Raw genomic sequence first — 65,261 nt, 5'->3', positions numbered from 1 at the left:
GATCTGGGCTCACTGCAAGCTCCGCCTCCCGGGTTCACGCCATTCTCCTGCCTCAGCCTCCCGAGTAGCTGGGACTACAGACGCGCGCCACCCACGCCCGGCTAAGTTTTTTGTATTTTTAGTAGAGACGGGGTTTCACCGTGTTAGCCAGGATGGTCTTGATCTCCTGACCTTGTGATCTGCCCGCCTCGGCCTCCCAGAGTGCTGGGATTACAGGCGTGAGCCACTGCGCCTGGCCCGCTCTGAGAGTAAATGAAGGCAGAGCTATGCCCATCCAGCTCCGTTCACCATTCACCACCAGCAACCGCATGAGAGACCCCAAGTCAGACCACACAGGCAAACCCTTTCTGAATTCCTGACCCTCTGAAACCTTGAAAGATGATGAAATGATTCTTGTTGCTTTAAGCCACTAAATTTTGGGGCAATTACTCTTCAATAGCAGAATTTGTACAGTGTGTTTGGGAACACAGAAGAGGGATCAATCAAAAGAAACTGAACATTCAGCTGGGCACAGTGGCTCACACCTGTAATCCCAACAGGGAGGCCAGGCAGGTGGATCACGTGAGGTCAGGAGATCGAGACCAGCCTGGCCAACATGGCGAAACCATGTCTCTACTAAAAATACAAAAATTAGCTGGGTGTGGGGTGGCGTGCACCTGTAATCCCAGCTACTCAGGAAGCTGAGGCTGGAGAATCACTTGAACTCGAAAGACAGAGGTTGCAGTGAGCCGAGATCACGCCACTGCACACCAACCTAGGTGACACAGTGAGACTCCATCTCAAAAAAAAAAAAAAAGGTGTTGAACATTCAATGTAAAGAAAGAAATTACACTAATATATTGAGTAGGATACCCAATAAATTGAGTTGCTGTTGAAAATAATCCTTAGACGAAGGCTTTCACATACAGCAGCTCAAAGAAAGTCTCCATTCCATGTTATCTTAGGAAACCTCTCTGGAGCTCCACTCCTCCCACTTCCTACTCTTCCTCCCCAGCCCCTGGGTCAGGTCCTGGACTCCCATAGCTTTCAGGCTGCTAAACAACAGAACGAGCACTGGACTTGGAGCCAGAAGTCTTGGGCTCAAGCCCTGCCCTTACTGCTTACTAGCTGAATAATTCTGGGCAAATCAGTTGGACCAGTTACACCTCAGCCTTCTCATTTAGGAAATGGAGATGTCACAACTGCTAATTCATTGAATGCTCTGTATGAACTGACCACTAAACCCTTTAAATTGACCACTTCACTTAATCTGCATAACCACCCAACAAGATAAGGAATATTATTACTATTATTATTATTATTATTATTTGAGACAGGGTCTTGCTTTGTCACCCAGCCTGGAGTACAGTGGCACGATCACGGCTCACTGCAGCCTAGACCTCCTGGGCTCAAGTGATCCTCCCACCTCAGCCTCCAAGTAGCTGGGACTACAGACGTGTGCCACCACGCCCAGCTAATTTTTGTATTTTTTGTAGAGATGAGGTTTTGCCATGTTGCCCAGGCTGGTCTTGAACTCCTGGGCTCAAGTGATCCTCCCAACTTGGCCTCCCAAAGTGCTGGGATTACAGGCATGAGTCACTTGTGCTGGGCCAACAGGAAATATTATCTTCATTTTCCCAATGGGGAAACTGTCCCAGAGATGTTAAGTAACTTGCCCAGAGTTATGCATCGTCTGCACGGCAGAGCTGGGATTCAACACTAGGCTGCCTTGCTCCAGAGCTTGTGCTCTTAACACTGTGCTGTCCCCGTGGGGGTGGGTGAAACTCTCAGGACAGCTTGTGAGAGTGTAGAAAAGGGCTTCTGTAAATGAAAGGAGTGCCATGTGCAGAGGGGAGGAAACTTTATTTATTTATTTGAGATAGAGTCTCACTCTGTCACCCAGGCTGGAGTGCAATGGCACGATCTCGGCTCACCGCAACCCCCACCTCCCGGGTTCAAGCGATTCTCCTGCCTCAGGCTCCTGAATAGCTGGGGTTACAGGCGTGCGCCACCACACCCAGCTAATTTTGTATTTTTAGTAGAGATGGGGTTTCTCCATGTTGGTCAAGCTGGTTTCGAACTCCCGACCTCAGGTGATCCACCTGCCTCAGCCTCCCAAAGTGCTGGGATTATAGGTGTGAGCCACTGCACCCGGCCGAAAACTTTTTCTTTTTTTTGAGATAGGTTCTCACTCTGGTTGTTGCCCAGGCTGGAGTGCAGTTGCGCAACCACAGCTCACTGCAGCCTCGACCCCCCAGGCTCAAGTGATCCTCCCACCTCCCACCTCAGCCTCCCAAGTAGCTGGGACTACAGGCTTGAGCCACCATGCCCTGCTTTTTTTTTTTTTTTTTTTGTAGAGACTGTGTTTGGCACATGTTTATGGTTACTTGCAACTCCCTGATAGCATCTGGCCTGTTCTGCCTTATAGCAGACATAGTTGCTCCTATTTCTGGGTCTTCCTGTTAAAGCTCCTTAAGGGCAAGCCCCACGTCTTATTCCTCTCTGCACCCTCACAGCATCCCATCCAGTGCCAAGGACTGAGTTGGGATTCAGAAAAAAAAAAATATTTGAATGGAGTGGATTCCTCTATTAAGCCGAAACACTAAGACAATTATACCTGCTCATAAAAACATAATGAGAACAAGAACCTTTAAGAACACATTCTAGGCCAGGCGCAGTGGCTCATACCCGTAATCCCAGCACTTTGGGAGGCTGAGGCAGGTGGATCACCTGAGGTCAGGAGTTCGAGACCAGCCTGGCCAACATGGTGAAACCCCATCTCTACTAAAAATACAAAATATTAGCTGGGGCTGGTGGCGGATGCCTGTAATCCCAGCTACTCAGGAGGCTGAGGCTGGGGAATCACTTGAACCTGGAAGGCGGAGGTTGCAGTGAGCTGAGGTTGCGCCACTGCACTCCAGCCTAGGCAACAAGAGCGAAACTCTGTCTCAAAAAATAAAAAAAAGAACACCTCTAAAAATTCTCAGCATTCCTGAAACGTTTCTAATGCCAGCTTTCTATTCTGGGTTTTAAACCCAAACCAACATGTTCTTTCTTCAGAGTTTGCAGATGTGGTCACAAAAGAAGGGGGAAAAGAGGAGAAGAGAATCTTTATAACTCATTCAGACACTCCCTGACACGTTCCTCAGGGTGAGAAGGAGGTTGTCTCTTCACCAGTGTTAGAATCTGGCTGGGGAGGAGGTGCGGATGGAGTTATTTGAAAGCAGAACTTTCTTAGGAGAAGAGGCTCTGTGGAAACTTGTTTTCACCAAGTTCTCTCATGTGTGACGTGAATCAGAAGCTCTAGGAGATATCTGAGAGAGATTTTTGTGTTATGAGGCAGCTGCTTATGAAATTAGGTCCAGAAGCTTCCTTCGAGCCAAGCTTCTTCTTATAGAAGCTGGAGAACATAAATAGTTTCCATTGCGGCAAGAAGAAAAATTCTTCAGTATGTTTGTGGGTTTGTCCTTTCTTTTCCACAGTGGGTAGCAAACTTCTATAACAAGTTGGCATTGAACTAAAATAGGATTTCTCAAATTCATTTGACTAATACTAAATTCAGCTGAGAGCGCTTATTCTTCTACTCATGAGCAGTCATCTGAGACTTTTGCAAATCATCAAGCTAAGCTCTAAATGATAACCAGCAACATTTCCCATTCATCTGAGACATGGAAGTAATTATGTGTGCATAGGCAGTATAAGGGTTAAAAGCACAGCTTTGGAGTTGGACAGACTGGGTTTGAATCCCAGCTGGAGGGCCATGGGTAAATTGTTTAATCTCTTTAAACCTCAATTTCCTCTGTTACAAATCAGGCATAGTAATATTTCTGATTCCCAGGGCTGTTGTGAAGATTATACGAGTATATACACATATGACTTACTATATTAAGTACTCAGTAAATGTTAGCTATTGTAGGCTGGGCGCGGTGGCTCACGCCTGTAATCCCAGCACTTTGGGAGGCCAAGGTGGGCAGATCACCAGGTCAGGAGATTGAGACCATCCTGGCTAACATGGTGAAACCCCGTCTCTACTAAAAATACACACACACACACACATACACACACAAATTAGCTGGGCGTGGTGGCGGGCGCCTGTAATCCCAGCTACTCAGGAGGCTGAGGCAGGAGAATGGTGTGAACCTGGGAGGCGGAGCTTGCAGTGAGCCGAGATTGCGCCACTGCACTCCATGCTGGGTGACACAGTGAGACTCTATCTCAAAAAAAAAAAAAAAAAAAAAAAAAAAAAGCTATTGTAGTAGGCAGCCCCTAAAATATCTTGCAGTAATTTCTGCCTCCTTGTATTCAAATCCTTTGGGTAATCTCCCCTCCTTGAGTGTGGGGATTAGTGATTAGCGTCTAACAAATAGCATATAGCAAAAGTGATGGCATATTAGGGACCTCGAAAAGCCAAAACAATTGAAAAAGACCAAAGTTGGAAGTCTCACACTTCCTGCTTTCAAAACTTACTACAATCTGCAGTATCAAAAACAGTGGGAACTAGCATAAAGACAGACATACAGATCAATGGAACAGAGCTGCCAAGACCATTGAATGGAGAAGGATGATAACTTTTCAACAAATGGGGCTGGGAAAACTGCATGTCCACGTGCCAAAGAACGAAGTGAGGCCCTCACCTAACATCATATACAAAGATTAACTTAAAAATGGGATCCCTTGAGCCCAGGAGTTCGAGGTTACAGTGAGCTATGATTGTATCGCTGCACTCCAACCTAGGCGGCAGAGTGAGACTCTGTCTCTAAAAAAATAAAAATAAAAAATTAACTCTTAAAACTGATCAAATATCTAAATGTAAGTGATAAAACTATAACTAGCAAGAAAGTATAGGACAAATGCTTCATGACAGTGGATTTGACAATCATTTCTTGGCTATGACAACCAAAAACATAGGCAACAAAAGAACAAAACAGACAAGACTTCATCAAATTTTAAAACTTTTCTAAATCAAAGGATAGTATCAACAGTTTCTCAAAAGGCAACCTAGGGAATGGGAGGACATAGTTGCAAATCATATAACTGATGAAAGATTGTCTAGGGAGAAACTCTCCTAACACTGGGTTTTTCCTCTACTCTCACACCACAATGATCAACTACACAGAAGAAAACTTCTGTGACTAAGGGAGGAGACCACCCCTCATCTTGTCTTATGCCCAATTTCTGCCTCCAATGAAAGAAGAAGTACAAACTCAAAGGCAGAAATGAAATCCACAGGCAGACAGCCCGGCGCCTAGCCCTGGGCCTGGTTAAAGATGGACCCCTGACCTAAACCAGTTATGTTATATATAGATTACAGACATTGTGTGGAAAAGCACTGTGAAAATCCCTGTCCTGCTCTGTTCCGTTCTGATTACTGGTGCATGCAGCCCCCAGTCATGTACCCCCTGCTTGCTCAATCCATCATGACCCTCTCATGCAGACCCCCTTAGAGTTGTAAACCCTTAAGAGGGACAGGAATTGCTTACTTGGGGAGCTTGGTTGTTGGAGACGTGAGTCTGGCCGAAGCTCCCGGCCGAATAAAGTCCTTCCTTCTTTAACTCAGTGTCTGAGGGGTTTTGTCTGCGGCTTGTCCTGCTACATAACCAAACGTGTGTGCGTCTCTCCCCACCACCAACCAGCAGACACCAGCCAGGTGGCCTCCAATTCAGGTCTGACGCTATCTACCCAGAGACAGTGCCAGATCCCACAGGTTGAGGGTTCAGTCCCCAAGACTGCTCCCTCCTTCTCCACTCTCCCAGTCACAAGTCTGGGCCTCCAGAACTTCTGACTGACTGGCTTCAAGCTGGGGTTCCCCCAGCCTCCTCTTTGGATTCGATTAATTTGCTAGAGTGGCTCACAGAACTCAGAGAAACACTTACATTTACTAGTTTACTAAGAAAGCTATGTTAAAGGAAACAGATAACCAGCCAGATGAGGGGGTACATAGGGTGAGGTCTGGAAGGGGCCCAAGCGCAGGAGCTTCTGGCCCTGTGGAGTTGGGGTGCGCCACCCTCCCAGCACCTGGACCAGTTTTTCTTCCCCTTCCTGCTGGCTTCCACGTGTTCAGCTATCTGGAAGCTCTCTTGACCTAGTCAATCTTGGGTTTTTATGGAAGCTTCATGATATTAGCATTCTTTCCCACAGGGTATAGAGTGGGACCCTCTCATCGGAGAGTCTTAAGACTCCAAGTCCTGCCTTGGGGCAGATGAAAGGAGGCAGCGGAAGGTCAGAGACCTGTCCCTGAGGCCTAATGCATCCAACATTATAACAAAAGACTCTAGCCTTCATAAACAATTGTTGGTGATCGCAATGGGAAAGATATAATGGGAATGGACAAGGGAGCTTTTTAAAATGCATTTATTTATTTATTTTTTGAGATGGAGTCTTGCTCTGTCACCCAGGCTGGAGTGCATTGGTGCAATCTCGGCTCACTGCAACCTCTGCCTCCTGGGTTCAAGTGATTCTCCTGCCTCAGTCTCCCGAGGAGCTGGGATTACAGGCACCCATCACTGCACCCAGGTAATTTTTGTATTTTTAATAGAGACAGAGTTTTGCTATGTTGGCCAGGCTGGTCTCGAACTGCTGACCTCAGGTGATCCGCCTACTTTGGCCTCCCAAAGTGCTGGGATTATAGGCATGAGCCACTGCACCTGACCTGTTCTATCAGTCTTAAGATCTGTTTTAATGTTAATGCTGGTCAGCTGTGTCTGAATTCCAAAAGGGAGGAGGGAATAACGAGGCATGTCCAACTCCCCCTTCCCATCATGGCCTGAACTAATTTTTGAGGTTAACTTTGGAATGCTCTTGGTTGAGAGGAGGATCCATTCAGATGGTTGGGGGACTTACAATTTTATTTTTGATCTGCAAAATATACCAATTTTCATAATCCCATTGAAACTACCTTTGCAAAAATTATAACAGTAAGAAAATTATGGCAGTAAAAGAGATCTGATCTAATCCACACCCATCTTGCCTTTCCCTTAATTATTCCTGGGCTTTGGGGCTGAGCTAACTTTGAGACACATTTAGTTTATACTTTAAATGATAATAGGCCTTCCCCAAAACTCAACTGTCTTTGTTAAGCCAATGAAAGGTCATCAGGCTGTGGGAGGAGAGGAATCTGAATTATGCTAAGGTGAAGAAATTGTTTAATTGCCAGCCACTCCTGCAGGTAACACCACTATTGTAGATTGGCCTTTTGAGTATCTTTTCAGTTTTTGGAAGTCTGAAACCCATGGCTCCACCCGTACCTGGCTCTGCCTCTACCCACCGACATTGCTCCAGTGGTCCCACTCAGAAGTAGTTCAGCACTCAGGACAGCTTCCACCCCCTATGATTTCATCTCTGTCCCAACCAATCAGCAGCAAGCCTAGCCACCCCAGCCCTTCCTCGAAAGTGCCTTTGGAAAACTCCTAAACTACCAGCTTTGGATGAGATTTATTTGAGTCCTAATTCTGTCTGTCACATTGTGTGAGTGGCCTCATGTCTATTGTACTCTTTCGTTACTGCAATGCTGTGGTCTTTGTTTATGCAGCAGGCAGGAAGAATCCACTGGGTGGTTACATCATTAACCCTTACATTTTTATGTTCTAGTTTCAGAAAATTCTCTTCTCTACCCCCAGACCATATTGGGGGAACCCACCCTCAATATTTCAACATAGGTTCTTTCTATTTTCCATAAGTGTCGGCTGGCTGAGAAATAAAGAGAGACAGTACAAAGAGAGGAATTTTATAGCTAGGCTGCCGGAGGTGACATCACATATCAGTAGGACCGTGATGCCTGCCTAAGTCTCAGACCAGCAAGTTTTTATTAAGGGTTTCAAAAGGGGAGGGGGTGTAAGAACAGGGAGTAGGTACAAAGATCACATGCTTCAAAGGGCAAAAAGCAGAACCACTAATAAGGGTCTAACAAAGATCACGTGCTTCTGAGGGAACAGCTAGAATTACCATATGATCCAGAAATTTCACTTCTGGGTGTACACCCCAAAGAATTGACAGCAGGGACTAGAACAGCCTGTGAACACCTATGTTCATAGCAGCCTTATTCACAATAGCCAAAAAGGGGAAACAACTCAAATGTCTGTTGACAGATCAATGGATAAACAAAATGGGAATATACATACAATGGAGTATTATTCTGCCTGAAAAAGGAAGACAATTCTTTTCTTTTTCTTTTTTTTTTTTTTTTTTTTTTTGAGATGGAGTCTTGCTCAGTCACCCAGGCTGGAGTGCAGTGGCGCAATCTAGGCTCACTGCAAGCTCCACCTCCCAGGTTCACGCCATTCTCCTGCTTCAGCCTCCCGAGTAGCTGGGACTACAGGCGCTCGCCACCATGTCTGGCTAAATTTTTTTTGTATTTTTAATAGAGATGGGGTTTCACCGTGTTAGCCAGGATGGTCTTGATCTCCTGACCTCGTGATCCGCCCGCCGTAGCCTCCCAAAGTGCTGGGATTACAGGCGTGAGCCACTGCGCCTGGCCAAAAGGAAGACAATTCTAACATATGCTACAACATGAAGGAACTTTGAAAACATTATGGTCAGTAAATTAAATAAGCTACAAGACACAAGAGGACAAATATGACACAAGAGAATAAATATTGTATGATTCTACTTATATGTGTTACCCAAAGTAGTCAATTGCATAGAGATAGAAACAGAAAATAGAATGGTGGTTGCAGGGTCTGGAAAGAGAGGAGGAGTGTGGAGTTATTATTATTATCATCATTATTTTCAGAAGGAGTTTCAGTCTTGTTGCCCAGGCTGGAGTGCAGTGGTGCCATTTTGGCTCACTGCAACCTCTGCCTCCCGAGTTCAAGTGATTCTCCTGCCTCAGCCTCCTGAGTAGCTGGGATTACAGGCGCCCAACACCATGCCCAGCTAATTTTTGTATTTTTAGTAGAGACAGGGTTTCATTATGTTGGCCAGGCTGGTCTCAAACTCCTGACCTCAGGTGACCCACCTGCCTCGGCCTCCCAAAGTGCTGGGATTACAGGCGTGAGCCACTGTGCCTGGCCCAGAGTTATTGTTTTATGGGTAGAGAGTTTCAGTTTTGCAAGATGAAAGGAATTCTATAGACAGATGGTGGTGAAGATTGTACTTAATGCCGCTGAACTGTACTCCTAAAAAGGGTTAAAATAGTAACTTTTATGTCATGTGTATTTTACTACAAAAAAAAAAAAAAAAGAGAGAGAGACTGGGCACAGTGGCTCACGCCTGTAATCTCAACACTTTGGAAGGCTAAGGTGGAGGATCACTTAAGCCCAGGAATTCAAGACCACCAGCCTGGATGATATAGTGAGACCTTGTCTCTAAAAAAAAATTAAATTAAAAAAAAAGTGATGGGATACTTCTGAGATTAGGTTGCAGAAAGATGATGACTTCTACCTGCAAGCTCTCATCCTCCCTAACTTACCCTGAGGGAAAACAGTTGCCATAATGTAAGTTGCCCCGTGGAGAGGTCCACAAGGCAAGGAAATGATGCCACAAGGCAAGGAAATGATGCCTCAAGTCAACAGCCATGTGGTGAGTTTGGAAGTGGATTCTTCTCAAGCCAAGCCTTGAGATGACTGCAGTCTCTGATGACACCTTCATTGCAATCTTGTGAAAGACTCTGAACCAACTCTCAATCTTGAGAGAGCCTCGTCTTCTGGACGAGCTAAGCTGCACCCAGATTTCTGACCTACAGAAACCGTGAGTAAAACGTGTGTTGTTTCAAGCTGCTAAATTTTGGAATAATTTGTTATGCATCAATAAATAACAAATACAGCTGTTACACTTTTTATAAAAGTGCGTTATTATTGAATATACTTTTATATAATACTATAAAACTTTTTTTAATTTGGCAATCTATTTTGACTCTTACCTTTAACAAAACATAACTTTTCTTTTTCTTTCTTTTTTTTTTTTTCTTGAGATAGGGCCTTTCTCTGTCGCCCAGGCTAGAGTGCAGTGGTAAAACCATGGCTCACTACAGCCTCAACCTCCTAGGCTCAAGTGATTCTCCCACCTCGGCCTCCTGAGTAACTACAGGCATGTGCCACTACGCCTGGCTAATTTTTTGTTTTTTGTAGAGATGGGATCTTACTATATTGGCCAGGCTGGTCTGGAACTCCTAGACTCAAGCAATTCTCCTGCCTCAACCCCCACTAAGTGTTCTGATTACAAGGATGAGTGACCGTGCCTAGCCATGAAAATATACTTTTCTTCAACTTGATTTTTTTTATTTGTTTTTTTCTTTTTTTTCTTTTTTTTTTAGATGGAGTCTCTCTCTGTCACCCAGGCTGGAGTGCAGTGGTGCGATCTTGGCTCACTGTAGCCTCCACCTCCCGGGTTCAAGCAATTCTCCTGCCTCAGCCTCCCAAGTAGCTGGGACTACAGATGTGCACCACCACGCCTGGCTAATTTTTGTATTTTTAGTAGGGACAGGGTTTCACCATGTTGACCAGGCTTGTCTCAAACTCCTGACTTTGGGTGACCCGCCCACCTGGCTCTCCCAAAGTGCTGGGATTACAGGTGTGAACCACCGTGCCCGGCCCAACTTGATTTCTTTAATGCCACAGTATGGGGCACAGTTTAGGACATGTTACCCCAAAATATGGCCTCTTTGACATCTGAGAAAACAGCAGAAGCATGAAGGTCTCTCTGACTTTCCACTATTCTTCCCTAAAGTAAGCCATGAAAGAATTCTCTGACTTTCCTTTAAAGCTGGAGTTATTCCCTGTACCCAGAGGAAGGGAATGAAGACACAGACACAGAGAAGAATTAGGACAAACAGGTCTAAGTTCCCCTGGTGTATTATCAGAAAAGGTATTAGATTATACATTTTCTTCTTCCAGTCATACTTTGCATAACTGTCCATAAAACTAAAGTTTCCCCTGTTTCTTTCTTTGAGTCTTCATTTCTTTTTGTTTTCTTTTCTTTTCTTTCTTTTTTTTTTTTTTTTTTTTGAGACGGAGTCTCACTCTGTTGCCCAGGCCAGAGTGCAGTGGCAAGATCTCGGCTCACTGCAACCTCTGCCTCCTGGGTTCAAGCAATTCTCCTGTCTCAGCCTCCTGAGTAGCTGGGATTATAGGCGCCCGCCACCACACCCGGCTAATTTTTTTATTATTTATTTATTAATTATTATTATTATTTTTGAGATGGAGTCTCGCTCTGTTGCCCAGGCTGGAGTGCAGTGGTGCGATCTCAGCTCACTGCAAGCTCCGCCTCCTGGGTTCAAGCGATTCTCCTGCCTCAGCCTCCTGAGGAGGTGGGACTACAGGCACCTGCCACCACGCCTGGCTAATTTTTTGTATTTTTAGTGGAGACAGGATTTCACCGTGTTAGCCAGGATGGTCTTGATCTCCCAACCTCGTGATCTGCCCGCCTCGGCCTCCCAAAGTGCTGGGATTACAGGCGTAAACCACCACGCCCGGCCTATTTTTTATTTATTTATTTTTTTTGAGATGGAGTCTTGCTCTGTCACCCAGGCTGGAGTGCAATGGCGTGATCTTGGCTCACTGCAACCTCTGCCTCCTGGGTTCAAGCGATTCTCCTGCCTCAGCCTCCCGAGTAGCTGGGATTACAGGTGCTTGCCACCAAGCCTGGCTAATTTTTACACCTGGCTAATTTTTGTATTTTTAGTACAGATGGAGTTTCACCATGTTGGCCAGGCTAGTCTTGAACTCCTGACCTCAGGTGATCCACCCGCCTTGGCTTCCCAAAGGGTTGGGATTACAGGCATGAACCACCGTGCCCGGCGGAGTCTTAATTTCTTAGTCACCTATGTCACATAAAATTTGTATTAAATAGATTTATTATGCTTCTCTGTTGTTCTATGTTCTCTCTTTTCTTTCTTTTTTTTTTTTATTAGACAGAGTCTTACTCTGTCGCCCAGGCCTGACTACAGTGATGCAATCTTGGCTCACTGCAACCTCTGCCGCCCAGGTTCAAGAGATTCTCCTGTCTCAGCCTCCTGAGTAGCTGGGATTACAGGTGCCTTCCACCGCGCCCAGCTAATTTTTGTATTTTCAGTAGAGACGGGGTTTCACCATCTTGGCCAGGCTGATCTTGAACTCTTGACCTCATGATCCACCCATCTTGGCCTCCGAAAGTGCTGGGATTACAGGCGTGAGCCACCGTGCCTGGCCTATCTGTTCTTTCTTATGGGCTCTCAGCCGTGAATCCTGCGATGTGTAAGGGAAAGATCATCTTCTCTCCCTTACAGATGCCTAATTAATTACGTGAGGCCATGCCTTTTTTATACATGCATTTTTTTCAACAGACACAGAGAAGTTTGAATAGGCCGCATCCTGTCAGTCAAGGGAATAGTTTGGCAAACAGGCAGCCATAATGGGATTTCCTACCGGGTTTCCAGGAAGGAAAGCCCCTGTGTATAGAGCCTGTAACTCTTATGCGTCCAGATCCTTGAAAAGGAAGGAAGAAGGGAGGGCTTGAAGTGTCAACTTTGCCAGGGTCTTACCAGATAAGGGCTGCCAAAAGGAAAACCCTGAGCCACAGTATTTGGTGGCAATTGTGGTCCTTGTATGTGGTCAATGCCCGCTCCAGGATCCTTCTAGTGGAGATAGCTGTCACAGAACTATTAGATACCATAGTTGATCTACATTTCATTATATTAGATTTTAAGGACATACAAGCAAATATATTACCCCTGAGATTAGGCAAGAGAGGCCCTTGCTCTGGGCTCCACAACCCCTTGCTCTGGGGTTAGAGAACCCCATGTCACAAGCATACATAAAATTAATTTATTAAATAAGATAAAAGTGAAATATTAGTCAGGGCACGGTGGCTAACGCCTGTAATCCCAGCACTTTGGGAGGCCGAGGCAGGCGGATCACCTCAGGTTGGGAGTTCAAGACCACCCTGACCAACATGGAGAAAGCCTGCCTCTACTAAAAATACAAAATTAGCCGGGCATGGTGGTGCATGCCTGTAATCCCAGCTACTTGGGAGGCTAAGGCAGGAGAATCGCTTGAACCTGGGAGGCAGAGGTTGTGGTGAGACGAGATTGAGCCATTGCACTCTAGCATGGGCAAAAAGAGTGAAACTCCATCTCAAAAAAAAAAAAAGAAAAAAAAAGGAAATATTAGAATCAAATTACAAACAATAATTGTTAATGACACAGACAATTATCATTCTACCTTGAAATAAATGAACACAAGAATGAAAGTTCCTAGTCTAGCTGGGTGCGGTGGCTCACGCCTGTAAATCCCAGCACTTTGGGAGGCCAAGGCGGGCAGATCACCTGAGGTCAGGAGTTCAAGATCAGCCTGGTCAACATGGTGAAAACCCGTCTCCACTAAAAATAAAAAAAAATAAAATAAATAAAAAATTAGCTGGGCGTGGTGGCTCACGCCCGTAATTCCAGCTACTCAGGAGGCTGAGACAGAAGAATCGCTTGAACCCTGAAGGTGGAGGTTGCAGTGAGCCAAGATCATGTCACTGCACTCCAGCCTGGGTGACAGAGTGAGACTCTGTCTGGAAAAAAGAAAAAAATAAAGAAAGAAACTTGCAAGTCTAAATAAACTGAAATCTTCCAGCCACGGGTTCATGGGGGTCAAAGGACTGTGTGGCTACACGGGTTACTGTATATGACAAGAACATATGGGCATGTCTGCTACTCAGTGCTGGCACCACACAACCTGTAACGCTTGACAGCCATTCTTAGGACTAACACTGTTCACACCCCAGGGAAATGCTTCTGCACATCTTTTGCTCCATGACCTCGAAACAAAAGGCAACTGCATCCAAATGACATAAAAGGTTGGGGTTAATTTAGTTGTGAATGTAAATTTGTCAAGGTAGAAAGATAGAACATCTTTTATTATTTTAAATATTAGCTTTCTTATTTAAATATTTAGACAAATGACTATGTTGAAACAAAATCCATGGTATAAAGAAATACCTTTATTTTACTTTTTTTACTTCTTTTTTTTTTTTTTTTTTAGACAGGGTCTTGCTCTGTTGCTCAGGCTGAAGTGCAGTGGCACGATCAGAGCTCACGGCAGCCTCAACCTCCCAGGCTCAAGTGAATTTCCCATCTCAGCCTCCTGAGTAGCTAGGACTATAGGTGTGCACCACCATGCTTGGCTAAATTTTTTTTTTTTTTAGACGGAGTTTTGTTCTTGTGGCCCAGGCTGGAGTGCAATAGTGTGATCTCGGCTCATGGCAACCTCTACCTCCTGGGTTCAAGTGATTCTCCTGCCTCAGCCTCCTGAGTAGCTGAGATTACAGGCATGAGCCACCATGCCTGGCTAATTTTGTATTTTTAGTAGAGATTGGGTTTCTCCACGTCGGTCAGGTTGGTCTCAAACTCCCGACCTTAGGTGATCTACCCCCCCTCGGCCTCACAAAGTGCTGGGATTGCAGGTGTGAGCCACTGAGCCCGGCCGCCTGGCTAATTTTTTATTTTTTGTAAAGACAGGGTTTGACTATGTTGCCCAGGCTGGTCTTGAACTCCTGGACTCAAGCAATCCTCTTGCCTCAGGCTCCCAATGTTCTGGGATTACAAGTGTGAGCCACCACTCTCGGCCTACTTCTTCTTCTTCCTCATTTGTAAATACACATAACATAAAATTTACCAACTTAACCATTTATAAATGTACAGTTTAATGAAATTAAGTACATTCGTATTCTTGTGCAACCATCATCACCATCCATCTCCAGGACTCTTTTTATCCTGCAAAACTGAAATTCTGTACCCATTAAATAATAACTCCTCATTTCCTCTCCTCTCAGCCCCTGCAACCACTGAAGTTCTACTTTCTGTCTCTTTAAGTTTGACTACTCAAGAAACCTCATGTAAGTGGAATCATACAGTATTTGTCATTTGTAATTGGCTTATTTCACTTAGCATAATGTCTTTAAGGTTCATTTATGTTGTATCATGTGTCAAGATTTCCTAACTTTTTAAGACTGAATAATACTCCATTGTAAGTATATTATACATTTTGCTTATCCATTCATCCATGGATGGACACTTGGGTTGCTTCCATGTTTTAGCTATTGTGAATAATGCTTTGAACATGGGTATGCAATTATCTGAGACCCTGTTTTCCGATTCCATACCCAGAAGTGGAATCGCTAGCTCATATGGTAATTCTGTTTTTAAGTTTTTGAGGAACTGCCATACTATTTTCCACAGCAATCGTACCAATTTACATCCCCACCAACACTGCACAGAAATTGCAATTTTTCCACATCCTTGCCGATACTTGTTATTTTCTGTTTTTTGTTTTGGATAGTAGCATCCTAATGGGTGTTGGGTGGTACCTCATTGTGGTTTTGATTTACATTTCCCTCATGATTAGTGTTATTGAGCATCTTTTCATGTGCTTATTGGCATTTGTATATCTTCTTTGGATAAACGTCCATTCAAGCCCTTTGCACTTTTCTTTATTTTTTTTTAAAGAGACAGAGTCTTGCTTTTTCACCCTGGCTGGAGTGCAGCGCAATGATAATAGCTCACCGCAACCTTGAACTCCTGGGCTCAAGCAATCCTCCCATGTCAGCCTCCCAAGTAGTTGGGAATACAGGCATGCATACCACACCTAGCTAACTTTTAATTTTTTTGTAGAGATGGGGTTCTCACTGCGTTGCCAGGGCTGGTCTTGAACTCCTAGGTTTAAGTGATCCTTCTATCTCAGCCTCCCAAAGTGCTGGGATTACAGGCATAAGCCACTACACCCAGCTGTTTGCCCATTTTTGAATCAGTTTATTTCTTTTGTTGAGTTTTAGGAGCTATTTATAAATTCTGGATATTACTCCCTTATCAGATATATGTTTGCAAATGTTTTCTCTCATTCCATAATTTTCCTCTTCCCTCTGTTTGATAATGTCCTTTTTTTTTTTTGAGACAAAGTCTCACTCAGTTGCCCAAGCTGGAGTGCAGTGGCGCGATCTTGGCTCACTACAACCTCTGCCACCTGGATTCAAGCGATTCTCCTGCCTCAGCCTCCCGAGTATCTGGGACTACAGGTTTGTGCCACAATGCCCGGCTAATTTTTGTATTTTTAGTAGAGATGCGGTTTCATTATGTTGGCAAGGCTGGTCTCGGACTCCTGACCTCATGATCCGTCTGCCTTGTTCTCCCAAAGTGTGGGATTACAGGCGTGAGCCACTTTGCCCGGCTGATAGTGTTCTTTGATGCACAAAAGTTTTTGATTTTCATGTAGTCCCATTTGTCCATTTTTTCTTTTGTTACCTGTGCCTTTGGTGCTATAATCCAAGAAATTATTGCCAAATCCAATGTCATGAAGCTTTTGCCCTATGTTTTCTTTTAAGTTTTATAGTTTTATCTCTTACATTTAGGTCTTTGATCCATTTTGAGTTAATTTTCACATATGATGTTAGGTAAGGGTCTAACTTCATTCTTTGGTATTTTACATCCAGTTTTCCTAGCCCCATTTGTTGAAAAGATTGTCCTTTCTCCATTGAATGATTTTGGCATCTTTGACAAAAATTATTATACCATGTATGTGAGGGCTTATTTCTGGGCTCTTTATTCTGTGCTATTGGTCTATATGTCTGTCTTTATGCCAGTACCATACTATTTTAATTACTGTAGCTTTGTAGTGAGTTTTGAAATCAGGAAATGTGGGATGTCCAATTTTGGTCTTCTTTTTAAAGGTTGATTTGGCTATTCAAGGTCTCTTGAAATTCCTCATGAATTTTAGGGTGGATTTTTCTATTTCTGTAAAAAATGTTGGGATTTTGATAGGGATTGCATTGAATCTATAGAATGTTTTGAATAGTACTGACATCTTAACAATATTAAGTCTTCTCTAATCTATGATGTCTTTCCACTTACCTATGTCTTTGATTTCTTTCAGTAATGTTTTTTATTTCTCATGGTATAAGTCTCTCACCTTCGTTAACTCCTAAGTATTTTATTCTTTTTGATGCTATTATAAATGGAATTGTTTTCTTAATTTCTTTTTCAGATTATTAATCGTTAGTGTCTAGAAATGCAACAACTGACCTTTGTATGTTGACTTTGTACCCTGCTACTTTGCCAAAATTTTCAGATAGTTTGAACAGTTGTGTGTCTGTGTGTGATCTTTATGCATTTCCACATATAAGATTATACCATCTGCAAATGGAGAGAATTTTACTTCTTCTTTTCCAATTTCAATCCCTTTTTTTCTTTTTCTTGACTAATTGCTTTGGCTAGGACTTTCAGTTTTACGTTGAACAGAAGTGGTGAAAGCAGGCATTCTTGCCTTATTTCAGTCTTTCACCAGGGAGTATGATGTTGGCTGTATTTCATATATGGCTTTTATTATGTTGAGGTATTTTCTTCTGTTCCTAGTTTCCTGAGTGTTTTTATAATGAAAAAATGTTGAATTTTGTCAAATGCTTTCTCTGCATCAATTGAGCTAATCATGTGGAATTTTTTCCCCTTCAACCTATTAATGTGGTATATTACTTCGATTGATTTTCATATGTTAAACTATCTTTGCATTCCAGGAATAAATCCTACTTGGTCATGTGTATAAATAATCCTTTTAATATGCTGTTGAATTCAGCTTGATAGTATTGTATTTTGTTAAGGGCTATTGTATCTATGTTCATAAGGGATACTGGTTCACAGTTCTCTTTTCTTGTGGTATCTTTGTCTGTCTTCAGTATCAGTAATGCTGGCCTCATAGCATTTGTTAGGAAGTGTTTCCTTCTTCCATTTTTTTGAAAGGTTGAGAAGGGTTGGTGTTAATTCTTTAAACATTTGATAGAATTCATAAGTGAAGCCCTCAGGTCCAGGGCTTTTCTTTGCCAGGAGATTTTTTTTTTTTTTTTTTGGTCAGGAGATTTTCTATTACTGATTAAATCTCATTATTAGTTATAGGTCTATTCATATTTTCTATTTCTTCATGATTCAGTATTAGTAGGTTTTGTGTTTCTAGGAATTCATCCATTTCATCTAATGTATAGATGTGTGTATAATTATTCATAGTATTCTGTGTATAATTATTCAATGTATACTGTGTATAATTATTCATAGTATTCTCTTATAATCCTTTTCATTTGTGCCCACTTTCACTTCTGATTTTAGTAATTTGAGTCTTCTCTCTTTTGTTTTTTAGCCAATCTAGCTAAAGATTTGCCTATTTTGTTAATCTTTTTGAAGAACCAACTCTGGGTTTAAAATTTTTCTCTATTATTTTTCTTTTTCCTTTTTTAAATTTTATTTATTTATTATTATTATTATTTTTTTTTTTAGTAGAGGCAAGGTCTATGTTGCCTAGGCTGATCTTGAACTGCTGAGCTCAAGTCATCCTCTCACCTCGGCCTTATAAAGTGCTGGGATTATAGGTGTGAGCCAATGTGCCTGGCATCTATGATTTTTCAATTCTCTATTTCATTCATCTCTGCTTTAATCTTTATTATTTCTTTCCATCTGCTAGTTTTGGGTTTAGCTTTTCTTTTCCTAGTTCCTTAAGTTGTAAAATTAAGTTGTTGATCTGAGATATTTCTTGTTTTTTAATATAAGCGCTTACAGCTATAAATTTTCCTATGAGCACTATTTTCATTGCATCCTATAAGTTTTGATATGTTGTCATTTCGTTTTCATTTGTCTCTAAGTACTTAAAAATTTTTTAATGTATTTTAATAGAAAACTTACAGGAACAGCACAGAAGACAGACAACGTTAAACATATGTACTTGCATGTAGGACAACTCGGGTAGAAATATAGTGAATGGATGGAATCCACTATATGACAAAAATGCTACAAACACCATTTAGTTGCCATCAATAAGAAATGTACTTCTTTTAGGCCGGGCGCGGTGGCTCACGCCTGTAATCCCAGCACTTTGGGAGGCCGAGACAGGTGGATCACGCGGTCAGGAGATCGAGACCATCCTGGCTAACACAGTGAAACCCCGTCTCTACTAAAAATACAAAAAATTAGCCGGGCATGGTGGCGGGCGCCTGTAGTCCTGGCTACTGGGGAGGCTGAGGCAGGAGAGTGGCGTGAACCCGGGAGGTGGAGCTTGCAGTGAGCCAAGACTGCGCCACTGCACTCCAGCCTGGGTGACACAGCAAGACTCCGTCTCCAAAAAAAAAAAAAAAGTACTTGTTTTAAAAAAACCCAAACGCTGACATTGTCCAGAAAAATTTAACAGGTTTATTTGCAATTATTGTAAAGTTGAACCACTGAAACTTGTTCACTGAAACATTTTAACTTGCATTAATGCTTTATGTCTCTGCATTCATATTAAAAATTCACACACAAACGAAAATGGAAAAACTGCCAATACCTGATTTCTGTCCCCTATTTTTCCACTCGCAATCATATACTAGGTACCTTTTGACCCCATGGGAAAAAAATATCTAATGTTCAGAACTACCAATAACAGGAAGAAGAGAATTTTTTTTTTTTGAGAATGAAATGATTCCCATCATAGTGGATTCTTAAGCACGTTCTCCACGTATGCGGCGTGCTAGCTGCATGTCTTTTGGCATAATTGTTACACGTTTGGCATGGATAGCACACAGGTTGTTGTCTTCAAAAAGGCCAACCAGATAATCCTCACCTGCCTCCTGCAAAGTACCGACAGCTGAGCTCTGAAAGCGCAGATCTGTTTTAAAATGCTAAGCGATTTCTCGCACCAGACCCTAGAAGGGAAGTTTGCGAATCAGAAGTTCAGTGGACTTCTGATAATGTCTAATATCACAGAGTGTCACAGTACCAGGCCTGTAACGATGAGGTTTCTTCACCCCTCCAGTAGAGGGCGCACTTTTGCGAGCGGCTTTCGTAGCCAGTTGCTTCCTGGGTTCTTTACCACCGGTTGATTTGCAGGCAGTCTGCTTTGTACGAGTCATGGTACAGAGACCTCCTTACTTACCCCCCTTCTCCTTCGGCTGGAGCTCGGTGAGTGAGAAGTGGCGCTGGCTTTGGAAAGTGACAGCGGCGCGGCGGCGGCTGTGAACACAATTAAAAAAAATTTTTGTTTTTAATTTATTTAATTTTTTTAGACAGTCTCTGTCACCCAGGATGGAGTGCAGTGGTGCAATCTCGGCTCACTGCAACCTCCACCTCCTGGATTCAAGCAGTTCTCCTGCCTCAGCCTCCCGAGTAGCTGGGATTACAGGTGCACACCACCAGGCCTGGCTAATTTTTGTATTTTTAGTAGAGACCGGGTTTCACCATGTTGGCCAAGCTGGTCTTGAACTCCTGATCTCAAGTGATCCACCCACCTCGGCCTCCCAAAGTTCTGGGATTACAGGCATGAGCTACCACGCCTGCCCTGTTTTTTGTTTTTGTTTTAAAAAGCAGGGTCTCACTCTGTTGCCCAGGCTGGAGAGCAGTGGCACAATCTTAGCTCACTGAAACCTTTGCCTCCTGGTTTCAAGTGATTATTTTTCCTGCCTCAGCCTCCAGAGTGGCTGGAATTACAGGTGCGCACCACCACGCCCGGCTAATTTTTGTATTTTTAGTAGAGACGGGGTTTCACCATGTTGGCCAGGGTGGTCTCGAACTCCTGACCTCAAGTCATCCACCTGCCTTGGCCTCCTAGATTTCTGGGATTACAGGTGTGAGCCAGCATGTCTGGCCTTAACTATAGTTAAGGGTTGTAATCAGGGAGGAAGAAGGGCAGAAGACGGTAAGAAAGTTCCTACTTGACTAGAACTCTTGTGACATTTCCCTGGCCTGACAGACAGCTAAAGCTGCCTCTTTCTCTCATGGCACTTGTTCTTCAGCAAATTCTATTTATTTATTTATTTATTTATTTATTTATTTATTTTTTATTGATAATTCTTGGGTGTTTCTCACAGAGGGGGATTTGGCAGGGTCATAGGACAATAGTGGAGGGAAGGTCAGCAGATAAACAAGTGAACAAAGGTCTCTGGTTTTCCTAGGCAGAGGACCCTGCGGCCTTCCGCAGTATTTGTGTCCCTGGGTACTTGAGATTAGGGAGTGGTGATGACTCTTAACGAGCATGCTGCCTTCAAGCATCTGTTTAACAAAGCACATCTTGCACCGCCCTTAATCCATTTAACCCTGAGTGGACACAGCACATGTTTCAGAGAGCACAGGGTTGGGGGTAAGGTCACAGATCAACAGGATCCCAAGGCAGAAGAAGTTTTCTTAGTACAGAACAAAATGAAAAGTCTCCCATGTCTACTTCTTTCTACACAGACACGGCAACCATCCGATTTCTCAATCTTTTCCCCACCTTTCCCGCCTTTCTATTCCACAAAGCCGCCATTGTCATCCTGGCCCGTTCTCAATGAGCTGTTGGGCACACCTCCCAGATGGGGTGGTGGCCGGGCAGAGGGGCTCCTCACTTCCCAGTAGGGGCGGCCGGGCAGAGGCGCCCCTCACCTCCTGGACGGGGCGGCTGGCCGGGTGAGGGGCTGACCCCCCCACCTCCCTCCCGGACAGGGCGGCTGGCCGGGCAGGGGGCTGACCCCCCACCTCCCTCCCGGACGGGGCAGCTGGCCTGGCAGAGGGGCTCCTCACTTCCCAGTAGGGGTGGCCGGGCAGAGGCGCCCCTCACCTCCCGGATGGGGCGGCTGGCCGGGCGGGGGGCCGACCCCCCCACCTCCCTCCCGGACGGGGCGGCTGGCCGGGTGGGGGGCTGACCCCCCCACCTCCCTCCCGGATGGGGTGGCTGGCCAGGCGGGGGGCTGATGCCCCCACCTCCCTCCCGGATGGGGCGGCTGGCGGGGCGGGGGGCTGACCCCCCCACCTCCCTCCCGGATGGGGCGGCTGGCGGGGCGGGGGGCTGACCCCCCCACCTCCCTCCCGGATGGGGCGGCTGGCCTGGCGGGGGGCTGACCCCTCCCACCTCCCTCCCGGACGGGGTGGCTGCCGGGCGGAGAGGCTCCTCACTTCTCAGACGGGGCGGCTGCCGGGCGGAGAGGCTCCTCACTTCTCAGACGGGGCGTTTGCCGGGCAGAGGGTCTCCTCACTTCTCAGACGGGGCGGCCGGGCAGAGATGCTCCTCACCTCCCAGACGGGGTCGCGGCCGGGCAGAGGTGCTCCTCACATGGCAGACGGGGCGGCGGGGCAGAGGCGCTCCCCACATCTCAGACGATGGGCGGCCGGGCAGAGACGCTCCTCACTTCCTAGATGTGATGGCAGCCGGGAAGAGGTGCTCCTCACTTCCTAGATGGGATGGCGGCTGGGCGGAGACGCTCCTCACTTTCCAGACTGGGCAGCCAGGCAGAGGGGCTCCTCACATCCCAGACGATGGGCGGCCAGGCAGAGACGCTCCTCACTTCCCAGACGGGGTGGCGGCTGGGCAGAGGCTGCAATCTCGGCACTTTGGGAGGCCAAGGCAGGCGGCTGGGAGGTGGAGGTTGTAGCGAGCCGAGATCATGCCACTGCACTCCAGCCTGGGCACCATTGAGCACTGAGTGAACGAGACTCCATCTGCAATCCTGGCACCTCGGGAGGCCGAGGCTGGCGGATCACTTGCGGTTAGGGGCTGGAGACGGGCCTGGCCAACACAGCGAAACCCCGTCTCCACCAATACCAGTCAGGCGTGGTGGTGCGAGCCTGCAATCGCAGGCACTTGGCAGGCACTCGGCAGGAGAATCAGGCAGGGAGGTTGCAGTGAGCCGAGATGGCAGCAGTACAGTCCAGCTTCGGCTCAGCATGAGAGGGAGACCGTGGAAAGAGAGGGAGAGGGAGACCGTGGGGAGAGGGAGAGGGAGAGGGAGAGGGAGCTGTATTAAGAATTATTGTGGAGGCTGGGCACGGTGGCTCACACCTATCAGCAAATTCTCTTCATGAGCTCTCTCGGCTGCAATTCCTTCACAGTGGGCAATGCTTCTCCTTAGGCTGATTGCTCCCTCAGCTTCTGCCTCTTAGTACAATATCTTGCTGTAAGACTGCCATTGCAGGGGCCACACTTGTGGGCTTTGAAAATAACTCTAGCCAGGCAGGTGGCTCACACCTGAAATCCCAGCACTTTGGGAGGCTGAGGCGGGCAGATCACTTGAGCCCAGGAGGCAGAGGTTGCAGTGAGCCGAGATCGCACCATTGCACTCCAGCCTGGGTAATAGGAGTGAAACCCTGTCTCACAAACAAACAAACAAACAATCAATCAAAGAAACAAAACACATGAGGATCTATAAATACTCTAGTTTTTTTTTTTCTTATTTTTTTCTAATCGGCAATGAGAATATACGTGCAATTTTACTGGCCAATGATAGCATGGAACCAGAAGGGTGGCTACCTCCCATTTAGAGCATACTGTATTCCGAGCGCTTCCTAGCAATATGGACCCTGAAGACTAGATCGGTGTAGCAGAGTGGCTAAGGGCAGGTTTTGGCATCAGGCTGACCCAGGTTCAAGTTCGAGGTATGTGACTTTGGGCAAATGACTTAGCCTACCTCTTTGAATCTCAGTTTACTCATCCATTTAATGAGGCAGTACTACTAGTGACCTCAGTAGGTTGTGATGATAATTAAATAAGATAATGCGTATCAATTGTTTAGGACAGGCCGATTCAATGGCTCATGCCTGTAATCCCAGCACTTTGAGGGGCTGAGGCAGGTGGATCACTAGAGCCTAGGAGTTCAAGACCAGCCTGGGCAACATGACAAAACCCTGTCTCTACAGAAAATACAAAAATTAGCTGGGCACGGTGGCATACACCTGTTGTCCCAGCTACTCGGGAAGCTGAGGCAGGAGGATTGCTTGAGCCCAGGAGGTTAATGCTGCAGTGAGCCGTGATCTCACCACTGCACTCCAACCTGGGTGACAGAGTGAGATCCTATTTAAAAAAAAAAAAAATTTTTTTTTTAAATTGCTTAGGACAGTGTACCTTGCTCATAGTAGAGTGCTTGATACTTATTGTTATTATTTAATGTGCAACACATTTGTAATATGCAAAATATCATACCTTTGAATTGCATAAGTAACAGTTAAAACAAAACAAAATAAAGATATACCAGTCAAAGGCAAGGAGATGGTATAAATATTCAATCACGGTGAACTGGAATCAAGAGATCAGACTGAACTCGAGCAAGTTACTTCACCTCCTTTTGCCTTGGAAACTGTGGGTGAATGGCAACTCCTTTGTTGCCTGCTCTTCCCAAGAGTGGAAGTCATGCCACGGTGTCACCTAGCAGTTTAATCATGTGTTAAGACCATGTCAAACTGTTCTTTTTTTTTTTTTTTTTTTTCTGCTGTGGCAAAATCCAGGCTCTCGGGCCATGGAAGCTTGACTCATAGTCTCTTTCCAAACCCAAGCCATCAGCCAGAGAACAAACACTGGCTTGCCTGACTCAGTGGAAATTCCAGACGTTTGTAGCTCATTAACTGCCAAATTGACAGCTATGGAGGCTGTGACGAATAAGTGGACCTCATTAGCTCCATGTTCCCCAGAAAAAGCTATCCCACAGGCATACTTTGTACAAAGGCCATACATAACACGTGATCTTTAAAAAAACCTTTTAAAATTCTTTTGACTATTTCCTGTCAAAAGAAATTCACCGCCAGGCGAGGTGGCTCATGCCTATAATCCCAACACTTTAGGAGGCCGAGGTGGGTGGGTCACCTGAGGTCAGGAGATCAAGACCAGCCCGACTAACATGGTGAAATCCTGTCTCTACTAAATACAAAAAATATGCTGGGCGTCGTGGCACATGCCTGTAATCCCAGCTACTTGGGAGGCCGAGGCAGGAGAATCGCTTGAACCCAGGAGGCAGAGGTTGCAGTGAGCCGAGATTGTGCCATTGCACTCCAGCCTGGGCAACAAGAGTGAAACTCCGTCTCAAAAAAACAAAGAAATTCACCAACGTAAATTCACCAACTCCTCTTACAGATCCAATGTCAGGAAAGCAGCTATAAACAATAAGGACAGGGAACAGTATCCTCAAAGCCAGAAGCCTGGGACTGACTTTTAGCCTGATGGTGGGGGCATACATGGATACATAATTTCTGGAAAGTATTTGGTAATATGTATCAAAAGTCTTACCTGTATATTTACCTTGTGACCTAGTACTTTCACCCCTAAGAATTTATTTAAAGGAAATTTATTTACAGAAATGAAGTTTTATTTATAGGGACATCCAACTCAGCATATAATAGCAAAAAATTGGAAATAACAGTGGAGAATAGTAAATTAATCAAAGATGGTCATAACATAAAATATGGCTAACAATGAATGTATATATACATGGAAACATGCTCACAATATCCTGAGTTTAAAAAGTGAAAAAAGGGGCGGGCGTGGTGGCTCACACCTGTAATCCCAGCACTTTGGGAGGCCAAGGTGGGTGGATCACATGAGGCCCAGGTGTTCAAGACCAGCCTGGCCAATATGGAGAAACGTCGTCTCTACTAAAAATACAAAAATTAGCTGGGCGTGGTGGCACATGCCTGTAATCCTAGCTACTCAGGAGGCTGAGGCAGGACAATCACTTGAACCTGAGAAGTGGAGGTTGCAGTGAGTTGAGATTATGCCACTGTACTCCAGTCTGGGCAACAGAGCTAGACTCTGCCTCAAAAAAAAAAAAAAAAAAAAAAAGTGAAAAAAGGTAACAATAGAATATATACCACTTTTCATCTTTGTAAAAAGAAAAAAAAAAGCTCAGTAACTAAGGGCTTTCTATGTGGCAGGCACTGTTCTAAGTACTGCAGAGATGTTGACTTACTTAATCATTACACAAATGTTAGGTATTGTTATTATCCCCATTTCACAGATGGGGAAACTACAGCACAGAGAAGTTAAACAACCTGCCAAAGTCAGTCATATGCTAGAAAGCCACAGAGCTAAGGTGTGATGCTGAGCAGGTTTTGGTGTCTATGCCCCCACCACGACTCACACTCTCTCCTGGTATAGAAAAAAGACTGGAAGGACATACTTTCCAAGCGTTCACAATGCTTACTTCTGGGAAGTGAGATGTTGAGTGAATTCTACTTATTTTTTATCTGCCTTTTCTATAGTTAATGTGTTATTAATGAGACAAAACTCCAAAGAAAATGTTTAAAATACAAGATCTTTGTTGCAGAGGTGAACGAGTCTCTCTCAACCTCAGTTTCTTTATCTTTAGAGCAGCAACTGTGCCTACCTTATAAAGCTCATGGTAGGATTGAATGAAATAAAGCAAAAGCACTTGGATGACGTAGATTTAGAATATGTTAAAAAGATGTGTAGAAGATGTTAAAAATGCTAGGGGCTATTACAATACAAAGTAGAGGCCGGGCGCGGTGGCGCTGAGCCTCAGTTTTTCACCTGTGAAAATGCTGACAGAGGACCGGGTGCGGTGGCTCACGCCTGCAATCCCAGCACTTTGGGAGGCCAAGGCAGGCGGATCACTTGAAGTTAGGAGTTCAAGACCAGCCTGGCCAACATGGTGAAACCCCATCTCTATTAAAAATACAAAAATTAGGCCAGGCACAGTGGCTCACGCCTGTAATCCCAGCACTTTGGGAGGCTGAGGCAGGCGGATCACTTGAGGTCAGGAGTTCAAGACCAGCCTGGCCAGCGTGGTAAAACCCTGTCTCTACCAAAAATCTAAAAAGTTAGCCAGGCGTGGTGGTACACGCCTGTAATCCCAGCTACTTGGGAGGCTGAGGCAGGAGAATCGCTTGAGTCTGAGAGGTGGATGAGCCGAGATTGTGCCACTGCACTCCAGCCTGGGCCACAGAGCGAGACTCTGTCTCAAAAAAAAAAATAATAAAATAAAATAAAAAATAAATAAATAAAAATTAGCAGGGTGTAATGGCAGGCGTCTGTAATCCCAGCTACTCGGGAGGCTGAGGCAGGAGAATCGCTTGAACCCAGGAGGCAGAGGTTGCAGTGAGCCGAGATTGCGCCACTGCACTCTAGCTTGGGTGACAGAGCAAGACTCCATCTCAAAAAAAAAACAAAAAAAAAACAAAAAAACACAAACAAACACAAATAAAACATAGAAAGTGATAAAGCAAGCACGTTTTACAGGAATCCAGAGAATACTGTCAACCAAACACTGTGTGGGAGCTTCAGTGGTTTCATGTCTCCTTTGATTCTCTTTAGAGCCTCCCATTATTTCTGAGCTGGGGATGGTGTGTCTCTTCCTCATGCCACAGGTGTGAATAGTTGGGGGACAGGCATTGTTATGGTCTTACAAATAGACGGCTCCGATATACCATTATTTTGGGGGGAGTGAGCACGGTGTGTTCCAGATTTCCTCTTCCTATCAATGCAGGTAGCAGTCTCAGCCTGTTTCATAAATTCCTCTCAAGATCGCTGCCCGTCTCTCCGTTCAGCCATCGGAGAGATCGCTGCCCGTCTCTCCGTTCAGTTTTGGCCTGGCGACTGAGGCCAAAACTCTGGAATGGGCCAAGAATTAGACGGCTGGGATCAACAAACTAGCAAGGAATCCCATGGCCGAGCTTGGGAGTCCACCTGTGTGAAAATCACTTTTAAAAGCTAATCTAAACAACTCTGGGTGTTCCGGAGCTAGTTTCTGACTTGTTGGGGTTATTTGGTGTTATCACCAACTTTGAGAATTACATAGGACAAAGGGGGTCTCCTTCATAAACATGCCTCCACACCAGGGGATTGCCCTTAGCAAAACTGAAAGCAGTGATTCTCAACTGGAGTGAGACATTGGAATCAACCGGATTGGAATAGCCACAGCCCCGTGCTCAAAGATTCTGATTCTGGGATGGGGTCTGGGCATCAGAATCCTTTAAGGGTCTTGAAGGTTGGACCCCTGGATCAGCGTCGACAGGAGGCGTGGGAGTTCATCATTGACTTCCTGTGCCCCATTTAGTAATTAGACCGAAATGGCTGCAATGGTTAAGAACAGATTTGACACTTCTCAGGAACGTCTGAGCAAGCAGGGAGGCAGCAGATGCTTCCCCAGGAAATGAATTCATGGTGTGGGGAGGGGTGTGTGTTTTGCAATCAGTTTGGCAACAAGATCCGAGCTCTGAGGCACATCGAAACAGTGGGCAGGTGTTCCATTTCACTCTTCTGGCAGGTTCTAAGAATTTGCTTGCTTCTTCAAACTGAATTAAGCCCTGAGCGGACAGACCTGCAAACATTCAAAGTTGACCATCTGATTTCATATATGAGATTGAAGAAGAAAAAGAACCAAACCAGCTTTTGTTTTGAAATGGACTCGCTAGGGCGGGGGTGGAGTTGGGGGATAATATTAAAGTACCTAACGTTTTTAGCATGTTCTGTTTATTTATTTTTGAGACAGGGTCTTGCTCTGTTGCCCAGGCTGGAATGTAGTGGTGTGATCATGGCTCACTGCAGTCTCGACATCCTGGGCTCAAGGAATTCTCCCACTTCCGCCTCTCAACTAGCTGGGACCACAGGGGCACACCACCTCCCACTCCCAGCTAATTTCTGTATTTTTTGTAGAGATGGGGTTTCACCATGTTGCCCAGGCTGGTCCTGAACTCCTGGGCTCAAGTGATCCTCCTGCCTCTGCCTCCCAAAGTGTTGGAATTACAGGTGTATTCTAAATCTACATCATAAAAGTGCTTTTACATTTATTATTTCATTGGCTCCTACCATGAGCTCTACAAGACAGGGAGGATTGCCATTCTACAGATGAAGAAACTGAGACTCAGCCTGAAGGCCAGTCGATTCTACTATATACTTATTCCAAAGCCATGGCAAACCTGGGTGATTTCTCCAACTACCCCGGCACTGGTGCGGTTGTATGCCTCAGCCTACAACTTGTCTCTCCCCCAAAGCTGGGCTTTCAGAAACACTTTCTTTTTTCTTTTTTCTTTCTTTTTTTTTTGAGACGGAGTTCTGCTGTTGTTGCCCAAGCTGGAGTGCAATGGCGCGATCTCGGCTCACTGCAACCTCTGCCTCCCGGGGTCAAGCGATTCTCCTGCCTCAGCCTCCCAAGTAGCTGGGATTACAGGCATGCGCCACACGTCCAGCTAATTTTTTGTATTTTTAGTAGAAACAGGGTTTCACCAAGTTAGCCAGGCTGGTCTCGAACTCCTGACCTCAGGTGATCTGCCCACCTTGGCCTCCCAAAGTGTTGGGACTACAGGCGTGAGCCACTGTGCCCGGCCCAGAAACACTTGCTTTTTGCTCCACCTCTACTTACAGATTAGGTAGATAATGTTTTCCTAATGATTTCATTGATTTTGGTTGCCACTGATACATAGCTCAAAACAGATCCTCCAGTGAAAAAATTTCAGCAAGTTGTGAGAGTCCCCCTCCTTTTCTACTTTATTTGCAGGGTCCAGTAACAATGTTTGTTACCTGCACCTCCTGAGTGAGGTTAGCAGGCTGATTTTGGCCTTGCCTGTCCTTGACTCTCAGGGGAAGAAGGGAGGGAATAAATCTTCCCAGACACTAGTTTCCCTCTCTGGTAAATTGTAAAGGAAACAGCTTTTGGGTTCCTTTAGGGCCAGGATGGAGCCTCCTTCACTGCTGTATCCCCAGAGCGTGGCATAGTGCCTGGCACAAAGTAGGCACCAGATAAATCTTTGCTAAATATTTTGTATTAAACATCCATGTATTTATTATGCATTTGGCTTCCAGTTTAGGTGAGCTGTATCCTGAGAGCTGTTTGTCGGCATCAACATTTTCCTATTTGAATTGAGAACTGCTAATAGGATTGTGCTGGTGGAGCTGAGTTTAAAGACCACATGGTTCTGGCAGAGGCTGTATCAGATGTCCCAAAAAAGGTATTATTTTAACTTCTCCTCCCTAGTTCTGAGCTGTTGCGGGCACTTGGTAAATACTAATGAATGATGAGGCTGGAGCTAGCCTGAGAGGGTGCTGGGAGTCTGGGACGCAGTAAAAGCTTTAACAGTGCTTTCCCCAAGGGCATCTCGACTCTGACCTTCTGGCAAAGAAACTGGTTCTGCCAGATGGTAGGATGGAGGCTTCTTGTTGCCCGAACAGCCCCGGCAGCCCAGTCAACAGTCAGTGTCTGCTCTGGGCAAAAAACCTTTTAGGTGCTGGAGAGCACAGATGCTGCAGGCAACCTGCAGCCTGGCCTCTTGAATCCTAGTACCTGGCTTTCAACTTGAAACCATCTGAGCCTCAGATTCTTCATCTGTACAGTGCGGATGAAAACAGCTCCTACCTCACAACATTATTGTGAGGATTAAATGAAATGATGTAAGAAAAAAAAATTTAGCACAGGGTAGGGGGCAGAGTAAGGATACTCTGTGTGTGTTTATACATTTCCAATGTTATGTGTGCGTTTATGCAGATAAAATTCAGAGTGGCTGAAGAGATGAATTTTTTTTTTTTTTTTGAGACAGTGTCTTACTCTCACCCAGGAGTGCAGTGGTGTGATCGCAGCTCACTGCAGCCTCTACTTCCTGGGCTCAGGTGATTCTCCCACCTTAGTCTCTCAGGTAGCTGGGACTACAGGCGTGTGCCACCATGCCCAGCTAATTGTTGTTTATTTGTAGAGATGGGGTTTCGCCATGTTGCCCAGGCTGGTCTCAAACTCCCACGCTCAAGTGATCCTCCTGCCTCGGCCTCCCAAATTGCTGAGATTACAGGTGTGAGCCATGCCCTGCCATGAAAAGACTAACTCTAGATTGCAATGGCTTTGAATAATTTTCTAAACGTTTAGAGTTTAGATTTTATTCCGTATTACAATTTGGAGCCACGGAAGTGTTTTTTTGTTTTTTGTTTTTTAAAGTGACACCATTAAAAATTCATTAAATACAGCTGGCTATTATCTGGCTAGACGTCTAAGCAAACTTCTTGAATGTTTGGAAAACAGATTACACTTTCACTAAGACACCTGTTGGTTTACCACATACTTCTTATTTGATTATGATTAGCACCAGAAAGTCCCTATGCTCAAAAATACCTCTTTTATCAAATTAGATTAACAAACTGCATCTCTTAAGATGCGGTAACTTTTCTTAAGATCCAATGGCTAGAATATAGGAATTTGGGTTGGATTGGGAAGTGGGGGATAACGGTGGCAAAAAACTGAAGATTAAAAAACGAAATACAGGCCGGGTGTGGTGGCTCACGCCTGTAATCCCAGCACTTTGAGTGGCTGAGACGGGCGGATCACGTGAAGTTAGGAGTTTGAGACCAGCCTGGCCAACATGATGAAATCCTGTCTCTACTAAAAATACAAAAATTAGCAGGGTGTGGTGGCGGGCGCCTGTAATCCCAACTACTCAGGAGGCTGAGGCAGGAGAATCGCTTGAGCCCAGGAGGCAGAGGTTGCAGTGAGCCGAGATTGTGCCACTGCACTCCAGCCTGGGCGACAGAAGGAGACTCCGTCTCAAAAATAAACAACGAATTACATGAGATTTATAAAAAGTTGGTAAATATAAATTCTGTAACGTAAACTTGGGTATATATGTGTATACACGAACAAACTGTGAATGAGACTGATTTTATACCGTTTGTCCCAGAATTATTCACGCTCATTGAAATTAGTGCTCTTTTAAAAGATTCACATTGGGTTGCTTATACATTTACTCCAAAGAAATTGCCATTTTCCCCTTACCTGCATCTGGCTGGCATAATCAACTGAACAATATTCTCTTTCTTCCCCTTTTTCACTTACAAGTGGGGCAGAAAGGGGAGGAGAGCAGTCCTCATTCTTTCAGCAAACTTACTGTGCACTTACAACGCGCGAAGGCGCTGTGCTCAGAGAAACAAAACCTAACCGGTTGTGGCCCTCGAGGGTGTGTGGGTGGGGAGAGCTGCAGCCACAGGAAACGGTAACACGGCGCGTGAAGGGCTCTAATTGAACTTAAGGACCAATGGGGCCACCAAGCAGGAAGTGACTGACTTGCCCGCGTGTGTCTGAACCGCCTTCACAGGGAGGCAACTTTTGAGTAATTGCGGGGCTGGAGGGTGGGGGCACCGGAGGGAACCGCGGGGACGCGCCGGCTTCGGACGCGGAGTTGTGGGTGTGGGAGAGAGGCGACCCAGAAGCCGAGGCCCGAGGCGGGAGGGGGCTGCGCCCTGGCAAGAGGCTTTTCGGAGTATCTTCCATCTGTCAATACAGGCTACAGGACTCAGTGGCCCTAATTCGAGAACCAAACGTCCCCCGCCGGTCAGTCTTTTCCCCCGGGGCAGTCCCAAGGGCGGCAAGCCCGCGCGCACGAGAGCCGAGCGGTAGGAAGAGCCGAGAGCTAGCGGCCGGGGCCTCGGCGGGCCAGGGGCGCGGGGAGGCCGCCGGAGAAAGGACTAAGACACCGGTGGACCGGGCAGTTACTCCCGGCATGCTCCTCCTCCCCGGGCGATTTCAAACCCTCTGCAGCCCCGCCTCCGCGCCTTCGCCCCCGGCCTGCCCCAGCAACAGGCGGCGGCCCGCTTCTCATTGGCCAGGCCCGCGCTGTCGTGTTTTGATTGGCCGCGGAGCCTCCCGGCCCTGCTTCTGCAGTCGCTGCCGACTCCATTTTGTCGGTAGAGGCAGAAGGAGAAGGTCGGGTTGTAGAAGCTGGGGTGGCCGGCAGCTCGCTCATCGGTGTTCGTGGGCTTTGTCGGTCCGTGCCTCGTCTCTCCCTGGAAAGGGAGGGAGGCTTCGACGTCGAGAGGGAGCCGCTGCCGCGTTAGTTCCGAGCTTGAAGTCAGTAAGTAGCGGCTGCGCTAAGGGCGCGGCCATGTTGGTGGCCGCGCTCCCCATTGTTGGGGGAAGGAGGCGAGCGGAGGCGAGATCCGGGTAACCCGGGCGGGCGCGGGCGGTCGGTCGGTCACGGGCGGTCGCAGCGCCGCGACCCCTGCGGCTCCCGAGAGATGGGGCCACTGGGAAGCCAAGCCCTTGTGGCGTCGGAGGAGGCGTTTTCCGGGTTCGAGTTGTGAATGACTCACAGTCCGGAAATGGCAATTTATTTAGGGTTGTTTATCTGTTTGGAAGGCTCTCTTACCCCTTTGAAAGGAGGGGGCTTAACTATTTGGTAACTTATTTTCTTGGAACATCAAATTAAAACCAAACCTTGAAAGTTGAGCTGTTCCCTCTAGGGAGACATTTTTATATATTTAAGATGGGCTTAGACTGTTAGGGCTTGTGAGAACTTATTTTAAGACGGGGAGGAGGCGAGAGTGTTCATAACCAAAGGAAACACTGCGTGATGTCTACATGTTCCAAGAGACTGAAAATGGATGTGATGAGAAACCATAGAGAAAATACAGCCACTAAAACACCAGATGGCCAGGAGTCAGGGTGTGTCAATGGCTATCATAAACACCAGATGCCCAGGGTAAGACAGGGAGCCCCCCCCGCCCCTTGTTCCCGGAACTAAAGCAGAAAAACATTTCCAGGAAATACCTCCTCCCGCCTATAAGCCCCTGACCAGCCCCTGACCAACCAGTGTGAGACAGCTAGCTCAGACCATAATTAGAACCAATCAGTTACTTCCAAACCTCGCGCCCAAAAACTGTTCAAATGTGTAACCCAATCAGCTTATTGTAACCTCCCCCTGTTTGAATTTGTGGTTTTTGCCTTTATAAGCAGTCTGTAACAATCATTCGGGGTCTCCTGGCCTTATGTGCTGGGGACCCTAGCGCGCTAGTAATAAATAGTGTCTCTTTGCTGTGATCTCTGTGTCGAGTGGTCTCTGGCGGCGGCCCCGTCCCGAGGCAGGAATCTTGAGTAAGGTTCCAACATTTGGGGGCTCGTCCGGGATTGGTCGCCGCCTGACGACCCCCGACCCGCACGGCGAAGACCCACTCGGCCCGGGCCATCGACTGACGACCAGGCACCCTCAGGTACTTTCGTTTTTGTTTTGTTCGTCTATTTGCGTTGCCGGCTAAACCGGATGAGTACTCAGTCTGTATAAGTGTGGAAGGGGGGCAGACGTGCCCAGCACCTTCCCACTTACGCCCCGGGGGATGCCCTGGCGGTTGTCTGGAGGAAAACTGACGATTCTGTCAGTCTCCTCACCTCTGAAGGCAGGTTCTCCCTGCCATCTGAATCCTTCGTAGGTCTGTGGCGCCGATCCCTCGTCACGCGGCTTCTCTGTGTGTGTGTAGTCTCCGCTTATATCTTTGTTCTCCTTGTTCTGTCTATCTGTGCGTTAAAGACTTTAGATACAACTATGGGACAGACACTGACGACTCCTCTATCTTTGACCCTGACTCACTTCCCTGACGTACGGGCACGAGCCCACAATCTCTCTGTGGAAATTCGCAAAGGGCGATGGCAAGCCTTCTTTCTGCTCTTCTGAATGGCCCACCCTCGGCGTTGGGTGGCCCCAAGGCGGGACTTTTGACCTCTCAATCATCTTACAGGTCAAGATAAAAGTGATGGATCCAGGGCCACGCGGCCAGCCTGACCAGGTGGCCTATATCATCACCTGGGAAGACCTGGTCCGGGATCCCCCCCATTGGGTGAAGCCCTTCCTCCCCTCAGCTCCCCCTTCCCAGTCGACCCTCCTCGCCTTGGAAGCCCCCCGAAACCAAACCCCGGTCCCCCCGAAACCTGTCCTCCCGGATGAGGGTCAGAGGGACCTCCTCCTCCTAGACCCCCTCCCTCCTCCGCCTCACAATCCCCTCCTTAACCCCCCTCCTTACCCCTCGCCCTCAACCCCGCGCTGTCTCCTGCCCCTTCTACCACCCCTTCGGCTCCTACTCTTTCTCCAACCTCTTTTTCCACCCCCTCTCTGATCCCATCCCCTCCGGCCCCGCCCGAACTCACCCCTCAGACCCCGCCTCAGACACCCCGCCTCCGCTTACGGTGGGCCAAGGACCCTGGCGACCAGTCCACCTGGCAGTCCTCCCTTTTTCCCCTCCGCACCGTAAATCGCACGGTCCAGTATTGGCCCTTCTCGGCCTCAGAGCTCTACAATTGGAAGACCCATAACCCCCCCTTCTCCCAAGATCCGCAGGCCCTGACCTCTCTGATAGAATCCATTCTCCTCACTCACCAACCCACCTGGGATGACTGTCAACAGCTCTTACAGGTTCTTCTGACCACAGAAGAGAGGCAACGAGTCCTCCTCGAGGCCCGGAAAAATGTGCCAGGGCCAGGAGGACTCCTGACCCAACTCCCCAACGAAATAGATGAGGGATTTCCCCTCACCCGCCTGGATTGGGACTATGAAACAGCAACAGGTAGGGAGAGTCTCTGAATCTATCGCCAGGCTCTGTTGGCAGGTCTCAAAGGGGCCGGAAAGCGCCCCACCAATTTGGCTAAGGTAAGAACTATTACTCAGGAAAAGAACGAAAGCCCGGCAGCCTTCATGGAAAGGCTCCTAGAGGGGTTTCGAATGTACACTCCATTCGATCCCGAGGCCCCGGAGCACAAGGCCACCGTAGCTATGTCATTCATAGACCAGGCAGCGCTAGACATAAAGGGAAAGCTCCAAAGATTGGACGGGATCCAGACCTATGGGCTGCAAGAACTAGTTAGAGAGGCAGAAAGAGTTTATAACAAGAGAGAGACTACTGAGGAAAAAGAAGCTAGGCTAGCAAAGGAACAGGAGGAACGAGAGGATCGACGAGATTGTAAGAGGGACAGGCATTTAACTAAAATCCTGGCAGCAGTAGTGACAGGGAAAGGGCCAGGGAGAGAGGGGGGAGAACGAAGGCGCCCAAAAGTGGATAAAGACCAATGTGCCTATTGTAAAGAACGAGGACATTGGATTAAAGATTGTCCTAAACGCCCTAAGGACCGGAAGAACCCCGGCCCCGTCCTGACCCTGGGAGAAGACAGCGATTAGGGGCGTCAGGGCTCCGAAGCCCCCCCGAGCCCCGGTTAACCCTTTCTATAGGGGGGCGCCCCACCACCTTTCTGGTGGACACCGGGGCCCAGCATTCAGTTTTGACAAAAGCAGGTGGGCCCCTTTCATCCCACACCTCTTGGGTCCAAGGAGCAACAGGAAGGAAGCTACACAAGTGGACCACCCACCGAACAGTAAACCTTGGAAAAGGTATGGTGACTCATTCTTTCTTAGTAGTACCTGAATGCCCATATCCCCTTCTGGGGCGGGATCTGTTGACCAAGCTCGGAGCCCAGATACATTTCTCGGAGAGAGGGGCCCAGGTGCTGGGTGAGGATGGTCAGCCTATACAAATTCTGACCGTATCCTTGCAAGATGAGTACCGGCTTTTCGAGACTCCTATCTTCACCAGCCCTCCCGATAACTGGCTGCAAGAATTTCCCCAGGCTTGGGCAGAGACAGGGGGACTTGGACTGGCAAAATTTCAAGCCCTGATTATAGTTGACCTCAAACCCACCGCAGTGCCCGTGTCCATTAAGCAATACCCCATGAGCCGAGAAGCCCGTATGGGCATCCAACAGCACGTTAATAAATTTCTGGAATTAGGGGTCTTACGGCCATGCCGCTCACCTTGGAATACGCCCCTCCTTCCGGTAAAGAAACCTGGGACCCAAGATTATAGGCCCGTCCAGGACTTGAGAGAAATTAATAAGAGAACCATGGACATACATCCCACAGTCCCCAACCCTTACAACCTGCTCAGTACCTTGAGACCAGACCACAACTGGTATACAGTACTAGACCTAAAAGATGCATTCTTTTGCTTACCCCTGGCTCCCCAAAGCCAAGAGCTTTTTGCCTTTGAATGGAGGGACCCTGAGAGGGGAATCTCAGGCCAATTAACTTGGACTCGGCTTCCCCAAGGGTTCAAGAATTCTACCCTCTTTGACGAGGCTCTTCACCGGGACTTGACTGATTTTCGCACCCAGCACCCAGATTTAACTCTGCTCCAGTATGTAGATGACCTCCTCCTGGCCGCCCCCACTAAGGGAGCCTGCCTACAGGGCACCAGGCAACTGCTCCAGGAGCTCGGAGAAAAAGGATACCGAGCCTCTGCCAAGAAAGCACAAATCTGCCAGACTAAGGTAACCTACCTGGGATACATCTTAAGTGAAGGAAAAAGGTGGCTCACCCCTGGGCGGATAGAGACTGTAGCCCGCATTCCGCCACCTCGGAGTCCCAAGGAGGTGCGTGAGTTTCTGGGGCCTGCCGGGTTCTGCCGCCTGTGGATACCTGGTTTTGCTGAGTTGGCAGCCCCCCTTTATGCCCTCACCAAAGGGAACAACCCCTTTACCTGGCTGGAGGAACACCAACAGGCCTTCGAAACTTTAAAGAAGGCACTCCTCTCTGCCCCAGCCCTCGGGCTACCTGACACATCCAAGCCTTTTACCCTCTATGCAGACGAGAGACGGGGGATAGCCAAAGGGGTCTTAACCCAAAAACTGGGGCCCTGGAAGAGACCGGTAGCCTACTTGTCTAAGAAATTGGACCCTGTGGCGGCTGGGTGGCCCCCTTGCCTCCGCATTATGGCAGCCACCGCTATGCTAGTCAAAGACTCTGCTAAGTTAACCCTTGGGCAACCATTGACTGTCATTACCCCGCACGCCTTAGAGGCCATAGTGCGGCAGCCCCCGGACCGTTGGATCACCAACGCTCGTCTAACCCACTACCAAGCCCTACTACTAGACACGGACCGCGTCCGCTTTGGCCCTCCGGTCACTCTGAATCCTGCCACCTTGCTACCTGTACCGGAGGTCCCGCTAAGCCCCCACGACTGTCGACAAGTGCTGGCGGAGACCCACGGGACTAGAGAAGACCTCCAGGACTACGAGCTCCCAGACGCAGACCATACTTGGTACACAGACGGTAGCAGCTTCATGGACGCAGGTACCCGGAGGGCGGGGGCGGCGGTAGTGGATGGACATGCCACGATATGGGCGCAGGCACTGCCTCCCGGAACGTCTGCTCAAAAGGCTGAACTAGTTGCTCTAACAAAGGCCTTAGAGCTGTCGCAGGGGAAAAAGGCTAACATCTACACAGACAGTCGGTATGCCTTTGCGACAGCCCACACCCATGGGAGCATTTACGAGAGGCGAGGTCTCCTAACATCAGAAGGAAAAGAAATCAAAAATAAGGCCGAAATAATCGCCTTATTAAAGGCCCTCTTCCTCCCTAAAAAGGTGGCCATAATTCATTGTCCTGGGCATCAAAAAGGACATGACCCCGTCGCCCAGGGTAACAGGCAAGCTGACCAGGCGGCCAAGCAGGCTGCTAGAATATTGACCTTAGTTTCGGAAACCAAAAAGGCTGACCGAATACCCCCTTCCCCACGTTATACCTACACACCAGAGGACCGGGAAGAGGCAATAGCCTTAGGAGCCACAGAAAACCAAGAGACTAAGAATTGGGAAAAAGACGGGAAGACGGTCCTCCCACAAAAACAGGCCACGGCCATGGTGCAGCAGATGCACGCCTGGACACATTTAAGTAGTAAGAAACTAAAACTGCTCATTGAAAAGACTGACTTCCTAATCCCCAGGGTCGGGACCCTCCTGGAACAAATAACGCTCGCTTGCAAGGCCTGCCAACAAGTAAACGCCGGGGCCACGCGAGTCCCGGCGGGGATAAGGACACGGGGCAACCGCCCTGGGACCTATTGGGAAGTAGATTTTACTGAAATAAAGCCTCACCATGCAGGATATAAATATTTGTTAGTATTTGTAGACACATTTTCAGGATGGGTAGAAGCCTACCCCACCCGGCAAGAAACGGCCCACGTAGTGGCCAAGAAGATATTAGAAGAAATTTTCCCCAGGTTCGGACTCCCCAAGGTAATCGGGTCAGATAATGGGCCAGCCTTCGTCTCCCAGGTAAGTCAGGGACTTGCCAGGATACTGGGGATTGATTGGAAACTTCATTGTGCTTATAGGCCCCAGAGTTCAGGACAGGTAGAACGGATGAATAGAACTATTAAAGAGACCTTAACAAAATTGACCTTAGAGACTGGCTTAAAAGATTGGAGACGTCTCCTATCCCTAGCTCTCTTGAGAGCCCGAAATACGCCTAATCGCTTTGGGCTCACCCCTTATGAAATCCTCTATGGGGGACCACCCCCCTTGTCAACCTTGCTTGATTCTTTCGCCCCCTCTAACCCTAAGACTGACTTGCAGGCTCGACTAGAAGGACTACAGGCGGTGCAAGCCCAAATTTGGGCTCCTTTGGCGGAACTGTACCAGCCTGGACACCCACAAACCAGTCATCCTTTCCAAGTGGGAGACTCCGTCTATGTCAGACGACATCGCTCCCAAGGATTAGAACTCCGGTGGAAGGGACCATACATCGTTCTCCTCACCACACCCACTGCCGTGAAAGTTGACGGGGTCGCCGCCTGGATCCACGCATCCCACGTAAAAGCCGCTCCGAGGGTGCCAGAATCAGCATCGCCTGAGAAATGGAGACTTCGTCGCTCCAGGGACCCCCTCAAGATAAGACTTTCCCGTGTCTAACCCCTCACCTACTGTTAACTCTTTTCCTTCCCTGGGTTGTCGGAAGCAGCAACCCCCACCAACCCTATCGATTGACTTGGCAAATAACTAATTTTAAAACCCATGAAGTCCTCAACGAGACTTCACATGTAGCCCCTTTAAATACCTGGTTCCCTGACCTCTACTTCAATCTTGACAAAATAGCCATGACAGATGAAATGGAGGGTGGTGAGTGGAGAAAGCAAGCGAGAAGAGTCTCCCTAAGTCGAAACGGGTTTTATGTCTGCCCTGGATTCCGGACGGGACCGATGAAAAAGACCTGTGGTGAAATAATGTCTCTGTACTGTGCAAGTTGGTCATGTGTAACAACTAATGATGGGGAATGGAAATGGAAAACCCAACCCTGGTATTTAACCATGTCCTATGTCCAGCCCTGCACCAGGACACGGTATTCGGCCACCTGTAACCTAATCCGTGTCAAATTTGAGGAGGCCGCAAAAACTGACCCCCGGTGGACAACCGGACTAATTTGGGGTCTAAATTTATACCAAACTCCGGCAGCTGGACTCCCTATCCAAATTAGACTACTAGTTAACCCGGTCTCAGCCTCGGTCCCGGTAGGGCCAAACCCGGTTCTAACAGGGAGAGCACCTTCTCAGTGAGGGAGCCGGCAGAAAGTCCCGACCACCGTTTCCCCATCCAAATCCCCATCCCCATCGGCGCTCCCGGGGCCTACTCGCCTGCCTCCCGACCCGGAAACAAGCAATAGACTCTTCAACCTCATCAGAGGCGCTTACCTCGCCCTGAACCAGACAAAGCCTGAATCTACCACCTCCTGCTGGCTCTGCCTGGCCACAGGCCCCCCTTACTATGAAGGTATTGCCTCTGTTAGTAATCTTACTAACTCCACTAGTCATTCTGGATGTGCATGGGACCAGCACAAGAAACTTACCCTAGCAGAGGTGTCAGGGTCGGGAACCTGTATAGGCCGGGTGCCCCCCAGTCACCAACATCTCTGTAATAGAACCCTGGCAGTACCCAGAACTAGTCACTATCTAATACCCTCCGGACCAGACTGGTGGGCTTGCAAAACCGGACTTACCCCTTGTATATCCGCAGCTGTCTTCAACGACAGTGAAGATTATTGTATATTAGTACAAGTTGTGCCCCGAGTTTATTATCAAACTGGAGAGTCTTTTGAATCCCAGTTTGAGCAAAAATACCTCACTAGAATAAAGAGAGAACCTGTTTCCCTCACCCTCGCTGTTATGCTAGGATTAGGAGTAGCGGCTGGGGTCGGGACAGGAACCGCGGCATTAGTGCGTGGCAGCTACCACCTACAACAACTCAGGGCAGCTGTAGATGAAGACCTCAGGGCCATAGAACACTCCATTACCAAACTTGAAGAATCTCTAACCTCCCTGTGCGAAGTAGTACTCCAAAATCGACGGGGACTAGACATAATTTTTCTAAAAGAGGGCGGGCTCTGTGCAGCCCTTAAAGAGCAGTGTTGTTTTTACGCTGATCATTCAGGAGTAGTTAAAGACTCTATGGCAAAACTTAGAAAAAGACTAGATGATAGACAAAAAGAGAGAGAATCCCAACAAAGCTGGTTTGAAACTTGGTACAACCAATCCCCCTGGTTTAGTACTCTCATTTCCACCATCCTAGGGCCCCTGATCCTGCTTATGCTCATTTTAACTTTTGGGCCCTGCATTTTTAACCGTTTGCTTACCCTAATTAAAGATAAATTAAACATAGTGCATGCTATGATCCTGACTCAACAGTACCAGGCAGTCAAGACTGACGAAGAGACTCAAGATTGAGCCTCTAAGTCACAAAAAGAGGAGGGAATGAGAAACCATAGAGAAAATACAGCCACTAAAACACCAGATGGCCAGGAGTCAGGGTGTGTCAATGGCTATCATAAACACCAGATGCCCAGGGTAAGACAGGGAGCCCCCCCGCCCCTTGTTCCCGGAACTAAAGCAGAAAAACATTTCCAGGAAATACCTCCTCCCGCCTATAAGCCCCTGACCAACCAGTGTGAGACAGCTAGCTCAGACCATAATTAGAACCAATCAGTTACTTCCAAACCTCGCGCCCAAAAACTGTTCAAATGTGTAACCCAATCAGCTTATTGTAACCTCCCCGTTTGAATTTGTGGTTTTTGCCTTTATAAGCAGTCTGTAACAATCATTCGGGGTCTCCTGGCCTTATGTGCTGGGGACCCTAGCGCGCTAGTAATAAATAGTGTCTCTTTGCTGTGATCTCTGTGTCGAGTGGTCTCTGGCGGCGGCCCCGTCCTGAGGCAGGAATCTTGAGTAAGGTTCCAACAGTGACATGTGTGGAAAGATTGGCAAATTCTGCTGGGAGTTTAAAAACATGGTCTCTTTAGAAAATCCGCCTGAAGCCAATTTTTTGATATGACTCAACATTTAACACTTCCTTGATTTTATATGCGAGAGAATCTGAAGGTCTTTCCCAGGAAAAAGATAAAGATAAAACTTACTGCGGGACTTGGAGACACTTACAAAAATTCCCCAGGAGTGACTGGATCTCAAGGGTGAAGTTTTTTTAAATGGTCGTGGTTATAAGGTCAAAGAAAGCCATCTTACGAGAAATTTTCTACCTTTTAGTTCAGGAAGTAGCCTTCTTTACAGTCAACGATTTTCGTAGTAAATCTAAATGATCACTTTCTCAACGTGTTTTTGAAATAATAAAGTAATCTTTACTTTTCTAGCTAGGACTTCTCTCAAACTTGTGTGCTGAGGAGACTCAGATGTTGGCCTCAGCTCCTAGGCTGAACTCAGCAGATCGGCCCATGAAAACTTCTGTATTGAGACAAAGGAAGGGATCTGTCAGAAAGCAACACTTGTTATCTTGGGCTTGGCAGCAAGGAAGAGGACAGGTAGTGGAGATCCTACAATCTGAAAAGCAGACTGAAAGGTAATCATCATAATGGGCAAACATTTTATGATGGAACCATCCTAAACCAATTGTTTTTATTTTAAAATAGATTATGCAGATTTGTGGGTAAGCTCATTTTTCTTAGGGAAGGTATAACAATAAAGGTTGTGCATATATTGAAGTCTGAACGGCTTGCTTTTTTGAGTTTAAAGCAGCTGAATAGCCTGTTATTGAGTCTTGTCCAAAATATCTGGAGTTATAAGTTGGAGCCATAGAAGCTTCTTAAAGATTTTGAACTTTTCTTAATGGAATTTTACTCAATATTTGTTTCCATTCACTTGTAGGTGACAAAGAAGCTGAAGATGGGTGGTGGAGAGAGGTATAACATTCCAGCCCCTCAATCTAGAAATGTTAGCAAGAACCAACAACAGCTTAACAGACAGAAGACCAAGGAACAGAATTCCCAGATGAAGATTGTTCATAAGAAAAAAGAAAGAGGACATGGTTATAACTCATCAGCAGCTGCCTGGCAGGCCATGCAAAATGGGGGGAAGAACAAAAATTTTCCAAATAATCAAAGTTGGAATTCTAGCTTATCAGGTCCCAGCTTACTTTTTAAATCTCAAGCTAATCAGAACTATGCTGGTGCCAAATTTAGTGAGCCGCCATCACCAAGTGTTCTTCCCAAACCACCAAGCCACTGGGTCCCTGTTTCCTTTAATCCTTCAGATAAGGAAATAATGACATTTCAACTTAAAACCTTACTTAAAGTACAGGTATAAAATAAGACAAATGTTTAAATTTAGTTATGTTCACGGATAGTTGTCAATTGGTCTGAAACAAATTCGCTAGGGAATCTATTTGTGTAGAACTAATTAATGTAAAAAAAATAGACCATCTCGTGTTGTGTGCACTGTGATATAATGGTAGTATCAGTGCAACTTAAACTAATGATTGTACTTGATATTAAGTGTTCTCAACTGAGTAACTTTTAAGTGGAAACCAAGTTTAGATTTGGGGAGTGGTAAAGGAATCAGCTTTTTCTATTGTTAGGGGAAGACAGTAATTTATCATTCATGGACCAGTAGATTGTTGAAAGTTGGTGAATCGGATTAGAAGCTTCTAGCTAACACAAGGATTCAGAATTAGGTAAACATCTGAAGGTTTAGTATATTAGAAACACCCAAACCAGTAATATGCTAACCTGATGCACTGCTGAAAGAAAATGTGAATTTTTCGTAATAATTGCATTTTAGTGAATTGTACAGTGGGTGGAAAGGGCATTTGGAGCTCATTAGAATGAGACATAGTACACCCCAATGGCCCTGTTTATTAAATGTAGTGGATTAAGTGTCTGTCAACAAATACACCAAAACCATTTTTTATAGAAACAGTATTTAATGGTCACTCAATAGCTTTCAAAATACATTTTTGTATTACAGCACTGCATAAGCTATTCTAATAGTGATCTGGCCTCATCATTCCTGCAAAGCTTGCTTTGGGGAGTTGGATAATGTGAAAATTTTAAGTACCTAGGGGAGAAAGAGCCATGTAAATATCTGTAATAAACTTGTAGCATATGTAAAGTTTTCTTGGCCTTTATCTTACAAAAATGGAATATTTTAGTATGAATTTGCTGAATGTAAGACCGTGGACTGTTTTTTATAATATGGCCTGATTTTAAAGGTCCAAAATAACTTGTTTTAAAGTTTGCCCTTGTGCTAAAGTGCCAGTGTTGTATGTATGTTATACTTGATTTGGTTGTAAACTATATTTCAAAGTAAACCCTAGTGTAATAAGTTTTATAACTAAAAAGGTTTAAGCTGCTGAAACTATTTTTAAGAGATGTGAAATGCAGTATGAGACTTTTTTTCCTCCTCTAAGCCCAAAGATTAACTAGAGTCCCTCCAACCTTACAGATTTTTGGCTTTCACAATCTTATAACCTAGGATACAGGTAGTTTCGAGTATGGTGCCAGTGATGTTTTGTTTTTGTTTGGTCAAGGGGTAGGTGCAACCCAATGGACCACTTATGCAAAAGATGTAAACTCTTGCATAATACATTGATATACATGTTTTGCCAACTTTAAATGCTTAAACATAAGCGAAACCAGTAGCAAGTATGTGGGTCAGCTTAAAAATTTTGATTGTTAATGCCCTATTTTCTAATTTGGCACCTCTTTTGATGCCTAAGCAGTTAAGCAGATGCCTAAGCTGTATTTCTCCAAATAAATCAAGATGAAGTACTGCCCAAGTTAAATATTGATAGCCTAAAGACAAGTTTATGTAGTACTTAATGTACATGATATGAATGTGAAGCATAAAATTAAATAAAAATTTTCCCCATTGGCTTGGTTTTATTTTAAAAATGGTTTTGATTGCTTAATATTCTTTTTAAAAATGTGTTTCACTTGTCACTGACTTGAAGCTCATAATACACTCACAATATTCAAAACTCTTGGATTTCTCAGACTCCAGAACTATGAACCACTAAATTTCTGATCATATATATATACATATATATATAAAAGGTCACAACTAAAATGTGATAGGACTGTTGGCTTGAAAAGGGGCAACTAGTTTGCTGACTGATACAGAAGATACTAGGATTTGACAGCTATGCAATTAAGCAACTACTTATTCTCTCTCCCAGTAGTGTTATTAAAAAGCAAAAAAAAGGCCACACATGGAAAACATCGCAAAGCTTTTGAAAGTTAATTCCATGATCTAGGTTCATAGAAAAAAAATTATAAGCGAATTTATCAAGTTGACAAGAACCCTTGTGTTTTAAGTATGTTGACAAATGAAAAGTATATAAGGGGACCCCTCAGAAGAAAAGCATCACAACCACACCTTTCTGATACAGATTCCAAATGATAGGGCATCTTAAAACTAGTTTGAGTAATCCTTAAAATGCTACAACTAGTCCCATGGCAAAGCTGTATTATTTTCATGCAAACTAGGAAACAATTTGGAGTTAAGGCAGAACCAGCATTTGGGTGTTCATTTTGTTTCCAGGGTAATTTCTGTGAACAATGCCAAGGATTGCAGAATTGAACTTCATGTATTGAACAAATCTCAGCCTAGGTGTCTGTTAGTTTTTAAGCTATATATTGAATCTAGTGTATATATTGAATACACTAGATTTTTAGTGACTAATCTAGTAATACACTAGATTTTTGGTTTGACTCAAGCAAAATGGGTAAATGGAAGTGGGAGTGGAAGATTACCTAACTTCATACTTTAGGAAAGGTACTGATAAAGTTTTGGTTAGCCTATATAGAGAATGGTGATAGGAATTTCCCAAATCGATGCAATTGCGAGAACCAAAAATAGCTGGTACAGAGAACTTACCATGTAAGGCTGCTTAAGTCAGCCATACTGTGAACCTTAGGTAAATGCTGTAATTTCAATTTGTCTTCTTTTCGATGGCAGTTATACTATGATGGAATCCAGGTCCAAAACCTATCCTTAAACTTAAAATAAATACTGATAAACTATCCTCTTCCCTAGAACTACAACACAGGAAAAAACCTGAAAGGTTTTGTGTAAGTTTCAGTTTCTAGTATTTTGGTTGCATTCTTGTAGGCAATTTGTAAAGCAAGAGGGACAGAGTGCATCTCTAAAACCTCTTACACAAATTAGGAAAAAGTTGTACCCAGGTGGCTACAAATCTTAAGAGCAAAATCTTAAAAAAACCCAAGATTTATTTTTGGCTCCTAGACCAGTTTATTTCACTTTCCAGCATTCAAAGAAATGTGATCTGCAAAAAAACTAGATACAAAGGCCTTTTACTTCTTTACAAACTACGGTTAGTTCTCAATGAATTTACATGCCTCGCTTTTTATTCCAAGAAAAATCCCCATTATGCAATACAAGGGTGAAACAGCTGTTACAAATACACAGAAACATAATAAAGATAACCAACACTGTTAAGAGGAAGGGGAAGAGGAAAAAACCCAAGAGAAGGAAACTTTTCCACAGTGACTAGCAGAATGTCTGGTAGATACCAATAACCGAAGACAAACAGGTTGCTCACTTCATCCTATTTATCAAGTCATCCTATCTAAAATGAGAATAGTTCATGCCTAGGATAGGCTAACTATAGGCTTTGCTAGTCCTCCTTCCTAACAGAATGCCCTCAGATTATTCCTGAGCTATCACTCAAGTCACAGCTACTTCAGAATATAATCTTAGGTTTTGTAAACAGGAACATGGTCAAAATGCAATACAATGGAAAATCTCTACAAGAGAATGAGATTTGGAAAGCCATGCTTAGTCTCTGAGCCACACAACCATGAGATCTTCGAGTACGTTTAATCTCTCATCCAGGAACATTATCCATTTACCTTGTAAGGTTGTGAGAAATGAATAGCATAATATGCAAGAAGCTATCACATGATGGGTATTCTACAAAGGACAATTTTCTCATCTGTAAAATGGGAATAATACCCATTTCCCAGGAGTGTTTTTAGGATTAAATAGAAATATTTGAAAAGCACATGGTTCGGCACAGTAAGTGCTCAATAATATTGACAGCATTCAGTATAAAGAGAAACAACCACAGAAGAGATCCTAAAGCAATTCAACAGATGCAAAAATTAAAGGGCCTTTTCTGATTTACCATAATTAAATATTTTAGAGAACTACCAACTATTGTTATTGTAGTTATATATGTATTTACCTAATTTTTTTTAAACAAAACCCCAACTCAATATGCACCTTAATTCTCCCCCTTAAATGTCTTAACTTCAAAAGGAAATGGAGAAGGGAGGTAGAGGGCAAAAAAGTCTATAGCCTCTACATATTCTTTTAAAAATACATAGAACCTCTGTCCATAAGAACCCCTATGTTAATGAGTGTATAACGGTATACAACAAAATACTTTTTGTAATTAAATCTAGTCACTTTGACTCTAAGTAAATTCTAGATCCCATTATATCAATGTTACTATCTCCATGAAAATAAAGCTATAAAAACACTTCCCCATTGGATTAAACAACAAACATGGTAACAAAAGATGAAACAAGTGAAAAATTATGGGCTGTAACCTAGGATCTGACACTTGCTGTGTGATCTTGGGCAAGTTCAAAAAAAATTTCTAAAATAAAATACAAACAATAATACCTCCATTTCACACCTCCCTTGAAAATATACCTCTGCTATATTTTCAAAATTGCTATAAATTAAAAGCTTAAATTCCACTTCCAGATTTTTAGTTAATTTTATATGGAAAGTTTTAAGTATGTGGCAAAAAAGATGACAAAAATCAAATGTGATGAAATCAATGTATAGGTAAAGAAACATCATATCCTAATAAGAAACTAAGGAATCCAAAACATTTTGTGATACTATAAAAGTTATTTATTCGCTATACACAGAACATGTCCCCTATAAAATGTACATGTAAATCACTAAAAAGTATAATTTGGTGAACATTTTCTCAATTACAGAACATACTAAATCAGTTAGGATAACAGCTCTCTGTCTGCCTCAAAATAATCTAATTATAGCACCCAGTCTCCTTTATATCTAATGCAAAGTTAAATACTTATTTTGGGGGTTATATCCTAGCATGTGTTTGGTGAGGCAGAGTAAACAATTTATTATAACTCTAGTATATTACAGTCACTGCACCATAAACCAGTTTATTACAGATTAAAAGAAATCATTTTTTCATTATTTCTAATAATGGGATCAAATACTGGATACTTTTAAATGGCAGATAACCACACAATTACTTATCCTTGATTGTATATTGTGTTCTATAATTACATTGATACGAATGGTGTAAAATATTGTTATGAATAACACACCTCAAACAAAACAATGAGGCCATACTGTAATGATTCACTAGATTGTGCTCAGTAGACATTTACTGAATAAGGGAATTATCTATTTTTCTCAATTATCCAGTACAATGATTTGCCCACAGTAAGGGCTCAATAAATATTTGCTGAATATACTGACTAGGAAAGAGGTGAGAAGAGACGGGCCCTCTTAGCTGGATGTCAAATATAATTGGAATTTACCTGGGAAGGAGTAGTTAAGACAGATGTAAACTGCATGTGGTGTACAAGTAAATAAACACAGATGCCAACAAAGCAAATGATTAAGCAGAAAACACTGGCACCAAAATAAACAAAGGCAAGATTTGCCAATAATGGCAAAAATGGAACTTTTATATTGGACCATACCTTTTCCCACCCAATTCAGTTTGAGACAGACCAACAGAGGCACTGTAAGAGACTATGGCTGTCTTCCTTGATATTCAGACATCCTAGTTTCCAATAATTTATTATGGACCTGTTACCCATGAATCAATATAAACCTATTCATATTTAGGGATTAGTTTCCACAAGTACAAAGTTGAATTTCCTTTTATTTGTCCTAAAATGCTTACTTTCAAACTTGAAGGGACTTCAATTATTCCATGTAGTTTTCGATAACATTCTTTTATCTTTTCAGACCAGAGTCAAAATATTCGTACAGTATTCATACTGCAGCACCTTCCACCCACCCTTTGGTCGCTTGAACTGCCCTTCTTTGGTTCTTTTTCCGCTTTCAGATCTTTCTTGAAGTGTAGTAAGCAGAACTGTACTGGGTATTCCAGCTGCAGTTTGGTCTTAAATAAAAGAAGGATGTTTGTCAGTTTGGTTTTCTTTATTCTTCTCTGTGGTATACAGGATTTTGTTAGTTGAACTGGATGTAGCAGCTTACTGGGCCAAATTTTCAAGAGAATAATACAATAGTTCCCAGGTCTTTCCCCTGGGATGTAACTTAACAGCTCATACTCTATGTAGCACCTTTCCTCTCTCACTGAAGCATTATCTCATTTTTCTTCTTGCTTACTTGGCTTCAAAAAAAAAAAAAAAAAAAATGCAGAGAGATCTTAAGTAAAAGGAGAGGTGAAGTGTGTCAGCCCTCATTTGAGTGTTGATATAACCATTCTATTTATCATTGAGCCCAGTCATACACAGTAGGTAAACTCAGTAAGTGGGGGACTCAACTACATCACCCAAAACTAACATAAAACACTACGTAAAGATCCTCATCAAGTATCAGTAGGATCCAAACTACCATGGGTTCAACTGTAATATAGTCCTTTTGAAGCTGTTAGGTGTGTCGCTTTAGGAACAACATATAAGATTCTCAATAGTCCAAGTCTAAAAATAAGTTGACACAAGTAAAAATAAAAATGAAATTAGGCCTTCTAGTTCTATACAGAAAATGAACAATTTCAATGAGCTATCTCCTCAATCTACTTCTCTCAAATTATAGTCTGTAAAACAAAACCCCCCCAAAACTAAGGGACCAGGCCTGGGCTTAAATCCTGGCTCTGCCTTACAGTCTTTTCTTTGTGCCTCAGTTTCCTTATCTGTGATATGGGGAAAATAAAAGTATCTTTCTCATAAGGTTTTGTGAAGAGTAAGTGAGTTAACACATAGCCTTTTCAAGTGTCTGGCACATCATGAATACTTAATAAATTAGCTATAATTGTCATAAAGTAGATAGAATTCAAACCACAAAATACCTAATCTACTTCCCCAAAGAGGTTATCACTTAATATTAGTTGCTCATCAACATTCAATTTAAAATGATTTAAAATCATGTCATAAACGTTAAGTCCTAATGCATCTTGTTTATGAAGAGGGAGAGCAGAATTACTGATCCATCCAATAATGAAAATATAAACTTGGAATTAGCTGATCCAAATTTCATCTTAACACTACCAAATAACCTCTTAAGTTAGTTAACCCAAGAGGCTTAATGAGCAATCATGAAACAACTTTGATATTACACAATGAATTTTTAACTACTGTGTAAAAGATGTACCTTTCTGGCAAGTTCTATCATTTCCAAAGTAAAAGTTAGTTGTGCCTAGTGCAACAATGATTTAAAATATTCCTAAATCTATAAAGGACTGTTTCCATTGTTATTTTAGAATCATATTCAATACTGTAATAATTCCAGTTAATCATTATTTCCTTCATTTTGTTTTTATTATAGCATGTTTGCTTAATTTACAGCAAGCAGAAAATAAGCTGGGTCTTGTTTTGATCCAAACATTGATGTTTTAAAGGTTGTACACAATATTTGTTAAAAAGAACATATAAAAATACCTTTTTAGAAGCCTCTATAAGAAAGAAAATACAAAGTTTAACCCCACAACTTTCCTCTTTGCTAGAACTGTAAACTACTGCTACAGTTTTAAATAGACTTTTTGTTGTTTAAACTATACATCCAGGAAAATCTAAAAAAATTAAAGAAACGTGCATATAAACGATTGCATAGCAGAACATGAACATTAACTGCAAACAGTAAAGAAATGAAAGTTAGAAATACTATCAAATATACAAAGGTTCTAGAATCAATCCTTTAAACACATTCCACAAACAGTATTTAAAATCCATCGTTGTATTCTTTACAGGCAAAGCCTAGATTACTAAAACCGAAATTGAAAAAAGTAATCCTCTAAAAGGAATCGTTTGTCCATAATTCTTACTTGTATCTGTAAGCAAGCAATCTGAGATTTTTAAAGATGCTAGCTTTTTATTCTGAAACGAAATTGGACATGTCAAGTCACTTTTGTCCCCAAAACGATCTTTCAGAGAAATACTAGAAATTATAAATGGTTTAAGGGTATTACTTCATTTTTAGTCAGGTACTACACTGATAATCGAAAGCTCAAAAGATGTGACTCTTGCTTAAAACTGACTAATCCTTTTCCCCAAATTACCTTAAATTTCATGGCACCACAGAATCACCTAGAATGAGTGTTGTCTTTCAACTTGCCTCGTATTAAATAAACTGAGGTGTGAAAAGCAGGCCTCCCTCATAAAGAGGCAGGCAAATTTTGATACAAATGCACGAGCCAAGTGCTGTAAGCATCAAAATTTCAGTTCTTTTACACTAGGCACACACACACAAAACCTTTGAAACAATTTACTTGCTTCTAACAGCAGTAAGAAAACTAAGCAATATTATGGTCAACAACGCTCCTTAAACTTTAGAATAACTACATAAGAATATTCCTTTTTCCTTAAAATTATTTTTGCCATCAACGACCTGCTCAAATTTTAAGGTTAGTTTTTGTGTTTTCTATGTTCCAAATCTTCATAGGAACCAGAAAAAAAGCAGTGAAGGCTCCATGTTTCAGTCAAAAACTCAATTTCCCAGCTGGCATCATTCCCCAAGACAGTGGGGTTAACAAAAGAACTAATCCACACTGCATCAAAAATAATTATCATTGGCCTAGACATCCGGTTTTTTTTTTTTTGGAGACGGAGTCTCACTCTGTTGCCCAGGCTGGAGTGCAGTGGCGTGATTTTGGCTCACTGCAACTTCTACCTCCCAGGTTCAAGCGATTCTCTTGCCTCAGCCTCCTGAGTAGCTGAGATTACAGGCATGTGCCACCACGCCCGGCTAATTTTTGTATTTTTAGTAGAGACGGGGTTTCACCATGTTGGTCAGGCTGGTCTCGAACTCCTGACCTCATGATCCGCCCGCCTCGGCCTCCCAAAGTGCTGGGATTACAGGTGTGAGCCACCACGCCCAGCCGGGCCTAGACATCTTGACAAGACATAAAGGTCCACCCTGAACCTAAATGTGTCTGAGCAGTCAGTGTTGTACTGTGGCTACTACTTCACTTTTGTATCATTCTATCTTATTAGCAAGCTACATTTCTAGGTTAACAGTTCTACCAAATATGAATATGAAAGTTTATTTTTAATGAGACAATGTTGCAAATTATGGTCAACCAACATCTTTTCACCAAATACTTCAAGCATAAAAAATGAGAATCTTTACAAAAATATACAGAGACACCACAAATTGGTAGCTGCCCATAACATTAAACAAACTGGACTCTTAAGAGTGGCTTCTCAACAGCATATCATTTTAATTATAACCATTGCCTGGTACAGGGAAAACTAACAAGTGTTTTTTAAGCATCATTGCAACATTGTATTCCTGATAATTTAAGTAAACCAAACTATGAGTAAATGAATGATACATGCCTAAAAATGACCATGGTTTATACTATCAGTGGCCACTGGACTTAGGACTAGTCCAAGACCTTGATCTAGATTTTGACCTAGACCTAGACTGTGATCTTGACTGAGATTTGGATCTAGGTGGTTCTTTTTTCCTTGATTCCTTTTCATATCTTGAGCCAGACTTATAATGTGTTTTGGAATCTGTTTTAGAGGTGCCTCTAGTTTTGGTGTGAGATGCAGACCTAGAACGTGATTTAGCCTTCATTTCTTTCTTGGGCTGGGACTTGGACCGTGATCTTGAATTGGATTTAGATCTTGAAAAAGATCGATTTCGGTGTTTGAATCTTTCAAAACAGAGGAGAGATATAATTAGAGTAAAAATTAGATTCTATATTCATCAAATTTGTTATTTTTAGAGCAAAAGTTCACTCTGAAATTAAAAAATACATGAGTCTTTTTCAAAGCAAAGTTATTTACCTATCATTGTCGGAATGGCTTCTGCTACGCCGTGGTCTTCCAGTCGGTCTACTGCTAAAAAGCATATCAGAAAAAGCAGTGACAAATATCTATTCATAGAGGCAAAGTTTCTAATTAAAAGCAAACCATAAAACTCTTAAAATAAAATGCTACAGTATTTTTTGTCTCAATGAAACATTCAATGTATATAATTAAAAGTATACAAAATAGTAAAAAAAAATTAAATGCTAACAAATACATTTTTTAAACAGATCACTGTGCTACACAGCACACTTACTTTCTAGGACTATACGATCTTCTATAGTTGTAATCAAAAGACCGACTTCTTGATCTCCTCCTTTCATAACTTCGGCTTCTAGAACGTCTGTATCTGTCATAATCATCATAGCGTGAAGAACTGTACACATTCCTCCCTTCCTTGGCTTTCATCTGATTTGGTGCTAGGAAATACAAAGAACAGAAATACTTAAAAATATTAAAAACAGTATTAAAGCCCTCAATAAATAGGGAAAAAAATCCCTGCATCCCCTCTTATATCCCAAAGAGAGTATGTATGACCCGGGTGGTGGCTCACACCTGTGATCCCACTACTTTGGGAGGTTGAGGTGGGAGGATCGTTTGAGACCAGCCTGGGGCAACATAGCAATATGCCATTTCTACAAAAAATAATTAGCTGGGCCTAGTGGCTTGCACATGTATTCCAGCTACCCAGGAGGCTAAGCGGGGAAATCACTTGAGCTCATGAGTTGGCGGCTGCAGTAAATTGTGATCACACCACCGCACACCAGCCTGGGGGTCAGAGACCCTGTCTCCAAAAAAAAAAAAGTGTGTATGTGTTTTGGCGTGTCTTTTTTTTTTAAATTATTTTAATTTTTGAGACCAGGGTCTTGCTCTGTTACCCAGGCTGGAATGCAGTGGTGCAATCTCAACTCACTGCAACCTCCACCCCACACCAGTTGAAGCCATTCTCCTGCCTCAGCCTCCTGAGCTGAGATTACAGGCACGCGCCACCACACCCGGCTAAGACAGGGTTTCACCATATTGGCCAGGCTGGTCTCGAATTCCTGACCTCAAATAATCCACCCGCCTCAGCCTCCCGAAGTGCTAGGATTACAGGTGTGAGCACCGCACCCAGCCTGGAGTCTTTTTTTTTTTTGAGATGGAGTTTTGCTCTTGTTGCCCAGGCCGGAGTGCAATGGCGCAATCTCGGCTCACCACAACCTCCGCCTCCTGAGTTCATGCGATTCTCCTGCCTCAGCCTCCCAAGTAGCTGGGATTACAGCATGCGCCACCACACCAGGCTAGTTTTGTATTTTTAGTGCAGACAGGGTTTCTCCATGTTGGTCAGGCTGGACTTGAACTCCTGACCTCAGGTGATCTGCCCCTGCCCGCCTTGACCTCCCAAAGTGCTGGGATTACAGGCTTGAGCCACCGCGCCCAGCCCTGGAGTCTGTTTTAGAGGTGTCTGTAGTTTTGGTGTGAGATGCAGATGCAGAACGTGATTTAGCCAAGGCTGGGTTAAGGTAACTGCAAATTTTCATCTTGGAAAAGGCACGTATTTATTTTCAAGAAAGTGTATTAGAAGACTGTTTTATGTTAAAAATAATACTAATATCCCCAACTATTTTCAAAGTCTTCTCACCATCTAGTTTATCAGCCAAGACCTGGTAACTATTCTGACACTGGGAATCCATACCATAAAAGGATTTTTAAAAACTCCAAATGGAAGTGAGTGCCTTTTTGTTTTGAGATTGGGTCTTGCTGCTACCCAGGCTGGAGTGCACTTGTGCAAACACAGCTCTCTGCAACTTCAACCTCCTGGGCCCAAGTGATCCTCCTGCCTAGCGGGGACCACAGGTGTGCACTATCAAGCCTGGCTAATTTTTTATTTTATTTTTTGTGGAGATGGGGTCTCACTTTGTTGCCCAGGCTGGTCTCAAACTCCTGGGATCAGGCAATTCTCCCGCCTAGGCCTCCCAAAGTGGTGGGATTACAGGCGTGAGCTACCACACCCACATATTTTACATTTTCAAATGGCTGAAAAAAATGACCACTGAACCATATGCTGATTTGGAATGATCCCACCACAGATTCCATTCATTAAGAACACAATTAACAAAATATTTATAGGTGGCCTATGAACAATGTGCAGTGTCAACATGCAATAATATATTATTACAGTTCTAAGACCCTAAGTAGAATAATAAGGCATTCCTAAATGCCTTATATACACTTCAATTCTTATCTCATTCAATTCAATGAAGCAGATACTTTATGTATTGGAGTACATATAAAAAACACAATGCATAACCAGGAAAGAATCTATTACCCAACTCAAGAACTAGAGTTCCAATAGTTTGCATTGAGTACTCAAGAGCTCCTCCTCTCCTCAGCAGCTTTTTTTTTTTTTTTTTTTTTGAGGCACAGTCTTGCTCTGTTGCCCAGTCTGGAGTGCAGTGGCATGATCTCGGCTCACTGCAACCTCTGCCTGCCGGGTTCAAGCAATTCTCCTGCCTCAGCCTCCCCAGTAGCTGGGACTACAGGTGCAGGCCACCATGCCTGTCTAATTTTTTCTATTTTTAGTATAGACGGGGTTTTACCATGACCGTGTGATCCACCCACCTCAGCCTCCCAAAGTGCTGGGATTACAGGTGTGAGCCACTGCACCCTGCGGTTATTTTAATCTCTTAATTAGTATCTTGCCCAAGGTAACATAATGGCTAAGCCAGAATTCACACACAGGTCTTTTTGACTCTAAAACCTGTATTCCTGCCTTGTAAGTACGCAGCGAACATCTGGTAAGCCTGCATAACCAACTTTCAAAAGAGTCCACATATATTTCAGGCATTCTCATCTCCACCTCCTACTTACACTTACCCCAAAACTTACAATCTGGAACACATGATGAAATATTCAAGATACTCCATTTTCTTAAATATGATCATTTTGGGCCAGGCACAGTAGCTCACGCCTGTAATCCCAATCCCAGCACTTTGAGAGGCTGAGGCGGGTGGATCACCTGAGGTGGGGAGTTCGAGACCGGCCTGGCCAACATGGTGAAACTCCGTCTCTACTAAAAATACAGAAATCAGCCAGATGTGGTGGCATGCACCTGTAATCCCAGCTACTCGGGAGGTTGAGGCATAAGAATCATTTGAACCCGGGAGGTGGTGGTTGCAGTGAGCCAAGATCGCACCACTGCACACATTCCAGCCTGGGCAACAGAGTGAGACTCCGTCTCAAAAAAAAAAAGAAAGAAAGAAAGAAAAAAAAGATCCCTTTGGGTTTTGAACAGAAACACAAATTGCTTAAATTCTTAAAAAAAAAAATCTCAAAACACTAAAAAATAATGTTTCATACATATCAGGCATAAGGGTACTTACTCTTTCGATCCCCCTGGGCAAACTGTATTTCAATCTGCCGTCCACAAATCCACTTTCTGTCCAAATTATGTAAAGCGTCTTCAGCATCACGAACATCCTCAAATGTGCTAAATGTTAAGGGGCTTGGGAAGTTTTGCAAACTTTGATAATGAATGAAAGTTCAGTTGGTATGTCTGGAACAATTCACAATCTCCCAATATTATTCCAGAACATCAACCAGACCCCCACTTACTAGTTGGTGATTCAGTTGGATTCAGCCATTAACACTTCACACTATAAAAGCACTTGTGATTTCCTAAGGCACACATTTGAAAATGTATGAATACATATTGCAGTAAAGTTATTATTGAAATAAGATCTGTTATAGCTGAATCACCAAGTTGTCCTATCCAAAAATTTTCCTAAGTTTTAAGAATTAAGTTTACAAGACAAAAAAGAAAAACAAATGTCAGTTATATGTTGTATGCTAAAATAAAAATTTCTTAAAACCAAAATACTATTTTTCATATTTGTTTCAAACGAAAAAAAGAAAATGCCAATAGTTCTTGTGTAAGCAAGCAGTATATGCCTTACCTTACAAGAGACGAAAGCATTAACTTCAAATTTATTTTGCTGTTTTCTTTTTCATACATATCTAATACTACTATTTCATTTAACTGTCTTCCTTCCACTGCATGGGAAGACAAGCACGCTAGCCATTTGTGGGCATCAAGACCAGAGTCAAGCAGTACTCAAGACAATCACTATACCAAAAGCGTTATTACATCCATGCAGACTGTAAAAGCATGCTATCAAGAAACAGACCACTGTAAGGACTCCTAGACTGGAAAGCCCTAACCACGACCCTAAATATACAACTTCTTGCAAAGAAATGGGTTTGAGACTGGTTTCCAACTTGAGAATTTCAAGATATTATTTACCAGCCTTAAGCAGGAACTACTGGTACTTGTTTTTGATCTGAGAAGCTAAGCTGCTTGTCCTCCCTGGTCATGTCAGCAATAATACTACGAGAACTGCTGGCTTTATATAGCTATTCTGTCCAAACCTAGCTCCTTTCCTAAAACCATCATTTTAACAGAGGCCAAGTACACATTCAAGACAGTGTTTGATATAAATGGTTTGGAAAGAGAGCTAGGTTAGGTACAGGTATAGGTTTTCATTCTATCCCAAAAATCCCCATTCTAGTTTGCACATTTCTTTTTCCTAAATTTGAGAGACAACACAAGACTGCAGATTTAAAGAGGTGATTTAAAATATCCCTGAAGTGACACACTCCTTTTTTGAGACCGATACTGGTATTCTTTTATTATAGAGACTAAAAGGTCTGCCTTACTAGACTTCCCACTTTTTGTTCTGAAAGGAATTAAGGACTGCAGGTTTCCAGCTCTGTCTTCCCGAGGCCATTATGAACAGATTAAATGGAAGGACAAATTTTAAATAACTGGGCTTTCAACATGAAAAGGGAAAGGCTGATGGGGAGTTCAGAACCTTGAATACTGTAACTGAACATCCCTCAAGGTTAATGCAGCTGGGCTCTAAACTAATTAGAAGGAATACGTTCACTTAATGGGTACACTACTTTGTTACCCCAAGAGACAGAATATAATAAGTATAAAAAGGATTTATATTGAGAGCCGTAAAAATTATTAATGAGAACAGAGCATCCTGTCTGGGGCTACCCTCGAAAACAGAATCCTGGGCTGATGGCAAGTTTCTACTTTACTCGGTAAGCCAGGGATAGGAAGAAAAGGCTATTGCGAATGGAGTCAGACAGAAGAGACAGCAGCAGCAGAGGCAGCCAAGTATCACTCTGATGTCAGTCATGGAGAAATTTGTACTGTATGGTCTTTTCAAAAATGAAATTCATAAGCCTGTTACTTATTTCTTTTCAACTATTTTAAAACCATAGACTTACTGAATATGTATTTTAAAATTATCATTCTCCTTTAGATTGCTTTGAATTACTAGCCTTTTTTGCCTCAAATATCACACACTCTTGAATCAAACTACTACTGACCTTGATTCCTCGGCCACCCAACACTAGGTAAAATCAGGTCTATGTTGTAAGCCAGAACGCACCGCTACCTTTATTTACTAAGCCAGATATAGCTATTATTTTCTCTGTAATGGAGCTTTGCAACCAATTCTCACAACTGTCCTTGATCACTGGCCCTGCAGGAGTAGTTTTTGGCTTTTCCCTAAGTCTCACTAGGACTCCACTAACTTAAAAGTTTGAGGCTCACTGAATTTAAGCAGGAAGAACTTTTCCTAGTCTGAGGTCCACAACCCAAACCCTTGTTGCAGGGAGATGATCTCACTGAAAGGAACGGAAGTAAGGTCACCTGAAACTCTGGGTCAGGGACCAGTCTCCCATAGGTCCCAGTTAGGTACCTATACCAGGGAGAAGGCCTTCTGCAACTCATTCAGGGCCAACTGATCATTGTGCTAAAGCAGCGCAGGGCCAGCAGTCTTCACAGGGCTAAGTTAAAGAAGTTAAGGGTTTATATGTGTCCCCAGCAACCACTTTAAAATCTATATATAAACAAAATTTCTAGTGGTTCTGACCCTACAAGACCACCAGAGCTGTTTCTAAGTAGTCCCCAGTGCATGCACCTGTCTCTCCTTTAAGCAGGGCTCTGTGGCTTAACCCCAGAACCCCACGCTACTCCAAAGAGCACTGCCTGCTACTCTGTGGCATCTGACCACCTGGTCCAAAACCAAAATATGCTGAATTTAATCTTAAGAATATACATCCTGTTACACTTTAACTTGATAAGAGAGAGTGCATTTATACAAGACCACAATCACAACATCAAAGGCCCACATAAATCAAGTTACAGGTTTTGTCACTAGACCAAACCAGAATAATTTTGAAAATTAACTGCTTACAAAACATTAAAAAAAAAAAAAAAGAAAAATAGTTATTCTGTAGGATACATCAGGTATGACTCCTTTAATCTTGGCCATCATTCAACTTCATCTTGACCTTTAACTCTTTAAGTGCTTGTCAGAAGGACTTGTCATGAGATGCTTGGCCAAATATGACAGATGGCTTTATCTTTAACTTTGAAAAACAACCTTTTCCCCCTTTTGTAGATAAAGCGAGGCTTTGTCTCCCATTAGGCTTGTCCTTCTTCCAGCTTTTCTTTATTTTTTCTTTTCCCAAACTCTCCCTTCTCTTCAAGCCTGATCCTTAAGAGGTCTTTGGCTTGTCTACTTGCCTTAAGTGTTGAACTCTACTCTAAAGGTTCTTTCATGCTTTCTCTTTGGGGTCGCCATAACTGTACAGCTTTACATTCTCTGAGGTAACAACAGAGGACAGCAAATTAGGGGACAATATTAAAGAAGTTTACCTCATTGTTATACAATTTGTTTTTGATCAAGTGATTCAAATTAACAAACAAGAATACCAAATTTTAATTGCTAAGCACAAGAACATATTAACTTTTAAAGGACTTACATTAAAGGTAGTAGCAACCAGAGTGCATTCAAATTTAAATCACATATATAATCATCGATATGAGTTTCAGAAGCATGAATGGGAATTTATATATTTTACCATTTTTGGATTAACTTTAATAACGAGAGCAATGTGTGAGTCAGAATTAATTTTCAAAAATTTGAAGACAGACATTTATTAGAGGACAAAAAGAACTACTTTTTAGATGTTACCACTTACATAAACTTGAATTTCAAACTTCAACACCCCTCACTAATCAGCCATCTGAAGAAAGGATATTGAACATAAGCAAATCCTCTTGGACGGCGAGTGTAGAAATCAAGTGGAACATACACATCAACTATAGGACCATAACGACCAAATTCACGCCGCAAGTCTTCAGACCTAAAACATCATAAAAAGACCTCAAATTTTTATGTCCAAGTCCTTAAGATGTATAGGCAATATATCTTTTTGATGAAGGAAAGCTAGGATCCAAGAATTTGGAAGATAAAAATGCAGTTTACATTAACAGGACAACAGCAGACGTATGTATGGTACAAGGGAATGACCACAATTTATTTTTATCTACAGCCTTCATTTTTCATAAAAGGTACAGCAGCATTAGGTTGTATATAAGCCTTGGTTTTTTTTTTTTTTTTTTTTTTTTTTTACTTTTACAGCATCAAATCGACTCTAGCACTCTGAAAAATACCAAGCACTTATTTTTACTCCCCAATTTTAGCGACAGATTTAGACACTTAACAGTAGATAAATATGGTCTGAAAAAGTCACAAATATCGAACTCCTTAAATAGTAAGTGTCAAGATGACGTAAAGAGAAAATTTCTCTAGATGCTAACATAACTATTAGAAATTATGGAAAGAATTATTTATGGAAAGAATTATTGCTTTCTTTCCTTCTTAAATTTAAGACAAAAGCAAATCACAAAGCTAGCAAAAAACCCCCACGAAACACCAAAACCCCAAACCACTTATTTTCTGTGTGTAGATTCATTATTTGTGAAATAAAAAGCCTCATCTTGTAGTAAGAACTCTTCCAAAATAATCTGAAGGCAACTCGAAACAAGGGAATGGTGAGAACAAAGCCTATTTAAGGTACGTCTGAATTAATCTAACTTAGCTGTCAACGTCCTAATGATTGACGCTTCCCAAACCTCCCTTTTCAAAGGGTGACCAGAATTTCCAGGAAATAAGAAAAACTATTCGCAACATTTAACTGGAAAAATCTAACTCCCCAAATCTCAACGCTCCCTTTCTCCAAACACCTCCAACTGATTAAAACCCCCAAATATTAACAACGGCAACAACAACAAAGATAAATGGTAGCAACATTCCTCTCCCTCGATCCCGTTATTTCACCTCACTATTTTTTGGCTGGGGAAAAAAAAAATCTCTGGGCCAAGGGGGCGTGAACCTCGAAGAATGTGAACTTCAAATCAATGGGGGGCGGCCGTCGGGTCGCGGAAAGGCCGCGGCGGGGGGCTGCTCGCGCCGGCAGGAAGCAGGGAGAAAGGGGCTGCAAACTGCGGAGGGGGAGAGGGACCGAAAAACCCCGCCACGCGGCCCGGCGAAGGCAGAGGCGTCGCCCTCGCTCCCACGCGGCGGCTGAGGCCCGCTGCGCGGCCTAGTTAGGCGCCAAAGCAGGCGCGGGACCCGCCATCTTCACTCCGTCCCCTCCCCCGGCCCAGTGCCGCCACCACCAGGATCCTCTCCAGGCGCCTGCGGCCTCCCCGCCTAGGCCCGGAGTACCTGCCTTGTACCTACCGGGTGTCGTCGGCCACGTTCCTGACGAACAGAGACGTGTTGGGGGGACGCAGGTAGCGGGACATGGCGGCGGCGTGTCTCGGCCGGGCGCACTAACGGGCTCAGCAAACCGTCCGCGGCTCAGGCGGCCGAGCCTCAGACACACACAGCTAGAGGGCTCTGCTACGGCAACCGACGCTTCTCGCGAGACTTCACTCCCGCCTCCACTTCCCCCTCCTACCTCCGCGCAAAGTCGGGCGCAACGGTTCTTTCCCGCGAGAACACCAGGCGTCCGCCTGCGCATGTGGAGGGCTGGCGCACGCGCCTCAGCCTCGGTGTCATTCGTTGGCTTCTTGCGGTGCCTCTTACCCTCCCCCAAGCCTGTTCTTTCTTTCTTTAGGTCTTCATTTCCCGCCGTTTTCTACCTTACACTCCCCTTCATCTCCACCCCCAAATCAGGAAGCAGATGTTTTAGTCTCTAGGCCAAACTTTGCGGTTACTACTAAATGGACAGATTTTTAAACTATTTAGCTCAGAGAGGCTGCCTTAAATTTCCCGGTTGGTCCAAGTTAATGCCCTGCTTTTATTTTGCCTTAAACTTCCCGTTTGGTCCAGGTTATGCCCTGACCTGCGAAAGAAGGATTTACAGCTTGTATTGAGTGTGTAAAGGAAGGAGGTGTGTGCCCTTGCGCAGAGCTGGGCCTGTCTCTCCAGTGTTTTCAGCCTGCCTTTGCCCCTCACCCACACCCTAGCCATCTCCACTTAGTCACGCATTTGGCTCCCAACCTGGGTGGGACCAAACCTCACACTGTAGGTTCATGACTGTGGTCATTTGTAGTGTATTCTTTGTTGCTGACGGCTTCCTGGGTATGCATCGGACCTGTATTGCAGCAGTTCTCAAACTTTTTGGTCTCAGAACGCCTTTATATTCTTGTGTATTATGGAAGATTCCAAAGAGCTTTTTTTTTTAAAAAAAGTGTGGGTTATACCTATTAATAAATAGTTAATGAGAACTTAAAATAGAGGAAACTTCGGCTGGGCTCGGTGGCTCACGCCTGTAATCCCTGCCTGTACTTTGGGAGGCCGAGGCGGGCAGATCACGAGGTCAAGAGTTTGAGACCAGCCTGACCAACACAGTGAAACCCCATCTCTACTAAAAATACAAAAATTAGCCAGGCGTAGTGGCGCGCGCCTGTAATCCCAGCTACTTGGGAGGCTGGGGCAGAAGAATCGCTTGAACTCGGGAGGCAGAGGTTGCAGTGAACCGAGATTGCACCACTGCATTCCAGCCTGGGCGACAGGGTGAGACTCCGTCTCAAAAAAGAAAAAAAAAAAAAAAAAATAGAGAAAACTTTGACACACTCCACTACCCTTTATCACACATCACATCATGTACCCTCTGGAAAACTCCACGTTTGTAAGAGAATGAGCATGAAAATAGCAAATAATCTTTAGTATGGTTTTGATTTTGGAGGCCCTTTTGAGAGCCATTTCCTGCTCGATAAGAGTCAACTTCTGGAGATGAGAGACTTCGGTTGGAATGCCTCCAGCGTGTGGCACAGTGCCAAGCAGGTAGCAGGGACTCAAGTACTGTTAAATTAAATGAGCTTTTATTTAATAAAAAGTCATAAAAGCATTATTTTTGTGTCAATCAGCATCTAAGACAATTAAGTGATTCGATACAGGTGATGATAGTTTGTAGCACTCTGTAGCAGAGCTATTCTAAATTTTTGTTTCCCAAGATTTGCATGCTTAATTTATTAAAATGTTGGGCCAGGCAAGGTGGCCCCAAAATCCCAGCATTTTGGGAGGCTGATGTGAAAAACAAAACAAAAAAAAGTTTGATTCCCTGTTATGTGTCATTGTGCTAGAAGCTTGAAATTCAGTAATGAAAAACATACAGCTTATATTTCTAGGGCGATGGCAATGAGAAAATAAAGTAAATGCAGGTTTGTTATATGAAAGAAACAGTAATGTGATAAGTTTTTTCTTGTTTTTGATTTTTATTTATTTTTATTTTATTTTATTTTTTGAGATGTAGTCTTGCTCTGTTGACCAGGCGTGAATGCAGTGGCTGGATCTTGGCTTACTGCAGCCTCCGCCTCCTGGGTTCAAGCGATTCACCTACGTCAGCCTCCCGAGTAGCTGGGACTACAGGCTCCTGCCACCATGCCTGGCTAATTTTTCTGTTTTCAGTAGAGATGGGTTTTCACCATGTTGGCCAGGCTGGTCTCAAACTCCTGACCTAATTGATCCGCCTGCCTTGGCCTTCCAAAGTGCTGAAATTACAGGTGTGAGCCACTGTGCCCCCGGCCTTGTTTTTAATTTTTAAAACAGGTTTGCCTAGGAAGGCCTTGCTGAGCAAGTGTCTCCCCTGCCCCTCTCAGTTAAATACTTTCAGTGGCAAGAAAACAGAGTCCTGCAAATTACCTTAAGTAATGGAGGAAATTTACACAGTCTGGTGCTACTCCAGCCACTCATGTTTAATAGGGTGAAGATTTAGAATGGAGTCTGATGCATAGAAAGTGCCCTAAAATGTTAACAGGATCACAGGGGCCCAGTACAACATGAAAATGCAAGGCCCTTCATTCAATATTTATTAAGAAATTCAAAACGACAATCGCAGAGTACTAAGCCAAGTGCAGGGTCCTTCTGAGCATGGGGCCCATTCCAGTGCACAAGTAGCACGCTCAAGAAGCTGGCCCTGAATGCCAGCAATTATTATTATTCATAATGCCTTGAGAAATAATACAGGCAACTGAGGGACATATATTTACTCACCAGAATTGCTTTCCGCCTCACACGCAAAGTGTCCCTTTTTTTTTTTTTTTGAGATGAAGTCTCGCTCTGTCGCCCAGGCTTGAATGTAGTGGTGCAGTCTCAGCTCGCTGCAACCTCTTCCTCCCGGGTTCCAGTGATTCTCCTGCCTCAGCCTCCCGAGTAGCTGGAATTACAGGCATGTGCCACCACGCCCAGCTAATTTTTGTATTTTTAGTAGAGGTGGGGTTTCACTATGTTGGCCAAGCTAGTCTCGAACTCCTGACCTTAAATAATTCACCAACCTCGGCCTTCCAAAGTGCTGGGATTACAGGCGTGAGCCATTGTGCCCAGCCCACAAAGTGCCCTTTGATGTTTTCTGCTGTAGGATCCCAGAACCTAGAAAAAGATGATGCTGGGAAAAGTAGAGAGAGAGAGTGAACTCCTTTCTGCCAGAGATAGGGCTTGAGCTGGGTAATTTACCAAACTACAAATCTGCTGGGGCTTGGGGGACAGGGACAAGGGAAGATACACTAAGGGATTTTATTTTGGAAGCGCAACATCGCATCCCGGAAGTGCTGCCCAGTGTGCTAAGAGCACTGTATTTAATTCTGAGTATAACACCAGGGCCGGTAATTTTTCTGAAGACCCAAATGATAAGTTCTCTCTCTCTCTTTCTTTATTTTCCTTCTTTCCCTTTTTTTAGAGATGGAGTCTTGCTCTGTCGCCCACGCTGGAGTGCAGTGGTAGGATCTCGGCTCACTGCAACCTCTGCCTCCTGGGTTCAAGCGATTCTCCTGCCTCAGCCTCCCAAGTAGCTGGGATTACAGATGCCCGCCACCTCACCTGGCTAAGTTTTTGTATTTTTAGTAGAGATGGGGTTTCACCATGTTGGCCAGGCTGGTCTCAAACTCCTGACCTCATGATCCACCCGTCTCAGCCTCCCGAAGTGCTGGGATTACAAGCATGAGCCACCGTGCCCGGCCTCTTTCTTCTTTTCTGTCTTTCCTTGTTTTTTTTTTTTTTTTTTTTTTTTTGAGACAGTCTTGCTCTGTCTGGAGTATAGTGGTGCGATCACAGCTCACTGCAACCTCCACCTCCAAGGCTCAAATGATCCTCCCACCTCAGCCTCCCTAGTAGCTGGGACTACAGGTTCGTGCCACCATGCTTGGCTAATTCTGTAAGGTTTTTGTAGAGACGAGTTTTACTATATTGCTCAGGCTGGTCTTGAACTCCTGGGCTCAAGCAATCATCCTGCGTCAGCCTCCCAAATTGCTGGGATTACAGGTGTGAGCCCCTGCACTTGGCCTCCAAATGTTAATTTCTGAAAATGATCTGTTGGGTGCTGCACCTCTTCTTGAAGACACTATGTTTTATTGAGATTTATGTTAGAAAACCACTTTCCTTGGTACTGTTCTCAGAACTGCACAAATAAAACC

General features: G+C 44.2%; 2 protein-coding genes and 1 pseudogene across 10 annotated transcripts; 1 reads left to right on the top strand and 2 right to left on the bottom strand.

Annotated features, from left to right (window-relative positions):
• Positions 1–16,698: 16,698 nt before the first annotated feature.
• On the bottom strand, positions 16,699–32,191 carry LOC129393601 (histone H3.3A-like; annotated as a pseudogene).
• Positions 32,192–32,284: 93 nt separating this feature from the next.
• Positions 32,285–44,371, top strand: PNRC2 (proline rich nuclear receptor coactivator 2). The gene is made up of 3 exons (XM_008963132.5): positions 32,285–32,461; positions 41,837–42,042; positions 42,348–44,371. The coding sequence occupies exon 3, from the start codon at positions 42,366–42,368 to the stop codon at positions 42,783–42,785; it is 420 nt and encodes a 139-aa protein (XP_008961380.1). The 5' UTR covers positions 32,285–32,461; positions 41,837–42,042; positions 42,348–42,365; the 3' UTR covers positions 42,786–44,371.
• A 2,972-nt stretch (positions 44,372–47,343) lies between these two features.
• SRSF10 (serine and arginine rich splicing factor 10) lies at positions 47,344–61,325 on the bottom strand. Of its 9 annotated transcripts, none has more exons than XM_003810763.6 (6): positions 61,087–61,325; positions 59,600–59,704; positions 55,861–55,964; positions 52,755–52,917; positions 52,478–52,531; positions 47,344–52,344 (listed from the first exon to the last, which is right to left on the bottom strand). In XM_003810763.6, exons 1-6 carry the CDS (start codon positions 61,149–61,151, stop codon positions 52,047–52,049), a joined length of 789 nt encoding a protein of 262 aa, XP_003810811.1. In that variant the 5' UTR covers positions 61,152–61,325; the 3' UTR covers positions 47,344–52,046. The 9 variants fall into 9 exon arrangements, with proteins under 9 accessions (XP_003810811.1, XP_008961386.1, XP_008961384.1 ...); XM_008963138.5 differs by having other exon boundaries at positions 47,344–48,858; XM_008963136.4 differs by having other exon boundaries at positions 47,344–48,627.
• Between the last annotated feature and the right edge of the window lie 3,936 nt (positions 61,326–65,261).

Source organism: Pan paniscus, chromosome 1, assembly GCF_029289425.2.
Source record: "Pan paniscus chromosome 1, NHGRI_mPanPan1-v2.0_pri, whole genome shotgun sequence".
NCBI lineage: Eukaryota > Metazoa > Chordata > Mammalia > Primates > Hominidae > Pan > Pan paniscus.
Note: the sequence above shows the minus strand (reverse complement) of the source record. Positions and strands in the feature narration are given on the sequence as shown.

Bases quoted from the DNA above. Each gene is read 5' to 3' on its own strand.
- PNRC2 (XM_008963132.5), top strand. From the start codon at position 42,366: ATGGGTGGTGGAGAGAGGTATAACATTCCAGCCCCTCAATCTAGAAAT.
- SRSF10 (XM_003810763.6), bottom strand. From the start codon at position 61,151: ATGTCCCGCTACCTGCGTCCCCCCAACACGTCTCTGTTCGTCAGGAAC. The intron at 52,918-55,860 runs GTAAGTACCCTT...TGTATTTCCTAG, and splicing joins TGCCCAGGGGGATCGAAAGA to CACCAAATCAGATGAAAGCC. The intron at 52,345-52,477 runs GTAAATAACTTT...CTGTTTTGAAAG, and splicing joins AGCCATTCCGACAATGATAG to ATTCAAACACCGAAATCGAT.